This window comes from Prunus dulcis, chromosome 1 (genome assembly GCF_902201215.1).
Source record: "Prunus dulcis chromosome 1, ALMONDv2, whole genome shotgun sequence".
Taxonomy (NCBI): Eukaryota; Viridiplantae; Streptophyta; class Magnoliopsida; order Rosales; family Rosaceae; genus Prunus; species Prunus dulcis.
Window position 1 is genome coordinate 4,996,614 of NC_047650.1, and position 69,137 is coordinate 5,065,750.

Below are 69,137 nucleotides of genomic sequence, written 5' to 3' on the forward strand. Positions count from 1 at the left end.
CATATATGCCATATCAACAAATGGAGTTTTCAAAAAATAATTTAATATTCATAAAACTTAAAAATGAAAAAACCAAGGGTTTAGGGTTCATAAATGGTCCTCAAAGTTAAAATCCTTCTATAAATGGTTTTTTAATTTTTAATTTTTATGAATTTTAAATTTAAAAATTAAAAACTTTCGCCGAAACCAGTGATAAGTACATGAACCTCAAGGATATTTTGTGATATATATATGCCACTTCAGCAAACTAACAGAGTTTTTGACGGAACCTAACTGCAGGGATCATTTGTGATCACCTTGAGGACCACGAATGACATAAAAAAACATTAAGGATGCAATTTGATACTTTTGTAAACCTGAGGGATGTTTTGTAATATTAAACCTTTTATTCATATATACGATAATGGTTTTATCCTCCATTGAGAAGGTTAAGACAAATAATTATTTGCTTTGCTAATTAAATATTCCATGCTTCCGACAAGACATCAGATAAGATACTTTGTATTTTTTATTTTTATTATTTTTTTAAATAAAGCAGATAGGAAACTTAAGAAAGGAGGAAGAAGCAAAATAATTGAAACAGCAACAATATTAAAACCCCAGCTAAGAAAACCAACAACAACTAAACAATTGTTATAAAATAAACGGGGATATGTGCGAATATTGAGCTGCACGTAAAGTAGATGAGACACAGCATTTAACGAGGTTCGGCTATGCCTACATCCTCGGAGAGCAGCAGCAGTAACCTTTCATTCATAACATAATAGGGCTACAACTTTAGTATTTACAATATGTATGCTCACTGAATTTTCTCTCTAGGAGAATTTCTCTTTGCTCTCTTTCTCTTCACACACTCACCCTCTTTCTTTCTTCTCTTCATCTTCTCTCATTTCATCTTACATTACAAGCAAATATAATGCCTATTTATAGGCAAAGCAAATGGCTTGGTTTGGTGGGTGTGTGATTTGGTTTGGTAGGTGTGTGGTTTGGTTTGGTGGGTGTGTGGTTTGATTTGGTGGGTGTGTGGTTTGATTTTGTGTTGAACTTGAATGTTAGTTGGCTATGTGGGCTTCACCCATTCTTCTTTACAACACTCCCCCTTGGAGACCACATGTCCCTAGATTGGTTGCCTCATTAAAACCTTGCTTGGAGAAAACCTAGTGAGGTAGAAAACTGATGGAAGGAAGAAAGAAGAGTACAACAATCTGTATAGCATACTTCTGGATGCTCCCCCTGATTAATATCTCCCCCTGATGTCTTCATGACTATCTTTTGGAGTGAGAATCTTTCGGAGTGAGTGGAGGATGTAGCCATTAATAATTCTCGTAGTTGAGTAAGTAAATATATTTCCAGTGAGCTATCTCTATGTAAATCATAAAAATTTTCAGAGTCCGCGTTTCCAACAAAACTTGGGCTATTTGTAAGTTCACTTGAAAGAATATGCCCGTACATGGTGTTATGCGGAAATAGCATCAAATATACCTCACATCATCCCAAAATGATGGTGATGGAGTTGAGCCTTATCTGGAAAATATGATGTCCGGTCCAATATACTTCCGGAAAATCCTTAAAGTGTCCAACGGATAATCCTCATAAAAATGCTTCAATACTTTCTTAGTATAAGCAAGAATCTCGTTGGCATAATGCTCGATCTTTAAGTCGAGACAAATATTTCTGGAACTCTTGAGAAGCTTTAATGTGTTGCAAACACATTATAATCAATATACTCACTGAGGCAATTTATGCACATTAACATTGAGTACAGATTTTGTGCTTCAGGCACATGTCATTCAGGGACTTGCTTCATGCAATTTCAATCCTTTCAAGGATTTTGTTTAAAGGGATTAAACTTTATGACACATTATATAGCTTTAACCTAGCTATTTATACATCTTTAGGAAATCGCTTCTGGCAATATGCTCCGTGCCTTTAATAACCTTTAAAGATAACATGTTGGTCTCCGTAAATGTGCAATAAGGGGGCACAATTGAATTTGTAAATATGGAGAAAACCCAACATTCCTTGTTTATGCCAAAAACATTGTGTCATACAAAGTAGTTATATTCCCTTTTATTCCGAACACCCAAGTATAACTTTCAGTATTAACAAATTTTGGGGTTCGTATTGTGGGTTTGTTCTTTCACGTTCATTCTTATCTATAATGGAATTACCTCATTCCATTTTGGCCAATGATATTGTCGACATTTAATAATTGAACGTGGTTCCAATCAACACAGCCCATTGATGATTTGAGTAGCTACTCCAAAATCAAAATTTGTCATTCATCAATTCATGATCCCACCATTCTCATGTGCATGCGCATACATCAATTATAAGCATTTCTTTGCTTTTGGGTACCCAAGCCACTGCAGGGGGCTTTTATTATGTGAGAATGTGGATTATAACCTCCAATGGAGCGTTATTTTATAGTAGGGCGTGGATAATCTCCATTTAGGGAGTTGGAACATTTAGAACCCATATATCTGTCATGCTGCAGGCATGCCACAGATTAATACATACATGTCAATTAATTTCTGGGACTTTAACCCATACAATTTGCTACGCATTAGGCGTGCACAATATCAATATTGACATGTCAAAGGATTGTCCTTTCGGGACTTCAATCCACATCATTTGCTACGCAACAGGCATGCATCATATTGATCACTGCTATACCCATATTTTGTTCTTATGAGACTTTAATCTGTGCAGTGTATTATCAATGTATCCAACTTGCAATCTGTAAAATTTGCGTTAATAATTCATGGATACATACAAGCCATTCTTTTGGAACGGACTTATCTCCCCATTTGGTTACCTTTCAAGATAAAATATCAAATAAGTATATAAGCATAAAATAACACAAGTATTGCTTACATCCTTAGGTGGGAGAAACTTTTCTCAAGTATCATTCAAGCTCGTATCGGCCCAGTAAATATAAAGTAGCGCTTGATGATCTAGTTATATCCTGCAAGAGCAAAAATCACAATTCTTCTCTCTGTCAAAAACAAATAACCCTCAAAGTTAGGATCACTGCATGGATTCTTTCTTCGGATGTTCATTCTAAAGAAATAAAATCCCTTATGAACAGAGAGTTATAAAAAAAAGAAAAGATACAAAAATTGTGATATTGATTGCAAGGTAAGGTAAGCAATCAAGGAAGGAAGCTGGTGGGAGCAAACAACAAGCTCTCATTTCTCCTAGTCTAGAAGGACCTCAGGAGATTAGAGCATAAGGTCGCCTTCACAGTTCCCTGATGTAGCGGAAACGTGATCAGGGATAGTCTTGCTTCCTGAATGGATGATCAGAGATAGTCTTGCTTCTCGGGCATATTGAGTGCTCACTGATAAGAAAAACAAGTAGATATCGCATCACTAGGTATGGAGAAAACTGGATGTCTTCTGCAAAGAAAATTTCGTTAGTAACACATTTATACACAAATACAATGAATAGGTAGAACCGGTGAATTTCAAATTAACCATAGGAAAATTGCGAGATTCTCGGGATACTTTTGAAAAAGTAGCTCCGTGAAATCCGTAAAGCAAGATCGGCTTTGACGAAAATAATACTTGAAAACGCCGAAAGTGCCGACAGGCATTATTAGAGGCCACGTGAAGTTTTGGACTCTGCGAAAAAAGATAATATGGGGATTCGAGAAGATATTGGGATCCTGGAAATGTTGCCACATTTTCGTCTATAGATATTGCCTTTGCAAAACTTGATTGGAGCAACTGCGTTTCAACTCAACTTCCTTCATTTTCTGAAACTTTAGTTTTTGTAAGACTTTCTTCGAAACCTTCTTAAAATGGCTTCCTCTTCTTCCTGCCCAAATTATTTCAATTTAAATGATGCTCCCACAACAACCAGTGACGCCAAAGTTTGGCGTCCATCCTTTGTATCCCAAAATCGTCATCTCACAGTTAATGATTCTGTGATGATGAATGATGCTACTGCTGTCATAGTAGCTAGGAATTTCATTACTCCAATGGATGAAATGCTGTTGACAGGGAGGTCTGAGGAAGAGGCTATTGATGACTCAATGGCTTCTAGCATTCAGAGTGCTGCTTCTGTTTCTAACATGGCTGATCGTTTGCGTGCTAGAGCAAACGAGGTTCAGAAACTAACAACTGAAAATTCGTCTCTTCAAAGAATGCTTCATGAGTCTCAACAGGAGGTTGAGAAACTTAAAGGAGAGAATAATGCCTTGTTGAAACTGGTGAGTTCGTACTCCGTTGATACACTGAGAAGGCTAGACATGCTGCAGGTCTCAAATGAAAGAATTTTGGGAGACCATGAGAGGCTCATGGCTAAGCTTAAGAGGCGCCGTCCTCTTCCTTCAGAGGCTTCCAGAACATAATGTAATTTTATAGATTTTACAGGGCCTGCACCTTCATTGCAGGTGGAAAAAATCTATCTGTTATATGCTCCTTTCCTGTTATAATAATTGCGCACATTCTTAAACTTGTACATGTGGTTTTCACGTCTTTTCAAAATGACGGTTTGGAACCTTGTGCCTTATAGGTTCAAATAACCACATCGACTCTCCCAAATTTCATATTTCAATGCATGTGAGCCCGTAACTTTTGGCCCGGGCTAAACACAAACTCAGAATTTATTCGCCCTTTTCAAATGGACATGAAATATGGATTGAGTAAAAGCCACGCTAATATCACAATATAGTAGTGAAGAGCATTAACTACTATATACCCACAACTTCAAGTTCAGGATCTCTCATATATTTGGATCCATGGGCTTCCGGCCCAGATATAACAAAATATGTGGGGAGCCTCAATTCATTATTTGAGGTTTATACTGATATTATCCATTTCACGGTGTATTTTTAACAACCGAAATTCACAAAATATATTTCTTCCTTGAGGTGATTATAACAGAATCGAACTTTATTAAATTCATCATTCTCTTATGCCAAAGAAATATGTGGTGTACCACAATTTGCAATAATACCTCAAGGGTTGTCCATTTAATTGTTGGAACTTTAGGTTCTCAACACTGTTAGATTTTGAACTTCAGGCCAAAATCACATATTCTCATGGTATGGATATTTTTACAATTTTCTGTACATATTTTGGGACTTCAAGTCCTTACATAATTGTCCATATTTTGAGAAACTTCTGGCATCTCATTTAATTGTTCATCCATGAGTTTAAGGAACTGCAGGTTCCCTTTTGTATATAGTGACGGTTTACCCAAAATGGTTAATATTTATGCATACGTCACTATTCATGTGAATAGTACTATTCATCAAGTCATGAATACATATCTATTCATATGTGCAGTACATTTGCCAGTACAGTTATTATTCATGTGTACGGCACTTTTAACCAATACGGTACTGTTACATCATCAAGGAACTCTAGGTCCTTATTTACATGTCAAGGATCAAGGATCAAGGATCTTCAAGTCCGATCTCTTGTTTACAAGTATAGTACCGGAGAGACTGCCAGCTCTCATATCAATATCATCATCAAGGATCTTCAAGTCCTGATGTAATTGTATGATGAGGATCAAGGAACTTCTGGTCCTGATCTGCATACTGTAAAAACTCATCATACAGCACAATTAATCCATAAAATAAATTACTGGTAAATAAATTACTGGTATGGACGATAAACCCGCACCATACTTTAAATAAATGTAAATGTGCGGTAAAATAAATTCATAAATTAAATTGCTTGTTGTATGGACGTTAATCCCGCACCATACCTTAAATAAAATTAAATGTGCGGTAAAGTAAATTCATAAATTAAATTGCTTGTTGTATGGACGTTAATCCCGCACCATACCTTAAATAAAATTAAATGTGCGGTAAAGTAAATTCATAAAGTATGAGGGTTAATTCCACATCATACTTTAAGTAAAAGTAAATGTGCGATAAAGTAAACGTGCTTGTATGGGCACTAATTCTGCTCCATACATTTAAATAAAAGTAAAGGCGTGGACGATAAACCCGCACCACCCTTTTAAATAGATAATGTTGTATGGGTAATAAACCTACACCATACAGTAAATAAAATAAGTGTGTGGATAAAACCACCACAAAAAAATATAGGAGGTGAAACAGTCCATATAATTACCATATATATGGATAAAGTAAAGACAATTATTTGTGGGTTCATATCAACACCAATCAAATTATATAATATTATTATACTGATATATTAGTGGAAAGCTAGACATATCATGTTGGCTTTTCTTCTTTTCACCTGCAAACTTCACTAGCTTTGGATGTTAGTATGAATATTAAATTGTGTGGAGAAATAATAAAATAATAGAAAAAGTAAGAGGCAGGGAGCTTATCCTTCCAGTTGGTTTGCTCGTATATCTCTCTAGCAGACCACAACTCCTCCACTACTTTTCTTCCTTACATCAACATAATGGTTAGTAGTATAGATAATAGTGCAGCACAAAAATTATACCTGAGAGCTTCTCGTGCTGATAACGTGTTATAAAATGAACTGGGATATGTGCGAATATTGAGCTGCACGTAAAGTAGATGAGACACAGCATTTAACGAGGTTCGGCTATGCCTACGTCCTCGGAGAGCAGCAGCAGTAACTTTTCACTATAAAATAATATGGCTACAACTTTAGTGTTTACAATATGTATTTTTCTCTCTAGGAGAATTTCTCTCTGCTCTCTTTCTCTTCACTCACTCACCCTCTTTCTTCCTTCTCTTCCTCTTCTCTCATTTCATCACACATTACAAGTAAATATAATGCCTATTTATAGGCAAAGCAAATGGCTTGGTTTGGTGGGTGTGTGATATGGTTTGGTAGGTGTATGGTTTGATTTGGTGGGTGTGTGGTTTGATTTTGTGTTGAACTTGAATATTAGTTGGCTATATGGGCTTCACCCATTCTTCTTTACAACAGTGATTAGGTTTTGAATTATTAGAAATTTAATTGAATAGGTGAGTACAAACAATACTTACGAATCTTCTATTTGTTGGGCACAATCTGTGACGTCTTCAAACAGATACTGACAACGGATGTGCAGTATCCAAGAGAGAGTTTGTTCTTCATTTGGAGATATCTCTTTTTGTTGCAGGGTCAAGAATTTGTTTTGCCTCACAAGTTCTGGTTTTTTCCCGCTTTCGAGCAAAGCTTGTGCTTTTGTTTACGAGGCGCGGTAATTGTGGCTCTAAAATACATAAAATACAATGCAAGTAAGCTACAGCTTTTGTTTCACGTGGGGCTCAATGGGTTTCAGGACTTTAACCAGCTCCATACATTTGTGGAGACTTGGTTGCTATGCTTTGGCTAGGCTTGGGCTTTAGAGCCCATTCTGTTTCCATTGAGGATAGATTTTTTAGGTGGGTTTCACGTTGCTTAAACCAGCTCCATACAAATGTGGACTTTGTTGCAATTAGAGCCCAATTTGCTTTCTACACTTTGCATCCCTAAGGTAGTTCAACCCCAATTAGAACCCCATTGAGCTTGCCATAACTAGCATTTATAAAATTCGAAATCAAATCCTCCAACAAAATGATATATGAGAAGGGTTGTCCACTCAGCAAACATGAGAAGTTGACAATTGTGTCTAACCTAGTGAAAAAGCCGACTTGCATATTAGTGGTCTCAGGTTATAATTCATATGATATCTTGATAGTACGTGTGTTAGAGAGAGACAAAACCATTACCCCTTCCTAACTTTGACCTCACAAAAAAGCAAACATGGAAGTTTAGAATAATTGGATATCTTAATCCAAATTCTAAAAGAATAATAACATGAGCATTCCAATATACAATGCTAGAACAAAACAAAGCACAAGCAGCCAAGAGAATAGAAGAAACCTAAGTCAAGCTAATTGCCTAATAAAAGAAAACTATACATACTCATTGGATTTCTTCACCTAATAGCTTAAAGATTCAAAGGAGATCTTCAGTATCTTCCAAGTTCTTTTTGGTGAAAGGGGGCAGATCCCAACCCCCAAAAAAAAAAAAAAATGGAAAGAAAAAAAGAAAAGAAGAAGAACTAGTCATTGAGGCTTACACACAAACAGCAAGGGAGCCATCAAATCAAAATCATTTAAACTTGCCATTGATTTCAGCTTGTTGGAATTTTTCCCTAAACAAGAAAGTTTTCTTTTTTCGTTGCATTATATAATCATTCATGTCATGGTATAGGACAATTTGCTATGACCAAAACTGATATCGCATCTTTGAAAATGACTATAAAGAATGGGCCATTCAGAATTGGTGGACCAAAATTCATGGTGCAATCATTTAGCATAAGATTTGAACCTTTGCGGATGGTAAAAATTGAAGTCATGATTTCCATTACTTTTAGAACCTGGTAATCATTCATGCCACCCGTGTGAGCATATTCTCTGCATGATAAAGAGTTCGTTTTTTTTTTCCATTTAAATGAATAATAAATAATGCTCCCTTGCTGCCGCATTCTTTTCCTATTAGATGTTGAGTTATATAATTTGATGAGGAAAATTGGATTCATATTCATTAGATGAAACGTTAATGCAAGTAAAATATTGGAGTAAACTAACAATGTCAACTAATATAAAATTATTCAACCAAGGAAACAACGCTTGCCATTTTTGAAAATGAGGAAGTTAACTGGAGCAGACCCTCTTCCAACCAAGGATGTGGATTCACATTCTTGTATTGTTGGCAATGTTCAAAGGCTTTTACATTCCTTTCAAGCCATCTCTTCTTCTTCAAGCATGTCTTCCGGGAAGCAAATTTTATGGAAGACTCTCTTGCGAAGCTGGGGCATTCTACCCCAGCTCGCCATATTTGGTTACAGAATTTTTCTTCCATGGTGGCTAGGGCAATTTCTTGCGAATCTTTAGATGTTGATTGCCCTATGTGCTTTGTGTTAACACAACGTTGTAATTTCTTTAGATTTTTTAAAAATTACAGCGTTGTAATTATGTGTTGCTTATAATAATAATAATAAATAAATAACAAGAAGACTAGCTACCTTGTGGAAACACCAACAAACGAATTTGAATTAAATTTGCATATGAGTGAGTAACCAATTTGAACTTGAATTTTCATCCGAATACATGGCTACAAAATGTAATTAACTAACCTCATGATGAAACTAAAAACTTACTCAAAATGTAAAAGATACTCATGAAAGAAAACATGGGTTGAGTAGCAAAATATACAAATCCAAAAGAAAGATCTGTAATCGGGTTATGAGAGCAAGTCCAGCAGTGCTTAATCGGGTTATGAGAGCAAGTCCAGCAGTGCTGGACGAGCTCGGGCTGGGGGGGTTTGGGTCAAAAAAGGGCTTCCAGCAGCAAAAGTCCAGCCCGGGCGATTCGTGGGGGCCACCAAACGGGCAGGCCCGAAGGCGGAAATGGCCCGAGGTCCAAACCGAAGTCCAGGACAAAATACCTGACGCCAGCATGGCGTCAGCCCTGAAAATTCGAATTTTTTTTTACCGTTGGCGCGTGCATTGCACGCGCCAACGTTAAAAAAAATTTCGAATCAGCGCGCTACAGTGCCGCCAACGGCTCTTGGACACGTGGCGGCCTGTGGTCGCTCCGATTGGAATTTTTTTTGAAATCAAACGGCAGCAAATATTTCTGCCCAAAAAAATTGAAAAAAAATCGAATTTTTTTTTAAAAAATACACAAAAATTACAGAATTTTTTGTGTATAAATACCAACCAATACTCTTCACTTTCAACACCAAATCCTCATATATTTTCTTCTCCTTCTACTATTGTTCACTTTCTCCTCAAAATTTATTCACTTTCTATTCAATATTTTTTTACTTTGAAGTTGTAATTTTTTTCTAGCATATTATGGGTTCTTCTAATGAAAATGGAGGGGCATGGAGCATGATAGAAGATGTTAGCTTGTGTGAGGCTTGGGTCGAAGTTAGTCATTGTCCAGTAACGGGCAATGAGATTAAATTTTCTCATATGTGGAACCCAAAATGTATCTGAAATTTGACATTTTGAATTTATCTGAAATTTGAATTTTGAAATGTATCTGAAATTTGAAATTTATCTGAAATTTATCTGAAATTTGAAACTGAAAATCTTATCCGATATGAATAGTATTGACACGTAGGAACCCAAAAATCTTATCCGAAAATATTATCCAAATTAATTATTTAAGTAAACAAAATTGTGAAAAAAACAAAAAAATGAATAGTAATTGCCATGGCAAGCCCCTAACTGATGGAAGAACATTTTGCTGGAGGGGACTAGGGCAGCCACTATTCACGTGAATAGTGGCTGCCCTAGGGCTAATCTTGCCATGGCAAGGGGCAACTGGTGGAAATGCTCTGAGGAATTGAATTGAGGAGGAGTTGGATAGAGGAGAATTGGAATCCGTATTCCCATTAAAGTTGTTTACTAAACTATGTGGAATTGGGGTAGGAATTGAACTAATTTGATTACTAAAATGTAGTTATATTATAAATAAATTATTGGGTTAAAGTGGATGGCAAATTTAGAATTTTAAAATTTGTGTGAGGATATAATAGGTGAAAAAGATAGTTTCCTGATGGTTTAGTTCTCCAGTAAATAAAATACCACCTCCCACCCAAGAGTTCAATTCCTCTAAAATTAATAATTGAATTCCTCATTTTGTGTGGCCTCGCTTGCTTTTTCATTCCTTTATGTAAAGTAAACACAAGAGTCATTTGTAATCAGAATTTAACTCATTATTTTAATTCCTACCATGGATCAATAAATTTGGAAGGAACTTGCTTGATTCAAGATTTAGAAGTTTAGAAATGTGTATGAAAATGCATTATCATGTTTGGCAACTATATTGTTGGGAATGGAATACATGGAACATGGGATGGCGAAAAGTCATACCCTCGACTTTTCTTCAGAATTGTTATCCTGGGAAAATTATTTAATGCACTTTTCTTAGACTAACTTATCCAAGTACAGCATAAAACCAAATACAAGAATAATATAAAATATTATTTCTTGGTCCGATTTCTCAGTGCTCCCATAGACGGGAACTTCATTCCGCGAACCAAATAAGCCATTTAGGCGCTGGTTTAGTGGCTTTGTACCGAGCAACCAAGGCAAAAAAAAGAAGAAGAAAAATCAGCAAATATGAGAAATCTGAATAATTGAATATCTAAACCTAAATTCTAAAACAATAACATATACAAATGCTAGAGAACCAAACAAGGTGGCTACCAAGAAACATAGAAGAAATAAGCGATTTCCGCATCAAAAAAAATCCACGTGCCATTTCGGTATCCGTGGTTGTCTGGAATATCTATCCTTCTCCTCGTGTGTCTAGCCTAACTCTAACATCCACATGCCTTCCACTGTTCCCCTTCCTTTCCCGTTTAAGAACACACTAATAAATTTTTTTTTTTCCATGAAAATTATATTCTCAGCCACAAAAATCAAAACTATTTTGGAAGGTAGTGAACTGGCTTTTTCTTCTTCTCCTATCTAAGTTTTGGCGTCTGCTGTATAAAAAGGGTACTAAAAGCTAACAGATGGGCGGTGGAGTTGGGGTCGTTGTACGCTCCGTCCGTGTACCCGGACGTGAGAGAGAAGAAACCCACGCCAGCCACCTGGCCACAAGCTTGAGCTGTCGCTGTTGTTGTTGCTGTTGGTGGTCGCTCAGACTCTCATCACTCCTCGCTCTGTTCGAAAATCTGCTCAGCCCAGTGATTTCCGACACGCTTCTCGAATTTATTACGCTACTGCCACCACCACAGCTCCATGATCTCCTGCTCTCTTCGATCCCTGCTGGCCTTGCTGGCCTTGCTGGCCTTGCTGGCCTTGCGGGCCCCGCTTGCACTGTGATCACCTGCTGCGCACTATTATTCTCATTCTGCTGTGACGGCTGACGTGGCAACCCCTCGCTCATAATCATCTCCGACCGTAGATACAGAAGATCCGACGGCTGTACGTCGCTCCATCTTTGGTGGAGCCCGCCGGGGCCACAAGCCAACCCGGGGGAGATTATAATCCGGTGCTCCAATTTGGTCCTGTCCTGGCTCAACAGCAGCCCGTCTTTTCTCGGGCGGTCAAGGCATCCGACGGTCGACGGTTCGCTCTTCTTTCTAAACGCCGTCCAGCTGTCCAAAGACCTCCGAAACGACCACGTCAGAATCGGGTTACCCGGTCTTTGCTCTCCGGCGAACGAGTGGCGCCCCGAAACCCGGCGATAACCCGGGTCATTCTCGATATCCAAAACGACGTCGCTGCTTTGCTGGCTGTGCAAGATCTTAGAGGCGTCGTCGACTAAGAGTACGTCTTCCGGGTCGACCCGGTACCGGCAAAGCGGGCAGGTGGAGTGGGCGTCGAGCCACGTGTCGACGCACTCGACGTGGAAGGCGTGCTTGCACTTGGGGAGGAGACGGAGGACCTCGGCCCGGTCGAACCGGGTCAGGCAGACGGCGCACTCGAGCCCCTCCTTCTGACCTCGGAGCGACCCGAACCGGAAAACGGGTAAGGACTCGACGACGGAGCGTTCAATACCGGAGTTTTTGCGCTGGGTGGATCCGGAGGGTCCGGAATTGGCGTTTCCGGCGACGACGACGAGAGCACCGGGCTTGCAGTGCTTGGCATAGAGGAGGAGGAGAAATGTGATGGAGAACAATGTGGTGAGGACGCCGACGATTATGGCGATGCTCGGCCGGAAGGAGGAGGCCTTGGTGGGGCCCGCGTTGGGTGGGGAAGGTGATGGGTTTGATGATGATGTGCTGGCAATGTCGCTGAAGTCTGGGTCGGAGACATGGCGGTTGGTGTCTGCGAGAGTGGGTGCAGTGAGAAAAGAGAGGAAGGTGAGGAGAAGAAAGAGGAGGAGGAAGAAGAAGGGGGTTGTGGAGGAGGTGGTGGGTTTGAGAAAGAGAAAAACAAGGCCCATGTTTTTTTCTGACGCAGTAGCAGGAGGTTGAAGAAGAAAGGGATTTGGAGGGGTGTGAGGGTGAGAGAGTTTGTAGTTTTTGAGGCGCAAAATGGGGGGCTTCTTTTTCTTGAGATTCTTGTCCAAAGATAACAACAAAATTAACTGGACAAAGGCATCTATCTTTCTATATCTCCATCATTTATATAACTCTTAATTATACGATCATTTGCTGCCCTCATTAAATAATTTTATAAAATAATTTAATTTTTCATAAATGAAGCTTATAATTGTAACTCGACATATCAAAGTACATGGATAAAATGCTCTTAATTCAATATGAGAGTTACAAACAATGTTTAGTTATTCAAATCTTCAATATGAATGGGTCTCATTTGTTTGTAACAAGTAAAACACACTCGTTAGTATACTTCCATGGTGATTTTGACGTTGTAAGAATTAATGGACGTATTTGATAGACTACGTGGTATGATAATGTTGTGTATATTTGATTCATCCAAATTACAAAGAGAAAAATTGAATGTTTTATTTTTAACATTTATCATTTATGAAATTTGAACTCATGATATTCTTTCTCGAATAAAATGAAGGCTGAATTTCTTAAGTATTGGGCACTTTAGTGAATCTTGATTCTCACCGACGAAGGTCTAGATTGCATTATTGAATTACTATAACATTACTATTGCATTATTATTATTATTATTTTTTGGTCGTTACTATTGCATTATTGATTCTTCATTTGATGGACAAAGACGTTTCAGAAGAAAGAAACAAAGACAATAACGGAACAACATGAGCGCTGAGGGAAGAAAAGAAACACTCGTTCTGATGTGGAAGAGTAGATCCCATCTCCCATCCCATACTAGATAGATAGGCAAGGAAGATCCATAGGTAGCCTGTGTTTGTCAATTGAAGTATATACCAAATGAATCCAATCAATCAGCTTTTTGTGCGTCACAAATTTGAGGAAAATAAAAATAAACCCAAAATAAAAATATAAAATAAAAATCATGGTTCTGTAACTGAACACGTGATGCATGTTTGTTTGGGACCGAACGCAACAACGAACAGCCACAAGGTTGGGCCCCCCCTCTTTCGGTTGATTCTGGACTGGATTGGATTGAATTGGACTGGCGTGTGTATCTGCGTCTTGCGCTTTATCAGCTGCTATGGATTGGATTTTGTGAGAGTTTTTTTTGTTGCAGATCAATCCAATTCCAAACCACCATTAACCTTTTTTTTTTTTTTTTTCCCCTGTTCTGTTCTGTTCTGTTCTGTTCTGGGATAGGAATGGGATTGGGATTGTGCCTTTTGGAACGTTGCTCTATTGAAAGCTGTTTTAGCTGAGCTCATCTACCAACCATGCTAGTAGTGCAGGCCTGTAAAACCTTGTTTCAAGTTCCAACATACCCAAAAGGAAAGAAAATAATAGAACATTTATGATAATTTAATTTTACTGAAGTTATAAGAAAATTCCATCAGGGATGGCGTGGGGAATACTTCATCATTTAAGAAGTAGAATCCATAATGCATTAACGATCAAATTTTAATTGAATGCATGGGTAGAGTCATAAATTATTCACACGATGAGCACCTTGGCCAATTCAAGCTATTTGTTTTCTTTGGGTTAGTTTAAACTTGTTACAAAATTCTAAATTTTGGCATCTCTTCTCTATGCATTAGCTTATTAATTTAATAATGACTCATACTAACCAAATAAGGTACAGAGAAAGATATGGGAAGAGGAAAGATGAGAGAATTCTTGTTCATAATAACAAAGAGAAAACAAAATAAAGAGGGAAATGAGATTCAAGTATTGGGTATATATTTAGAAAAAGGGAGATTTGCATAAATATCACCCGAATTTTTAATTTTTACTTTTAATCATTTGAATTTTGTAAAGTGCTGCAATCCACCACCTATGTCTAATTTCATTAAAGTTTCCGTTAAATTTAAGGGTGTTTCCGTCAATTCATTGTAACTAAAAAGAATTATAAAAAAAGAAAATTTTAAAAAGAAAAAATAAATGTCAATCACCAACAATAATGAGGAGTTCGATTACTTCTGAAATTAAACTGGAAGAAATATGAGATTTTGGTGGGTAACACACAAAAAGATTCAGGCCTTAGTTTTCACATCATTTTCGTAGCTCTTGGAAGATTCGGAAAAAGTAGACCTAAGATTTTTATAGATCTTGGAAAAAAAGACATAAGGCAAATTATTCATATGGTTTTCATGGATCTTGGAAAAAATACCAACACCAATCTCCCTATTCTAATTTCTGGAGAACTAGCCTATTAGGAATTCATTTTTTTACCCATTATATCCTCATACAATTTTTAAATTCTGAAATTGCCATCTACTTTAACCCAACAACGAGGACATTTTAGTAATTAGTTACATAACTACACCAATTCCATATAGTTTAGTAAACAACTTCAATAGGAATCCAGAATTTAATTCTCCTCAATCCAACTCCTCCTCAATTCAATTCATCCTTAATTCAATTCCTCCTAATCTAAATACGAATTAGTAAACATGCCAATAACGGAAATTTTAACAGAGTTAGACGTAGGTGGTGGATTGCAACACTCTACAAAATTCAGGTGGTTAAAAATAAAAATAAAAAGTTCATGTGGTAATGATGCACATGCTTAAAAGTTCATGGGAGACTTTGGAAAAGGCCAAAGGAGAGATAAATTTTTTAAAAGAAGCCAAAATGGACAAATTTGCCCTTATTTATTTTTGGATTTCCTAAGGAATCCTTTATATTTGCATGTCTTTGATTTGAAAGTTGAGAGGTTTTTCTGTTTTTTTTGAAAAAGCTTTAGTTAAAACCTAAATTTACTAAAGTTCATATGGTATTTATGCAAATTCTCTCTATAAGAGGTTGAGAGGAGACCCGTAGTTTTGTGATACAATGCTTTTGATTTGGATGATATCTGTAATTTTAAATCTATTGTACAAGTGTAAGGGTGTACATCAAATTTCCACTACGAATTAGGTTTTGGAAGAAACATAGAGAAAAGATAAACACAAAGAGAAGAAAAAGAACGTGAGAGATGAAAAATGAGCGAGTTTGATGCCCTCACTGACCTCTATTTTTGTTTGGTTAGTGATTTTCGCATTTTTATTTTCTCCTTCTCCTTCTGCACTCTTTCTCTTGTTTTTTTTCCCTTGATTCTCCTTTGATTGTGCACGGGTAAAAAAGGAGCATGAAAATTACTTCGCAACCTATTAGTAAGTTTAGTCCACACTTGGTGGGTGAGACTCGACTGGACTATTTCAATTAAATTAAATAAAAGACCTAATCGTTGTTTGGTGCGCTGAAACTGGACTTATTAAATGAAATATAGCAGCACATTCTCAAGTCACGACCCAATAGAAAGAAAGCCCATGTTGATGTTTGAAAGGATGAACCGACCAAAAGTTCTAGACCCAAACTGTTAAGTATTTAGTTTCCTTTTTTTTTCTTCTGGCTTTTCAATTTTTAATAAATAGGAAAAAGAGATAACAAAAAGAAGAAAAGCTACCCCTCGGGCCTCGACGTCGGGATTCAGGACGAAGATAGAGAGAGAGGCGGAGAGGGTTTGAAACTTTGAAGCTCAGCTGATCGCGAATTAGGAATTTCTTCCAGATTGCTTAAAGTAAGTTGCTTTTCCTCCTGTAGATTGTTCTTTGTAACCCTAACCCTAACCCTAGATTCCATCTTCGGAACTGCTGGAAGAGCAAATTATGAGCCTTTCTGTTCTATCTATTATTAATGGCGATAATGTTATGCTTTGAAAAATTGGTGATGAAAATTGAATGTTTGTTGCAGAAGCGTACGCGTCGATGGAGGTACAGACATGTGGTAAGCCCATTGACTCGTTGCTCGAGAAGGTGCTCTGTATGAACATTCTATCTTCGGACTACTTCAAAGAGCTTTACCGGTTAAAGACCTACCATGAAGTTATTGATGAAATTTACAACCAAGTAGACCACGTTGAGCCATGGATGACCGGGAATTGCCGGGGGCCGTCCACCGCTTTCTGTCTGCTTTACAAGTTTTTCACCATGAAGCTCACCGTTAAGCAAATGCACGGTCTCTTAAAGCATGAAGACTCTCCTTACATAAGAGCGGTATGTATGTATGTCAATTCAACATTCCATACTTATTTTTATGTGTTGTTTTCAAGTTGACAAGTACCATGTTCCTCATTACAATGTTTTGTGCTATCTACTTGCTTAATCAATAATCATTGTAGTTTGAATTTTGCTTTCAGGTTGGGTTCCTCTACTTGAGATATGCTGCAGACCCGAAGACTCTGTGGAATTGGGTTGAACCCTACATTAAAGATGAGGAGGTAAATGAAGCCCTTTTCATTGCTCTTATTGACTTATAATAGATTGCTTATGTATTTAGTTTTCAAAATTTTACTTTCTTATTATATCTGTGGAGCTACTTTGCTTTATAGATGCCAAGCATGCCCTTCTTTGTATTTATCAAAAATGTTATCTGGAAAGGACTTTTTTCCTTCTGGAATGGATGTTTATGGTTTACGGAATCTGATTGTGAGTGATTTTCTGGTGCAATTCTGCTCGAATTTATCAATGTTTTTGAATTTTTTTAAATTCTGGTCAAAGTACTTTGTTTCTGAAAATTATAAAGCTGCAAAATCCCTGTCTGTTTTCTGATTTTGATGGATTTGGACATCTTTATAATTTTATTGCTGCTTGTATACCCAAAGATGAGCTTTTACAGAACATACTAACCATTTGTCTGTGTCTCAATTTCCATGGCATGCAAATGTGGTAGTGGCGAAGTTGCTACTACATGGAGTACGTACCTTTAACTGTCTAAATCAAAAGATTTTTTTTATTCTTAGTGCTCGACGTGACTGAAACAACGAAGATTCGATTCTTAAAGGTGTTGTGCTGTTTTTTTTCCTTCTTAATCGTGGTTGATTATAACTGCTTTGTATTATTTTGTTCTGCCTTTTTTGTTGTTGATCAAAATGAAAAGTCACCCTTTATTACTTATAATTTGGCAATGGTAGTTCCTTCTCCCCAGCTTTGATAATTTTAAAGATTCTTAAAGAAACAAAATCAAAATATTGAATGTAATAACAAAATTTAAAGAAATAAAAAATCCATTGACGGTCATCCCTTTTGCTTATCCTTTTTAATTCGCTGCTCTTTCTCGATTTAATTTTGTCAAAGGAGTAGCATGAGCTTTAGAGAACTTATAAAGTAAAACAAGAAGTGCAGTGACATAAAATCTACAGTTCATAATTCTTTGATTTAGAATCTGACTGGGAGTACATTCTTTCAGGTTTAGTTTGACCCAGAATCAAAATATGGTTTGATATTTAAGGGGAAGGTATGCTTGCCTAGTTTTTGGAAGTGAGTGAAAACGAAGATGATTAGGTTAGATTATAATGTGAATCATACATTGCATTGGACAAATTTCCATTAGTATGTTTAGTCCGACATGTTCTGAATTAGTCCTGAATGGGTTTTGTTCTGGTCGGCACTATACTGCACCTTCTTAACTCAACATGACATCGTCTGTGCACTCCCATCCCACTTCCATGAATGACTCCATTTCTTTCTTTGTATACATATACATCAAATCTGATATTGAATGCCTCGTGGATTTTTTTGCATTTATACGAATGGTGTCTTTCTGTAATACCTTTTGTCATTCTCTTATGATATTTTTATTCTCCGATTTCAATCAGTGCTGTAACTGTATTTTATCCAGTAAATATAAATTCTTTTTACTCTATCTGTCGGTTCTAATATATTTCTCACTGATGCAGATTCTATAACACTAGTCACTTGTTTTCCTTAGTTTTTAACTTTTTATTGTTATATTAGCATTTTTATTTTATTCTACTGGAGTTCTTCATTGTTGTGTTGGCTTTGGTTTCAGGAATTCTCTCCTGGTTCCAATGGACGAACAACAACTATGGGTGTATATGTGCGCGATTTGCTTCTTGGACAGGTTAGTTTCTTTCAAGTATGCTTTATAATTAAAATGTTATGGCGTAATGAATTGTATTCTGTACCCCCTCCCTCCTCCTCCGTCCTCCCTCTTCTCTAGGATGCATTAAGTTGGTTTTTCTGGCCACAAAAGACCAAAGCTTCATAATACATGCGGTGTACACTTTCAAGTGTACTATACTATATAAAATGCTGAAGAACCTAATTCTACTATATACTAGTATTTCACCACCCAAAAACATGACACAATATATTCCTTTAGCAGGCCAACTGGGAGCTCTTTGTCATCCAAGATAAAATCTTTTTTGATCAATTATATCTGATTTGTCTTGATAAGTTGGATATTTTATGCGCGTTTAACTGCAGAAGATTGCAATAACAAAATACTAAACTCTCCTTGATATTGTTTTATTTATTTATTTAAAGCTAAAAGCCATGACAGCAAGGAAATAAATTCTTCAGACCCTATAAGGATTCAATTACACCATATAGCAGAAATGTAAGGCAAGATCTGTTGCCTAAATCCGAGGCTAGCTCCTCATTTAAAACCAAGAATCAAATTACATGTAAATTTTCTTATTAAGTGACATTACAGTTATTTACAAATGTTCTTGACAAAGTTGTATAGTATTAGAGGCTCTCTATTTGCTAGCTTTTCTTCAAGAGTTATCTGTTGAGAGGCCACACCGTGTGCAAAGGGATTAAAGAAAGAGTTTGTAGTAGAAAACAGTGGTTGGTTTTCAGTTGAGTAGCATGAAGAAATGTGTTCTCAATGTGCTTTCAATACACACTCACACACACATATCAAACTTGAAGGCATTGTATAAAATACTCTTGTTCATGCTTCTGGGACAGTACCTTCAAATCTTCTGCCTAATGTTCCGACAATGCAGTCCTTTACAGTCACAGCTGCTGTTTTTCAGATTACAGTGCGATTAAGATCTGAATACATGTTCTTCTTGGCGCTTTGAAGCATGGTCTCAGAATGCTCTACTGTTTAAGGTCCAAATTTAACACGTGAAAAAGCAATAGCATTTCTTCCCAATTTGAGTTTCTCCATATAGAAACTGTCCAAGAGTGTTAATGAACTGTTAATTTGGTGTGTTCAAAGCCGCAGTTGGATGATGATGTATTGCTTTGCTGTTCATTATAATGTATATGCATGTATATAAATATGTAATAGTTTTTCTAACTGATCATAGTTGATAGCTTTGTACACCTTGTGCATGGTTTCTGATGCACCTTAATCAGACAACACATAACAATAACATGCAGCAATTTAAATACTATTTTTGTTGTCCTCATAACACTTTTATTGCTATCCTTGGAGAAATGAATTAACATTGTATATTGTGCTATTGCAGTACTATTTTGATACCCTTTTCCCCCGTATCCCTGTTCCTGTGTTGCGTCAGATTGTAGCTCATCTGGAGAAGATGAAACTCCCCACTAAACTTTCTGGCATTACAGGGGAAGCTACCCGTCATGGATCTGATGACACAGCCCGACGCCCCCCTTCTGTGAAAGCGGCACTTTCAGTTTCCTTTGGTCAACGTGCCCCACATCGTGCTTCAACAAGGGACTCATCACCTGTTCGTCGTACGTTACCGCCACCACCACCTTATGACAAAGCCAGCAGTGATGATCTACGGACCCATCGCAGCCAGAGCCGTGAGTATTCTGACAGAGAATATTCGGACAGGGACAGGGACAGGGACAGAGGAAGGGACCGGGATCGGAATCGAGAAAGAGAAAGAGAAAGGGATAGTGATCGGGATCGAGAAAGATACAAGGAACGGGAGCGGGATCGAGACAGAGACAGAGCAAGGGAGAGAGTTAGGGATAAGGAAAGGGAGCGAGAGAAAGATAGAGAACGCAGTTCTGATTATGATCGGAGGTCCAAATATACAGAGAGAGATAGCCGAAGAGACAAATATGAGAGTAGCCGTGATGGCGGTAGACATTACGGTAGGAGTAGGAGTCGGAGCCGCAGTAGGAGCAGGAGTAGAAGTAGGAGCTTGCAAGCCGGCGCTGTACTTCGTTCGAGTCCACAAAGAGATGTAAACAAGGATAGAACATCTGCATCTAGCAATCTGGCAAAACTTAGGGATCTTTATGGTGATATAAGTGAACAAAAAGGGGATGCTAGTATGGATAGGATTTCCAGGATTGACAATGGCGGTGAAGAGGTGATTAGACTTGGTGGTTCTCGATGGAAATAGCATCAAAAGGTGGTTTTCTTCTATCTGATATCACGTTGTTCAAGTCTTCTGGCCAGATGCTCTTTTGATCATCACAAAAAAGAAGAAAATATTTCCCCTTGTTTTTCTTCCATCTGCAGCATGCTCATGTCGCACTGCTGCATGTATACTAAACATTATTCAGAATTTCAATCTTACAATTTATTCACATGCTCCATTGCTGGGCATATGTTAAAGTTTGTAACATTATGTAATAACTAAAGTCTTTCATTATCATCTAAAGTTTTCCGAGTTCTGTTTGTGTTAAATCTTGAATGCTTGATGGTTTGGCTAAACCATTCGTGCTAGTTGCTACTGCTACTTTGAAAGCAGAATGCCCTCCAGTTGTGCAGTCAGATTACTTTCTTCCTTTTTTGTCCATTGAATTTCCGGTAGCTTGCTATCGGGAGTTGTAAATAACTGGATGGTGTTACTGCTTTCATATATGGTTATCTTCGTATCATTGCTCTTCACTAGTTTCTATCTTTATTTAGTTGAGAGATTGCCTTTGGAACTTTACACGACATTTAGCTCAATGCTTAAGTTTTTGCAGGTACGTACTGGTGTATCGGGCCTTGAAGCAAACTTATTTTAGTTGTATTCTTCTGATAAAAGGCAGAATATTAAAGCAAAGAAAAATGGTGAAAGCAGCATCAAAATATGAAAAGACATCTTCTATGTTCTTACCGAGGTAGGTGCTATGCTAAGATGTCACAAAAAGTAATAAATAAAAAAAATATTGTTGACATTACATGGAAATGGAACCGAGGAGAGATATTCCCTCCTCAGTCCGTACCATCAGCAGTAGTTGACAATGCCACTATCTACGCCCCACTGGTGACGGGATGCTATTACTTTATCATTTTATAAGATACCCTTCAAAATTACACAAGTGGGTTTATCTCTCAAAACCAGAACAAGGGTTGCATTCAAGAATCAATTAATATTTGGCCACAACTCCACCCTGTCGCTGTTGGACTATTGCACTCTGGGGAAGGCTTTATTTATTTATGCACTTGTACAAACAAATTGTACCTTCCAAGCCTTCCATAAAATGCACCCCCCTTCTCTTCCTTCTCTTCTACATCTCATCTCAATCCAATTCTCTATCACACATTACAACAATTCACAATGGCTTCACCTCCAAATGGTTCGGCACACCTCTCTCTTGATGGTACTACTTACTCACTTCTATGCTATCAAAATCATATTCTCTTGCCAAATATATGACATGTATATTATCCCTAAATCTAGACCATGCATTGATGAGAACCCGTTCAATCAGTAGTTTAGATTGAGAGTCTAACAATATAATCTACTATCTTGTCATCACTATCCCAATTTAAAAAGAGAAAAAGAGAACATTTTCGAACCTTTTCTATGTATTCAACTTCCATCCATCAATCAAAACACTGATTTTGGCCTTGTGGTGTGCTTAATTTTTCTGGGTTTTGCTTGGCAGATGGGGATGAAGCAGCTAGAGAGCACCTACTGACTGTGGACATTGGAGAAGCCGATGGGGACGTGAAATTCCGGATACGAAATCTGACCAAGAAATCAGAGACCACTGGATGCGCCATACTCAATGGGTTGAGCTTGGACATACCAAAAGGCGTGATCGTTGGGGTCATCGGCCCCAGTGGCAGCGGCAAATCGACGCTGCTCAGAGCTCTCAACCGCCTCTGGGAGCCTCCATCTGGGACTGTCTTCTTGGACGGTCATGATCTTCGGGACCTGGATGTTCTCAGCCTCCGGCGCAAGGTCGGCATGCTCTTCCAGCTTCCTGCTCTTTTTGAAGGTGCCCATTTGAATTTTTGATCTAATCTTAACTCCAACTACCAGTCTCTGCCTCTCTCTGTTCAACCACAAATTGTTTTTATCAAATTGTTGAATTGTTAACTTGTAACTTGTGTTAAACTCCTTGCTTCATTTATACCCTATTGACTTGGTTGCAGTTGTTGGGTTGTAAATTGATTGTGTTATTGGATTGGTGTGATTAGTTGATTGCACATAAGCTCTGCTCATCCTCATCCACCATTCTTCCTTGTGTAATTTCTACTTTTGTTTTTTATTTTATTTTGGTCAAACACCATTTTTTCTTATGCATGTTGTGTTTTGTTTGGGCACTCATATTTTTAGAGAGTGATTATAATATAAATTAGATTGGTTGTATTATAATTATATCCTGTGCACCTGTCACAGTTGGTGTAAGCATTCCAATTTAAGTTCTTGCATATTTCTGACTTTTCATTTGGGGTGGGGTGGGGGTGGTTCAATGTAATCCTTCATCACAATTAATACCCAATAATTACTTTTTTAAGTAGTGCCTCCCAGGACCTAATTTTATTCTAATGGGACCTAAACTATCCATACCCTCTATAGATATTTCTACAATTGTAGTGGTTATACCCATTCTGTCTTATTACTTGGCTGGTGTTGAATATGGCTCCACATGATCATAATTAGACACTAAAACAACAGATGAAATGATATTTGGTTGATTGTAACAGCACTCTTTTTTTTTATTTTCAAAGGATTAAGATATTACAAAGAAGATACATGCCGGATCTGACAACCATACAAATCAAAGTTAACTTCATAATTAATATCTACAGGAAGGTCCTTCTTGTCACGGATTCTGATACCATATTAGCATCTCGATAGATATGTTGAAAATAAACCTGAGTAGACTCCTGTAGCAAGTACCTAAAAATATGTAGTCTCATTCATAACAAAGGTGGTTGGATAGGTTCAAGGGATTTTCTGGTATGAAGTATTCACACAATTTTCTCTAATGGGTAAGAATTTAAAGTGGGTCATTTCATCTCTTTATGATATGTAAGATTGGTTCACGATCCCAAGTGTTTGTTCAATTGTTCAGGCACAGTTGCAGACAATATACGTTATGGTCCTCAATTGAGGGGGAAGAAGCTGAGTGACCAGGACGTCCACAAGTTGCTGACCCTTGTAGACCTTGATTCATCTTTTTTCAGCAAGACTGGTTCTGAAATGTCTGTAGGTCAAGCCCAAAGAGTTGCACTTGCTAGGACCCTAGCCAATTCACCTGAGGTAAACAGCTCCTATTTGATTTAGTATATATATATATATATATATTATATCACTTTAATATAATCTAAACTACAAAGAGAAGGATTCCAACTCAGGTGCAGAGTAGAGAGCACATCGGCTCTAACCAACTTGACTAAGCCCATGTCTGCAAACTCCCTCTTTTATTTAGTGTTCCTTTTCTCAAGTCCATTTGGCCTTTTATATGCTGCCATCTTGAAAATGTCTTCTATTCTACTTGGGTAGGTTTTGCTGCTGGACGAACCTACCAGTGCCTTGGATCCAATATCAACAGAGCACATAGAAGGTGCTTTAGAGAAGCTGAAGAAGAAACAGGGCATGACAATTATAATGGTCTCACACAGCATCAAACAAATCCAGAGGATTGCTGATATAGTGTGCCTCCTTGTGGATGGGGAGATTGTTGAGGTTTTAAAACCAGATCAACTCTCACAAGCCCAGCATCCTATGGCACTAAGATTTCTTGAACTCAGCTCTTAAGCATATGTCCCAATGTTGTGTGCACAATATTTATATAGCATTTGCTTGAAACTTCTGGAAAGTACAAAACTTTCCTAGTAACTCTGGTACTTGTATTAGTTACTTTGATCATCTTTTTCTGAGGGATCTAAGAACTACTCTAAAAATTTGTATCACACTCAAATTTTTGCTTTAAGCTCCCCTCATACATGTTTTTCTCAACTGAACAAGTATCTAAACTAAACTAAGACTGGGCTCTTTGCATGGCTGGTCCAAAAGAAAGTCTTGAAAGACCAAGAGGGTTGCTGTCTTTGCTTCTTGTTGTTGTGCTTGGGGGCTGGCTGAGTTTTTGTTGTTGCCATGATCATCATCTCCTCTCGCTGAGCTTTGCTTAAAATGTTCCACATTATCTGTACATCTTGATATCCACACATTTGTACATCATCTTGAAGCTTTAGCAGACCGCCTACTCCGCCATACTCACCGCTATCACGCCCTGCAACATAAATACAAAACTTGTTCACATGACAATGCAACAACAGTTCCTAATGTACTCAAAATCAATAGTTAAATACATTTTATTGCCATGGCCAAAAATAAATCTTAGCCCACGAAACCCAATTGCCGTGAAAGGCTAGCCTGAACAACACCAGCTGACATTTGATTTCAGGGTGGTATCCAGTTGTCATTTTAACATGAAAAAGGTAAAACAAATCAAAAGGAAGAACATAAAGAAAATAAAATCAGTTAAATTGCAGAAGAAGCAAGAACCAACCTACAGATTTAGTCAGTTTGAGTCTGGCAGAGAAAGAAAGCAAAGCTCTCCTCAACTTATGCAACCAATCCATCTTGCAGCTCAGCTCAGCTCTGCCAGGACTCACTCTCAACAACAAGAGATCATAGAGAGAGAGAGAGAGAGAGAGAGAGAGAGAGAGAGAGAGAGAGGCACCAACAGAAGAGAAGAAAAGCACCCCTTGAGCAAGGTAGAAGTGGCTAAAGCCAAGTGGCTTTTGGAATTTATATACAGAAAAGGAGAGGAAATGAGGATTTTGAGAGAGAGAAGGAGCACCGAATCCCCATAACACGTTTCTTAATGGGCGTGCCAGGCGTCCATCATCGAACCCCTTCAACAGCCACGAGGCCCCCTCTCTTCTCACATCATTGTCTTGGCTCTCTTCTTCTTCTCTCTCTGTCTCTCGATTTTCATTATATATGGTATCTCTTCACATTCGGTTACAATATCTAGTAGTGACTTGTAGTTCCTTGTTTGTTGACGTTAGTTCTTTGGATTTGACTCCCCCTTCCGTTTCTTAGTTATTGCTCTACTACTGTATTGATGTGAATCTCCTAATTAATCAAAGAAATTTATTTTTTTGATTAATTAAGAGATTTATTTTCTTATTTTATATAGGTAACAAATCATTATATAATTAGAAGATACTATCCTAATTGATTATTGTATCTATTTTCTTGTAAAACACTCACGTAAACTCATATATACCTTCTTATAGAGAAGAATAAAATTTAATCTAAAGTATTCAAACCATATTCATATTTTAGCATGGTATCAAAGCAATCGATCCTATGTTGTCTCTACACCTTCAGATCAAATTTCTCATATTCAAATCCAAAAGCCTAAATCAAATTCCTCATATTTAAATTCCTCAACTCTAAAGTCCTCAAATCCCTACATCTGGATTCTGTATTGCTTGTTCCATCCTTAGACCATAACTTGTTGTCTGTTGCACAACTTACTACTACTCTGGGATGTACTGTAACATTTTGGCTGAATCATCGTGTTTTTCAGGAAATCCTCATATGAAAGATGATTGGTTGTGGTACTCGGCGGGGCAAAGTCTACTACTTGGACTGGGCATTGAATAGTGAGACCAAGATTAGTCAAGCTTTCACAACTAGTGGAACTCGTTCTAAGGGGGAGAGAGACAAAGTTTGGTTATGGTATTAACGTCTTGGGCATGCCTCGTTAGGTTATCTTAAGAAGTTGTTTCCATCATTATATTCTAGTCTTGATGTTTCAGCTTTCTGTGTGATACATGTGAATTAGCTTAGAGCCATCGTGTCCTGTTCCCATTAAGTTCAAAAAATAGTTTGGTTCATTTTTCTCTTGTTCAGTCTGATGTTTGGGAACCTGCTAAAATTGCCACTTTGGCAGGAGCTTGATGGTTTGTCACGTTTATAGATGATTGCACATGCATGACTTGGGTTTTCCTTTTCAAAACTAAAGGGGAAGTCAGTTCCATGTTTCAACAGTTCCATCAAATGGTGGAGACTCAATTTCATGCCAGAATTCAGATTCTTTGTTTTGACAATGACGGAGAATTTCTCAACCATAATCTAAACCAGTTCTTACAAGATCATGGCATCATGGCATCATACATCAACGCTCATGCCCATACACTCCCCAACATAATAGAGTGGCTGAAAGAAAGAACATACATTTATTAGAAGTAGTTCGTGCCTCTCTCTTTGGTGTCAATATGCATCGATCTTTTTGGAGAGAAGCTGTTGTCTCTGCAGTATACCTCATCAATCGGATTCCCTTTAGTATCCTAAATTTTCAAATACTACTTCAAACACTTCACCACCATATCTAAATACCTCCCACCCAAAACCTAAAATCCCATATATTCGGATGTGTTGTATTTGTCCACTTATATGATCACTAACGAAGCAAATTGGATCTCTGAGCCGAAAAGTGTTTTTCATTGGCTATGCACCTCATCAGAAAGGATACCGGTGTTATCATCCTCCTACTCAAAAGGTCTATACCTCCATGGATGTTGTGTTCCAGGAACACGACTTATATTTTTCAGCAGCACATAAAGAGAATCAAGAATCTACCATTCCTCAAATTCTCTATTTTTTTGCCCATGACATTACTCTGCTTCAAAACGACTGGTCGCAAGAGGAAAGCGACCGATCTGCCCCCCTTTAGTTCTTTGAACACGGAGAACCTGCTTCAAAACCACCGGTTGCCAGAATACAGGGACCAGTCGCTAGATGAAAATGATTAGTTGTCTTCATACTCTCAAACTCATAGGAGGAAATTGAACCGTTTATGAGATTTTGCCGGCTCCGGAGACTTCTTCAGCTCCAGTACCACACCAATCACCTGCTGAGGAAGTCAATCAGGTATCACCTTTCCCTAAAACTGATAACATTAATGAAATATCCCATGATGATTCTATTTCAGAAGGCACAGAGCCTACATATCATCTTCCAGAAAGGAAGAACCGTGGCAAACCTCGAGTACAATATGAAGCAGATTTTAAAGCCAAAGAGAAATACCACATCAATAATTATATATCTCTCAGCAGATTATCAAAGGAACGTGTGCACTTTGTGAAGCAGTTGGCTGACATATCTGTCCCCAACAATGTGACTGAAGCACTAGATTATTGGTGAATGGGTACACACAAAGATATGTGATAGACTACTAGGAAACCTTTGCCCCAATAGCCACTATCAGAGTCCTATTGTCTCAAGCAGCAAATCTCGATGGGCCATTACATCAGTTTAATGCCAAAAATGCATTCGTACATGAAGACTTAGAAGAAGAAGTATATATTGACTTACATGATGTAATTTAGCTCGTGACAAGAAGAATCACGTTTGCAAGCTCAGAAAGTCAAGTCATTGCCTCAAGGTGAAAACTTGAGCCGCACCCTAGTCCCCTTTCTTCTTGCTGACAACCAACCGCAAGAAAACTAAGGGGGAGAGGTGGCCACTGCCCCTCAACCCCTCCGCCCATCTTCCTTTTCCTCTCCTCATCTCCCATTCTTTTTCTCTCATCTTTTCCCTTCCTTTTATCCACTCTTCTCCTCCCCAGATAGTCTAGATCTGTTTGGATCTAGGTTTGTTTGTCTATTGGTTTTGTTTTGTTGTTTTTGCAGTGTTCTAGGTGATTGGTGTTGTCTTTGTCACAGCGGCAGCAACAATAGTGACGCTGGATTGTGTCTATTCTTGGAAGAATTGTGATACCTAGTAGTTGATGTTTTGTCTCTGTTTTAATGGGGACGACAATAGCGATGCTGGTGGTAGTTGTTAGGATGTTGTGCTCTTCTCTACTCTACGCCGGTCGAAGAACTATGCTTGGTCATAGAAGGTTTTCTTTGTCAGGTACTGAGTTGAAGTGGAGTTCTTCTCAGGGGTCTTTTTACCGTTGAATATGTGTTTCTCCTTCATGTTTTCTCGTGGTTTCTGCTATGGTATGCCTTACAGTTTGTGTGGGTGTCAAAGGACTATGATTTTGCTCATAGATGGCTTCTTTTGACAGTTGGGATGTTCTGCGGTCCTCTCCTGTGTGTTTACTATTTGGGGTTTCTGCGGTCCTCTCATGTGGGTCTACTGTGTTGGTCTCTAGTTGCGATTCTCGTTGGAGGTCTTTGTGTTAGTTTTTGTTTTTGACTTGTTCTTTTATTGTAATGGTCCAAAGTGACTTGAATTGGACTCTCTTGTTGGTCCATGACATGTGTGGTACTCTTTTCTCCCCAGGGGTTTGTCTCATGAGGTTGGTGTAAGAAAGTTTTAATAAGGCCACTGTATCATGTCGCTCTTTGTACGTTAGTAGTTTTATGAATGAATTCTCCTTCTCAAAAAAAAAAAAAAAGAAAAAAAAAGAAAGAAGCTCAGAAAGTCATTATATAGATTAAAGCAATCTCCTAGAGTATGGTTTAGCAGATTTACTAAATCTATGAAGAATTTTGGATATACACAGAGTAATTCAGATCACATCATATTCGTAAAGCGTGATGGAAGAAGACTTACTGCATTGATTGTTTATGTAGATGATATAGTCGAAACTGAAAACGACACTGGAGAGCAATTGAAGCTGCAAAAGTATTTGTCTCAAGAATTTGAGATGAAGGATTTAGGTTATCTGAAGTACTTTCTCGGTATTGAGGTAGCAAGGTCAAAAAATGGTATATTTCTATCTCAAATGAAGTATGTAATGGATCTACTCACTGAAACAGGAATGCTTGAGTGTAAGCTGGCTGACACACCTGTTGATATTACATATGCTGTGAATGTGGTTAGTCAGTTTATGCATCCACCCAGTGTTTTTCATAGGAATGCAGTTGATCAAATTTTAAGATACTTAAAGTCAACTCCTAGGAAATGATTAATGTTCTCAAAAAATGAAGATCTTGAAGTTGTTGGATATATAGATGCTGATTGAGCTGGTTCCATTACAGATATACGCTATACTTCTAGTTACTTTTCAGTCGTGAGAGGTAACCTAGTCACTTGGCGGAGTAAAAAAAAAAGAAAAAAAAGTGGTTTCTTGGTCTAGTGTAGAAACAGAGTATCGAGGAATGGCTTACGGAGTTTGTGAATTATTGTGGATCAGGAGACTCTTGACAGAATTGGGCTTCAAGCCAGAAAAGCCAATGGAGTTGCATTGTGACAACAAGTTAGCTTTCGATATTGCCCATAATCCAGTTCAACATGATCAAACCAAACATGTTGAGGTTGATAGACATTTCATCAAAAAACAAAAAAAACAAAAAAGAGAATAAGATCATCCGCCTACCGTTCATAAAATTAGAATATCGACTGGCAAATATCTTAACAGAAGCTATTTGTGGAAGATATTTCATGACTCACTTACCAAGTTGGGCATTGGTAACATATATGCAACAACTTGAGGAGGAGTGTTGACATGAGTCTCCTAATTAATCAAGAAGATTTATTTCCTTGATTATTAAGGGATTTACTTCCTTATTTTATGTAGTTGACAAATCATCGTATAATTAGGAGATACTATCCTAATTGATTACTATATCTATTTCCTTGTAAAGCACTCATGTAAACTTATATATACCTCCTTATGAAGAAGAATAAAATTTATCCTAAAGTATTCAAACCATATTCATATTTTAGCATACTGTATATTAAATGCCATGGTGTGTTTGTGTGTGTGCCTTTCCATTTTCCGCTGCCTCCGTCCCTTTCAGTTCATCCACTTCCTCTTTGGTGGGAGGTCCGTTCAGTGTTGTAGTCAAATGGTCTACACATTATGAAAGTAACACAAGTAATTCAAAGTATTTTAGGTGATGAATTTAGATTTTATGCTTACCTTTTATTTATATTTTTATTTATGAACAAAAGTTTAATGGGAGATGAGGCTATTCCATCCCAAGGCAGGGCACACCAAGACCTCAGAGGGGGTCTTAACCCATTTTTTAATTTTTATAGATTATCCACCAAGAGGGATTGTCAACAGCAATACTCGAATCTAGGTCTGGATAGCAAAGACAACGATCCTTACCAACTCAACCAACCTTCATCGACATTTATTTTTTAATTTTTTTAATACTATCGTATGCGTAATGGATTTCTTTTCAGTATTGGGTAGAACAATATTATGATACAATAACTAGTTTCTGATTATATGTTTACTTTGATACTTATGTGTCTTGCATCATTATTATTATTTAGGCTTATTAGTTAAAATGCCTTTTAAAATTTGGGTCAAATATCACTTTGCATCCTGAAACTGAAAGTGACCCATATACCCTATTTGACTGTGGTTTGGCGTTTTACTTTGCCCCATGCCGTCAACTCCTTTGCTAACCCCATCAAAATTGCTGATGTGGCAGAGGTATTTTCATCTTTTTGTCCAATTCGGTATAAAAACATTATAAAAGATAAAAAATTCTCTTAAATAATTAAAATTTAAACATTAAAAATTAAATTTTTTTTAAAGAAAAAGAACAAGCAACCTCGTCCCCCACCCATACTAGCCATCTCCACCTATCCCTCATTTCGATGTCACCACCACCTCTCCACCTTCCCCTACCGCAACCTTAGCCCACCTACCAGATCAACGCACTCCAACAATCCTCATCTCCCATCTCCCATCTCCTATCTCTCTCAGCCCACGAAACCCACCTCATCCCCACAGCTGCTCCCCTTGAGCAAATCCCACCGCCGCACAACCACCTACCTTCACCTAATCACCTCTAGCACATTCATCCAGCAACCCTAAAGCACCCACCCCAAACGACACAACTCCAAAAAGCCAACTTGCACCCAGCCACCTCCAACACATCCATCCTTACCCAGCCACCCTAATTGATCCCCCACCCTGAATTGCAACCGCCAATTGATACCCTACCCCATATTACACAAACCCAACTATCCCTCACCCCTCTTCCTCAAATATGACTATCAAACTAAGAAGAAGAATTATAATATAAAAAAATACAAATAAAAAAGATCGAGAGAAGAAGACCAAAAAAAAAGAAAAAAGAAAAAAAAAAGAAGTGGAAAAGAAAAGAAAAAGAAGAAAAAAGAGAGTACAAAATTGACTGCTGGAGAAGGAAGAGTATAACATTTTTTAAATTCTTCTAAGCATATAATAAATATCATCATTGTACAAAGATTACCCAAGAATACAACTTACTCCAGTGGTAAGGACCATTTATTGGGTATTAGAGGTTAGGGGTTTGAATCCCCCTTGAACCGTAATACTCTTTTAACAAAATATATCCCATCGTTGCCAAACTTGCGGCTTAACCCACCAAAACTTCTCTACGTTTGATTAGGGTGTACTTATTAAAATTATATTTATTTCACAATTCAATATATCATTTATGGTCATTTTATATTAGGGTAAATTAGTAATTCAATAAATAGTTTGGTAGTATGGTGTACTCAGTTAATTTTAGGGTTCTTTTAGCAGTACTCAAAAAGAAAACATGCTTTCTACATGAAAAATCATACGCTCTTTTCATCTTCTTCTCCTCAAGGTTCTTCTCTGCTATCTCCTCATACATTTTTCTTTCTCTCATGGGGTTTTTTTTTTCTGGGTCATATATCTCTATCATGGGTTGATTGGCAACTGATTACTACTCCAGCGAATTCCAATTTCAAAAGCAGACCTACACAACTGTTAGAAATGTGCCCTAAGAGCCAATACATTTGATGTAATCTCCTTAGAATACATTTCGTATATGATAAATAAAGAGCAATCTAATTTTGTTATCTTTTGTATCATGTAAAGAAATAAATGTCTAGGGTGAGCTAAATAAGAGATAAAGTAATTAAAGAAGATTAGATTTGGGAGACCTTTAATCTCTAGTTGTTTTATCCCAAAATGTTCCTAATCATAGGGTTATCAAATGGGCATTGATAAACCGTCAAGATTGGCACATATTATGTATGCTCATTAATGAGGATGGTTAGTCTCAAACCATTTGTGTAGTTTACACTAACACAAGTATGTGGGTGCTCATTAGTGAACGAGTACACTGAACGCGATCAACCGTAGTTCTCGTATGGAGTATTTATCTATATGTCAAACAAGAACAAATAGTTGTAATAATGCAAATTAATCCTTAGACCTGAGGCACCATGGTTGTCTTGTGATGCGTTATTGATCTTTGATAGCTCGCAAAGGTAAGTCGTAAAAGATTTTCCTTATATGTTATTGGGGTCTCTTAATTCATCATGATGACATGTGAATTTACAATAAGTAATCTCTACCTTTGATAAGAAAAAGAGAATGTTTCAAGATATGATTCAGTGAATCTTCGGCCGAAGTACTTGAACATGATTTAGAAAGTGGATTTTAATCATGTTCTATTGAATCACATGAGGTTAATCATATTAAGGGTTTGACACAATCAATCCGTACCCTAATAATATGATTAGAAACATTGTATTAGAGAAGGACTGTATTGCATTGCAATTCCAACTAAATAGGCTCTTCAACTATGCTGGTTAGCTTAGGTGGCCTTGATATATTGCTAGATGTCACTCTTAGCTCGTGGAAGTCCTAGGATTGATTGTGATCGATCTATATAAAGGAAGAATTAAAAGGGGGTTTAATTCCAGTTGATTAGAAAGAGTTCTAATATTTTTCTCATTGCCTTGCTAATTAGAACCTAGTCGCACATATTAAATGGTTAATTTTGAGAAATACATATGAAATTGTGGAAATGCATTTGATTGATTTGATGCGGATGATTTACTAAGTGTAAAAGGCTTCAGTAATAGTTAACGGGAAGCCCAAATTGTTGGGTACGAAGCCCAAGGGCTTAAGACACCTAAATACTATGATTGAAGTGTCATAAGGCCCAAAATTGGAAGCACAAGGGGGTTTGGCCGAAAATGCATAAGTAAGAGTGCATGGAAATTGTTTCAATAAGCCCATTGACACACAAACACAATCCAACTTCAACCAAATAGGTTTGGGAGATAAAAGAGAGATTTAAAGAGTGAAACACTATCATCTTTCAAGGGGTTTAGATTGAAACCAAGTCTTGGGGATCTTGCACTAGCATCCTTGAATTCCCAATATTCTTCCTTCTCATCTCAAGGTTCCATTGGTGTGGAGACTTAGAGGCCATATCCTTTTTATGTCTCACAAGGAGGAGAAAGATAAAAAAAGAGATCAACAAAGGGAAATCATCAAGAGAAGACAAAACACAACTTGGTTCATATTATAGCTTCAGGGGTAATTAGAACTAATCCTTTTCTCTTGTACTTTCATTTTATGAAATTATATCAATGTTCATGGCTTAAGATACTTGTAAGAAGTTTTGTTTTTGAATTCAAAAAACCACCACATACTTCCGCTACGATTAATTTGATTAAATGCATGTTTAATATTCAAATGAACTTCTTAAAAATATTTTAGAACCAACAGCAACAACACAACAACTATGAGAAAGCGTGCTGGAAGGGCGAAAAAGAGGATTTCAATTTCAATTTCAAAAAAGGGCTGGAAGGAGACCAACACATCAACTATAACCAGTGAATTCCAATTTCAAAAGGAGGATCTCATGCCAAAGAGTTAAGCACTAAACAACATTAATGATAGGTTTCAAGACCACATAGAGGGGATTACTTTCATTCTTGAAAACTTGGTAGTGTATTAAAAAAGAAAAAGAATATTGAGTAGAGATATTATAATTGTGGAGGAAAGAAGGGTGCAAGAATATTGAGTGTCCATGTTAGTCTATATGATTTTTCAAGCTCATGGAGTTTGATCCGCTGTTATCCAACGGAGTACCAAACACATTATAAATTAGTCATACTATTTATTCAGAACAATACCAAACACCTTATAATATTATGGATAAATAGTTAGTACTCTTCGAAACAAATTAATACTATCCAACATAAATTAGTTTGTACAATCCGACGTACCAAACGAGCCCTAACATGCTAAAAACTACTAAAGCGAACAAAAGTTGCACTAAAACTATTAGCTCACAAACCCAACATAATTGAAACCCTAAAGCAACATAGGAGCTTAGCTAAACTTTACCACCACCATTTAAAAAAAAAACCTCTATCACCACCACCTGAAGAAGTGTCGTTGTCACCTCATAAAATCTTGAAGCAAGAACAAAATCTGTAACAGAGCGAAAACAACAACCCTAACAAAGAACGATTGAGTGATTTGCAGCAACCTCCGTCAAATATGATATAGTACCAAATTTAGAGAGCATGAGCAGTGTTAAAGAGCATGTTTTGAGGGAAGAATTTGATTGAGAACATAGCTCAAAAGAGGTGATTGGGAACTTCAATTTGACCATGATTTAGAATTAGAAGAAATCACCACAAGAGGCTTCTTATTCAAAATGTCAAAGTGGATTTATTCACACAAAAGAAAAATGGAAAGAAGAGATAGGGGTGGTGGGGAGGGCTAGTGACACTCCTCCTCCTCCTCCTCTATGGAGTTTTTCTTCTCACAAAGAGAGAGAGAGAGAGAGAAGAAGAAAAATGGAAAGAAGAGATAGAGGTGGTGGGGTGGGCTAGTGACACTCCTCCTCCTCCTCCTCCTCTATGGAGTTTTTCTTCTCACAAAGAGAGAGAGAGAGAGAGAGAGAGAGAGAGAGAGAGAGGCTAGAGTTTTTAAACTCTACGTGCTTTGTGTGTCTTTCATTATTAATCTTGAGGTTTTCTAATTTAGCGTTTAATAACAACACTACGCATGATTTCAATTTTTATGAATGACAAATAGTAAACTAAAATAAGAGCCATGTAGGTTCTTTTCTCCTTTTTTTTTCTTCTCTTTTATCCTCGAAGCCTAAAAGAAACCAACATTTGATTACACCTTCGATCCAGGGGTTTCCCCCTGAAACCACCCTAATTGAAAATAAGTCAATGCCCTTCTCATTGAGTTAGATCTTATTAACAAAGCGTAATTATTATTTTCATCTTAAATACCATGTTTACTTATCAAAATCAGAAATAGATATTGAAATTATTCCAATTTCCCTTTTATCACTAGGTTTCCAATTCAATTCATGAATTCCCATTCCTAGTAAGTATAGATATATATATATATATATATATATATATATATATATATACGTCGGTCTCAAAAAGTGATACATATACGTTGGTCTTCAGGGTAAAAGATACTTTGCGAAATCCTTTGACTAAGTGGGCCTGAAACTTGACGAAAGCCAATTGAGATAACGCAGGGGCAGTCATCGGCCCATTCCCAAGCCTCTTCCTCGTTTGTATCCCAAAATTCGTTACCTAGGGTTTGTTTAACCGTTCAGTCCTTCACCCTTCACCAGCCACCTACAGCTGTGCGCTATTTATGCAGGCGTCTCAGAATCTGGAAATACAGAATCAAAGCACAAACATGGAGGCCGAGACTGCAACAGAAGAAGGCTTGTCACTGATAAAGCAACTCGCTTCATGCAACAAGAGCGGCCGAGACAGAGCACTCAGGGTCCTCCTCAAGACATGGCTGCCAACCCAACTCAATCTCCATGACGACCACATGAAGAAGCTCTGGAAAGGCCTCTTCTACTGCGTATGGCACGCAGACAAGGTCCCGGTTCAGACTCAGCTCATCGATCGACTTTCCTCTTTGGTCCTCAGCCTCCATCTCCCTCTTTCCATCCATTACTTCTCGGCCTTTTTGCTCACTATGCGCCGCGAGTGGTCCGGCATCGATGCCTTGAGGTTAGACAAGTTCTACCTTTTGATTCGCAGATTTATGGCTAGTTTCTTTGCTTTGATGAGAAATAATTTGTGGGATTTGGAGCTTGTGAAACGTTTGATGGGTGTGTTGGAAGAGGTGACTTTTTTCGCTGACGATAAGTTTCTAGGTAATGGTGTTAATTACCACATTGCCTCTGTTTTTCTTGAAGAGCTTAGGCCGTATCTTCCGCTTAAGGCTGAAGTTCTTGAGATTGTTTTAGTGAGTTTTATTAGTGTTTCGGCTAAAGTTCCTGATAAAGTCCTGTTGGGGAAGATTAGGAGTAATATGTTTGATGCTTTGCTGGGGGCGGGGAAGAGGCTTTTGGAGGTTAAGAAATTGGGGGAGGATGTGGGTTCGGGTGATGAAGTTATGGTCTTTGGATCAATTGCGTTGACGATGGGGTTTTCGAGCAAGTTTTATGAGTTGGGCTCTTCACCTGAGTGCTGTCAGGGGAATAGGAAGGTGTTATTTGGCCTGCACGAGGAGTTTCTAAAGTTGGAAAAAGAGTTGGAATCTTCTGGGATTGAGATTTCTATTCCTGATGTTGTTTACAATGATGATGAGGTAGTGCCGACTTTGGTTCCTCTTGCAGGTGAGGAGATGGAAGTTGGAAACTCAGAACCTGGTGAAGTTGTCATGGTCAATGGCTCTGCTGAAAAGCTCTTGAAGAAGTGTAAGAATCGTGAAAAGGACACTGGTGCTGCTGATACAAAGGCAGAGAAGAAAAAGAAGAAGAAAAAGAAGAATAAGAAGGAGAATGGGATTTTGGATTCTGACTCTGAAAAGAGCTCTACAGATAGGGAGAATGAGAACGTAGTTGCAAATGGTGAGAGTTCAGATAATCAACAGGCTACTGATGAAAATGCTGTTAAACTTGATGATAATGTGATATCAAACCTCCAGATGCAGTTTGAGAAGATTGCTGCTGAAGCAGGCTTGGATGGTGATGTTCCAAGTGCCTGTGATTTGCCTACAGCTTCAGATAAGGGCCCTGTCTCTAAGAAGAGAAAGAGAGTGAAGAAAGCTGTTGAAGAAGATGTTGAGGGTGGCACCAATGCAAAGAGTGGGGAGAAGAGTGCAAAGAAGGTAAAGTTTTCCATGAAAAGTAATTTGGTGTGGAAGCCCCAAAGCCCTTTACCTCCGCAAGATTTAAGAGTGCCTCCTTCTGCTACGCCTAGAGGAAGTGCACTTAAGAAAGGAGTACCTCCAGGTCCCATTAGGGAAATGCCTCTCCCTACTAAAAAGGTGAAAATGGTAAGAGTTGTTACTGCCAAGAAGGCACGGAAGGCTATCAAACGCATAAAGAAGCTAAAATCTCGCTCTACTTAGAAGAGATCAATTTTGTATTATCATTTTTTAGCTGAAAAAATTAGTTCTGTGTTTGTTTTTCATACACAGCTTTAATGATTGCCCCATTTGTGCTTTTTCTTGTCTCCTATGTTTTATTGGGTTTATTTATAAAGTTAATTCTGACATTGATATTGGTTTATTCTTCAAATTGAATGAAATGATGCATTGGCATATTCCTTTGTTTGGTACTTACTATGTTACTAACTTTCTCAAGAACACACTGCCCCCTGATGTTCTAGTCTACTAATCATCTGTGGATGTTTTACTCTTCAAATGGCTGTGATATTTATCTCTGTTGTTATTTGATTTTAGTTGCCTCCCTTTTTTTCTGTGGTAGATTTATATTAGGTAGATGAAAAGACAAAGACCTCCTTGTTTATTTGCTGCATTTTTAATTTTACTAATTTTTCAGTTCTTATGTTAGAGGTGATAGACTTAAAGGGACATGTAGCATTTTAGTGTCATGAACTACGTTGCCGTACATGTAGATTGTAGTCGAAGATATTCCTCTTGAAGTAACTTGTCCTTTGTGGTTTCCAGTTCAAGAGGAGTGAAATAAGAGTGACATGTATCTGTCTTCAACATTGTGAGGAATAAATAATATTGAACTCTTTTCCTTTTCACCATGCTCACAGATCTATGGTCTATCAAACTGCATATATTTGTGCTTGGTTTTTAGCTACCAGCCTGATTAAACAAATCTTTGAAGCAGCTAAATCTACACACTTATGTGCATCCAGTCTGAGTGTTGAGGGTCCACGCTTTTATACTATATATTTTTTCTGGTCACCCTGCATCTATTACAAGGGGGCATGTATTCTGTTGAATTAGGATGATTAGACGGGGTAACGTATATTGAAATTTGAATGACAGAAATCTATTCCCGTGTACTTCTTGCTGAAAGTAGATCTTTGGAAATATATGACTTGCACTTGAGAGAGATTATAATGTTTCTGATTTTACACTTAGGGGAAGATAACAAAATTGATTCCAGTTGTAGCAAAATAGTATTGCTTTTATCATGCTTCTAGGGAAATGCCTTTTTCCTACAGTGTTTGCAGCATATTTTCACTCACTTCTGGAGAAACTCCTTGACAACATGTGCACACAATTTTCAGCTCGTCTTGATCATGTTCCTCTCAGAAATACAAGTACAAAAAATGGTCTTGTCAAAAATGTTTTGTGTGGGATGCTAAGCGTCTATGCAAATTTTTGGTTTTACAAAAGGACTTATATAGGATTTAAGTCATTATGCTTATGAAGGCCAAAGGTGAAAGCACCGCTTGCCTGCATTATGTTTGAATACTGACAATATTTTTTATGTATGAGGACTAATATGATCCAACTCTATGGTTGGTCTTATTTTTTGGGTACTTTGAGTGGGTTTGGAACATGAATGCCAGGTATCACTTGTCTTGTATGTGTTTTCAATTTATATGGTCCTGGAGTTCAATTACTTAGCGTTGTGTGTCGGGCCAATGTTTGTGTTCATCATGGCAGCATAACTCATAGTCGTCACATGCATAAACCATGCAACATGTAGGCATGTACTGGCTATTTCCTTGGGGAAATTGGTAATCACCAAATAATCATAATAGGATTGGCAAATATGTGGGTGTTAGTTTATTGATTAGGATTTGATTAGGTTTTGTTCTTCTCAGTAGGATATTGTTATGATGTTGCTATTTGGTGCTAGCAGAGTTTTTAGAATAATGTTGTGAGCAATCTTTCAACCTCCAAATTTGGTGATAAATGTCTACCAACTTAGGTTACCAATTCACAGAGAGCTCAAATAGTTATTAGGTAGTGCTTCTTTTTCCTGTCAACTTGTTTTGTTTAGCTCCTCTCATATCCCGTTTGCTATTGTTGTTTAAGCTCGTACTTTGAGAATGCAATTTGCAAATGGACGACACATTGTAATAGCCAACTAGCCTAACTCACATATGTTATGTTACCGAAATCACGTAATCTATTTATTGGTCGTGTCATGATGTTAAAATTGCTGCAAACAAATAAAACTTAAATACAAATAGCATCCCTAGTCGTTTTATGTGGAGAGGAGGAAATCAATGAAGTGATCATGCCAATGAGCACTCAGCTGGAAACCCTTGTGGGAAGCGCTTGGTATCTCTGCAATAGTTGTAAATCATGTAGTTCTTCTGAACCCATTTAATTCTTTCTTGGCCAGTTGCATCCAGTGACTGACTCAACCAGCTGGAGGAGCCTGAGGAACTGGAAGAACAATGGGAAGAGCCTGAAGACCAAGTGCAAGCTTGGGCGTTGAAGTTTCTGTATGAGGCTGTAAATGGGGCTTTGCTCCAATCTGCCTTCACAAGCCCTCCACGTGTGGCCCAATCATCTGCATTCCACAGGCTTGAGTATATTGACATGGCTTGGTTCTTTGGGAAAGGAATTCCCTTCGATTCTAAATTCTTGAACTGTCTAATGGGTGTCCCATCCACAGAGAATCTAATTAATCAAGAAGAACAAAGCATAGAAGTTTATTAGGATACATACAAACAAATATTGAGTAATTCTAAATGGGCTAATGCCAGACTAAAAATGGACCATAAATATTCATACAAAAAATCAACATGATCAAAGGTTCAAATTTACTATCAAAATAATCATCTTATGTTTTGAAGAGAATATTTCCTATGTTATATGTACCATATTTACTAATTATATCACCAATTACATGTCTCGCAAAGGTGAAATTTATTTACTAACTATATAACTGAATCTCATCAAGGTCTTATTTAGTGAGACATGTTATCAGTAAATATGATACAAATAATTTTATCAAGTCAAAATGAGAGAGAGAGAGAGAGAGAGAGAGAGAGAGAGAGAGAGAGAGAGAGAGAGAGAGAGAGAGAGCTTAGTTTAATTACATGATGCTTTGAGGGTTCCACAAGATGGAGTAGGTGTGGAAGTCTTTGGTGGGATCAAACCAAAGATAGAATTGTTGCTCCCTATTACCCTTCCCTTGTGTGAAAACGTTTGTGTGTAGAATATAAGGATCTCCGCTTAGGTTGCCTAGAAACTCAAAATCTATCTCATCATGAGTAGAACCCAACGAGGACAGCTGCAAAATTCACACATATAAAAAACATTAGACATGCATGATATGGATATGATGTATTACGTATACAAAACTTAGAAATAAGAAAGCAGCTAAATTATACATGATGAAGTACTCACATAGTAAGCCGTAACAGTACCAGCGGAGTTACCAGGCACAAGCTTCATCTGCATATCAATTTTCCCAAACAAGTACTGATTCTTGGACCGGAAACCCGACCCCGAAGTCTTGTCCAGGGACAGCGTAAGAAGCTGCCCATTGTCGAGTATTTGCGCTCGACCGTCACCCCATGTTAAGTCAAAATCTTGGTTGAGGTTACCAGCCGAAGCCACAACCAAAATGTTGAACAAAGTTTGCAGAAGTACTAGAACCAAGAATATCTTAGTCATGGTTTGGTTGATCGAATTGAGGAAATGGGAAGGCGAGAGAGAGAGAGAGAGGTGTTTGATGAAATGCATGGGAATGGAGAAGGGTATATATAGTGGTTTTATGGGTGTGGGAGAGTATGGGAGAAATAGTAGGGCTAGGCTAGGCTAGTAGGCAATGATCAATCAGTTGTGGTGGTGGTGGTGTTGAAGTGGTTGGGAAATATACATGCGTTTGCTTAAGAGATTTGGGTTGACTTGGCTTGGGTTTATATGAGAGTGGGGACCAAAGACAGCTAATAAAGATGATGTTCATTTCTCCAAGCTTAAGTTTTTTTTTCTTTCCTTTTTTTGGGTTGCTCTCCAGTCCAATTGCATTGCCTTGGGAAGTTGGGAATCAAAATCTTTTTCTACGCGGTTGTGAGGTATTAGAAGGTAAAGGGAAAGGCAGAGAGAGGGTTCAAATCCCATGTACATGATATCACAGCTGTCCAAATGTTTGTTGGTTTGCTATTAATTGGGTTCTAAAACTCTTAAATATCATTTGTGTGTTCCCCAAATCAGAAAAATAATGTTAAGCTCGGTTTCCTCTTGACTTCAACTTAAATTAATTGGTAGTAGAAAAGTAAAAGATTTCACACTTGAGAGCAATTTGTTCACCACAAGCATTACTATTCTTCTTAAAGCGTGTCATTTGTTATAGGTATTAACTGCGATTGACCTTTTGTGACCAATTATTGTCTAGAGTCAAAAGAAATAGGGCAACGTTATCAGTCTGTCATCCTGACTAACATAAATTTAACGTGCAGAATGACAAACTGAGAGTGTGAATAACAACTGATGAGAAAAATTATACGGTGTTCAACTTCAAACCAAAATACATGCTAGTTGAGAACAAATATTATGAAATTTATAGTCTTTTACGCCACGTTGATTTCAGCATAGAAAAATGACTCGTAATCAAAGATGATGAGCAAAATTATTGTCAATTGTTATTCTTTCACATAAACTATACCTTTTCAATTAATTGAGGTATTGAAAGATGATAATAAGGGGCAAATTTTAAAAATGAAGCATTAGTTAGTACTAGAAGCTTAGGTAAGAGGGACAATTAATATCTTCAATTATTGTCGGCGGACGTATGTGGAAGTCTAAAGTTCTAAAACATGACGCACCATAATTTGTTTTGTATATGGCTCCCAACCTCAGCCTCAGCCTCAGCCTCAGCCAGCCAACCAAGGGAGAGAAGGTAAGTTGGTAGTGTCCATGTCAATTTCGCCAAACCAGACTCTTGGGATTGTCATAAGTCAAATGTTGCTTTCATGCAAAGCTGTTGCCTACTTATGGGCAATGGACATATAAAAGATTCATTTACATTCCTTTGTTTTTTCCAGCACATACATATCACCTTTTAATACCAAATATATTATTTATTTTTCTCTCAGGATTGAAAAAAACAGTATTATACTGTACAATAAGAAAAAGCGATGACGTTTGTATCTAGGGCAGGCCCTGTGCTTCTGAACGTTTGAGCTTTGTTTTCCAGGAGATCAAAACTATTGGTTTTTGGGTAACTCTTTTGGTTGTTTTCAATTTCAAACAATTTTGGTGTATTTCATTATCTTTTAGTGTCGTTTTTGTTACTACTGTATATATATGTGTGCATACAATTCTTCTTGGATAAGATGTCTGTTCTTTTAATTAAATAACGGACTGTTGATGCAGTATTAATAAAGTTTTGATATCATTATCGATAACATGTCAATAACAAAACACACCGACATAATTGATAGAAAAATCCGTCAACTTTTGTATATATACATATAAATATAGATATTATTATTGAATGGTGCTTTCTATGTTATGTTATCTTGCACATTTACATATTTGTTACTGAGGGGCAGTAACAATAGCCAACCAATCGGAAAAATGCTTCCATTATTTTCTAGTCATCCTACTTACTTGTAAATTACAGTTTGATATATATGCTAAACATTTTCTTCGTGTCTTTGATGAGTCATTTCTGTATAGATGTTAAATTATGATTTGCAAAATGATCAATGGTCGATCCAACAAGTTGAAAAAACTGAACCTGAACAACCTATTTTGCTATTGTGTCTCCCTTTTTTATCTCCACTTTGTCCACAATTATTGCTTGAATGACCTTCCTAATAATAAGAACAGAAAAAGGACAGAAGTGGCGCATAATCTAATGACCATATCCATAGCCATCGTCCATTTGTCCAATTCCATTTTGCCATCCCCACTTCGTTACTTCTTCGAAATTAGGGTTGTGTGGTTATATGATTCGTAGTTCATCTTTATCTCTAGCTAGCTAATGATTAGTTCAAAACGATAAGAATGGAGCCAATAATTAAGAACCAATTATCCTACTCAGGTTAATCCATATCTTAATCGGTCGACACCAACATGGGTCCTCTTCAAATGTTGCTTTCTTGCCCATCCCAGCAGAGTGGTTACGGGTTGCTAAATTCATAAATAGCTGTCCTGTTCTTTCAACAATCCATTTGGGAACGAATGATTGAATTGAATTCCACTACCAAACAAACAAGTTCATTGAACTGTAATCACTTCATACATTTTTCAATGATTCATTCAAACTGTTTCAATTCACTAACTTATCGATAAATAAATAAATTCCACACACCAGACGCATCTTTTCCAACATACAAAAATAACTATTCACTTGGACAGCTTCTTCCTACCAACATCTTTTAAAAGGAAAACAGAAAATTTGATCTCCACACTACCAACACACATACAGGGCTGAGACTGGTGTGAGAGACAGAAATTTGATCAAATATCACATATAATCATGTAAAGAACATCCATAATCTACCCTTCAATATTGCTCATCAAAAACATTGACTGACCTGCCCATGTTCAAGAATTTGTGCATCTCTCATCCATATACTGCACCAGTTAGCAACCCAATAGGCAGACTTGTTTATAATCGTAAAACGTCATGTACAAAACTACATCTCCAGCCGTCTGACGGCTAGCTGAATACTGCAATCAGGCTTTCACTAGTTTCAAACATCCATCCCTAAGGTGGATGATCCCTCTTATAGAGAGGGGAAAGTAACTCTAATTACAGATATGAATTATTGAAAACTACCTACTGATGCTGTGTGGAAGTGAAGGTAAACAGTTTCCAATACATTTCAAATAAACGATAAATCTTTTGAAAAAAAAAATATTTTTGAAACAGATGCAGCACTCTCCAGCTCAACAAATCCTTTACTCTAAAGCAATCCCTGAAACTCTGCATTCTTGTTCGTGAAGCAAGCTTCAATTTTGACCCCTAAAAAGAAAAAGCAAGCTTGAAGGGTGACTTCAGTGGCTCCAAAGTACTGATTTTTCAAGCACCTTCACATATAATTTACTATATTATAATTACAGTTTCACCTTGCTTTCTTTTTGTTTTGGTGGGGGTGGGGTGGGGTGGGGTTAAAATAAGAGGGTTAAGAATCCCCAAAAAACTATATTAATCATCCATACAAATATGGCGGGCCTTAGAGACCCATACAAATGTCATCGATGAGAACTGGTCCAACCCAACTGGGAGACCTTTCTTTCCTTTTCATTATCAGCCGCTTTTCTTATTGCTCATACATCATTCTAACCCGAGGAAAACAAGTTGCTAGAACTACTTTGCCTCATTGGCAAACCAAATCCTTACCTAATGTTGAAAACGGAAAGAAAAATATAGGGGAAAACGGAAATTGGAACATTGATGTAATAAACTACTCAAATAAGCCTAGGGAACTAACCTTAGACCTGTCCATGAATTAAATTACGAAGCACAAACAGAACAAGCAACAAAGCCTATCAATAGAAATAGGGCAGTAACACAATAAGGCCGTGAGAATAAGTAAATATATCATACTTTATTTACATACATCAGGTTTGATGCAATTATCTTTCTTGTCCTCTCAAACAGAAATTCTGTAATCTTATACCTGCCCCCTTTTTTGTTTGAAACCCAACAAATGTTATATAGGTAGAACCACTACTCCAATTGCTCAAAAATTCCTCTCTGAATGTTTCGTTTTGTGTTCCTCATTTTTGCTGAATCATGCTTCTATAATTCTCAATAAATACTTGGAAATGAGGATTCCCATACGCTTGAACAACAATTTAACATAAGCCCAAACTATTGACATAGCAAGTTTAACCCTACTAATAAATGAAACTTCTGGAATGGATAACCCATAGGCTTTGCTCTGTAGTGATCTCATAACTAAACTCACAAACTAGGACCAAGGATCAATACAAAATATATCAACACTACGCCACATGTTCGGTTCACATACGCTACAGACGTGCCCACACACGCAACAGACACGAATCCATTCTCTCGGAAACAGTTCAGCCTCAAAGATTATGCATTGCATATACTGTTTAAAACGATATGAGAATTGAGAGACACAAAACCTTTACATGATCCCACCTTCATTTCTTTCACAACTTGGTAATGTCTCTTTCTGTAACTATCGCATATTTGCTTCCACCATAAATCTACTTTGTCTCCAATGAGTTCTAGTTTCAAGAAGAATGCTCATTCTTACTGTTCATATGTTAGGATATGAATATACCACTCCATTTTGTTATGCTTATCTCTTTTGTAGCAATAGGACTGTTGTGCTTGTTACTAAACTTCTATTCTACCCATTAGTAAACTTGAAAAAAGTTTTCTTAATGAACAATGTTCTTCAAGCTTCAACATGTCCAAACTTCAACAAAAGTAGTTAGATCATTACATATTTAGAAAAATATCAATCCAAAGATTAACACTCTCATACACAACGAGCTAGCAAAAGAAACGGTGCGCTGAACAAGTTTACTGCCAACAAAGGTCTTACAGAAACACAATGGTTCATCACTACCCATGTTCAGAAATCGTTTATCTAACAATCATAATGTCATCATAAGTTTGCATTCAACCGAAAAGGAATACAAGATAAAATATCTACGGTATTCCAGCTGGACAAAAGTCTAATTTCCAAGTTCCCTCAATAATGCTGAAGTAACTCAACAAACATAAAACCCAAATCTAGAGACAAGAAAAGTAGCACACAACACAACAGTTTAGCTTCCCCCGAAAATCATATGTATTGGCATTTGGCTGTACCTTTATTCATATAATTCAAGCAAACAAATTGCACAATGAAGTTAAAAATAAATGGAAACCGGAAAGGAGCATATGGCTCAAACTAAATTAGAAAAAACACAGCTCTTTTTATTTAGTCATAATGAAAGTTGAGTGTTTCCACTACATAGATGATGTAACACAACATGAGTACAAGTTCACTATTTGGCCAGATAATGAGGACAATTAAGCAACAAGCTCTCCCTCTATTAAGAACAACCAGTATATATCATAAGCATTGTTAAACATGAACAAAATTTTTATAAAATAAAACCCATTACAAGAAAACACTAAAAAACGAAGAAGAGATCTGTACATGTGAAGTAAAAGCAGAGCTAAGGAGGTGCTAAACAGGTGGAATGTTGGAGAAAGAGAAGCCCTTGTAACCTTTATAAGCATAGTAAGCAATCCGCGTGTAATAGAACCCCGGAAGGAACAAGATCGCCCCAAGTATCGCAAAGAATAAGCCTGAAATCATCGGAAAAAAACCCCCAAATTAAGAAAAATTGAAAATAAAATTAAACGAGAGGGTTTTTAGGGATAGGGTTAGTAAGGTAGAGGGTACCGTGAGCTTTGTCGCCGCCGACATGGTTGTAGGCCATGAGGCCGCCGATGACAATGCCGAGAGTGCCGGTGATGAGGAGAGCGAAGGCGAGAGCGATCTCTTTGATGGGAGGCTTGTTGTTGACTGTGTAAGAGTCCTCCATCATCATGTCTTCGTCTGTTATCGAAAACGCGTGATCCACATACGCCATTGCTGGTTCTCTGATTGGTTCGTTTTGTGCTCTGAAAACTGGATTTGGATTTTGGATTTTCGTAATTTGGGGATTTGAATATTAGCTGAGGTTCGAATTTGGGTTTGGGTTTGTTGAGAGCTTTTGATTCAAAGTTTGAAGCTGAGGAGGAGTTTAGGGGAATGGTCAAAACTTAAAAAGGGACAAGGCGTCTGAGTCTGAGGAGGATTAAGGAAGAAGATATAATGCACACGGCGTTTTGTCTGCTGCTGCCACGTGTAACACGTGCCAAGTTAACATCAGGTGTTACATATTTTTTTACGTTATTATTTAAATTCAATCACATGACGTGTCATACGTCACATTAAATAATCTCGTGTCAACATAAATACTATCTTTACTTTTCTTCCTTGAAATCACAGATCCTTCGATGAAACACATGATGTGTACGTACATAAATTTTTGTTTGTAATAAATGATTTCTAAGCACATAATATATTATTTATATCGGTTATAAATCATATCGTCCAATCATATTTTTGGACATAGAAATTAGTAACACAACCATGGTGGTGTGTGAGAGTTGAAAATCAGTGTAGCAGCACAATAGAAAACTTGTACCTCTGCTAAAAAGCTACAACACTTGTCTTTATAGGGTTAAGAGAAAAACTTGGACACCAAGAAGCCTAATTGATATAGAACAATCATAAGAAATCCAAAACTTAACACAATTGAGGCTCCAATCACCCCAAAAACTCATAAGTCAAGTTACCTCTGCCCATCGGCAAGAGGTAGGCTTCTGAGCTGACCAAAGAATTAAGATTGAACAAAAACTTGACTGGTGATGATTGTTCTTGCATTAATCGCAGCTGCCCATTAGAAACAAAATCCCACCTTTAGGAGGGTTCCAAGGCAATTCGTCTTCTCCAACGGGACTACTTTCGCACTCCTCCTCTGATCCAATGCAGTGGAGCGTTGTATTTGCTGTCACAAGTTAGTACATTTTGAAATTGAGTTTAAACTTAATGTCAATGGCACAGATTACATATGTAATTAGAACGCACAATTCTCCTCTACTCATCACATATATGTTTAGTATTTCTTTAACCCAGTCAGTTTGGGAAAAAAAGAAAAGAAAGAGAATACCTCCATGAGCCGTACCATTTCTCCTCCTCTTCCAGTCTACCAGCAGTACTAAAGCCATCTTCTTTACTCTGCAATTTTCTTAGATTAACGGCCATAACGCCATGCATTATCTAATTTCAAATTGCAATTCTTACATTCAGTTTGCCACCACTGTCTATGATTACATTGCAAACTCTTGACTGACAGTATATCTTCTCTTGAATGTATTTAGTTCTTGCTCTGCAGTGTTCATCAATCTCTCACAACTAGCAAAACACCTTCACCTTCATAATTCATTGCCATCTTGAGGAACTATTAGTAGATCCTTTTCACATCAGTTTCATGAGTAGCCAAGTTTACTTCATGTGGTGGAAACTGATTAGAACCGTGGCCTTTGCTTGCATCAGTAACATTTGGCTGATAGCAAAGGAGCATAACGATTTTCAGGTACACACCTTGCGTTGTTGGTTCCCCCAGTCACCGACATCTTACATGTATTTTGTGGTTGGTCTTCTCCTTTTGCTACTACTCTTTTATTGCCAAGACCTGAAGTGGGATGAGGACCCTTGCCAGAGACTTGTTGTCTGGTATTCGGACCATCAACTCTTGTGGCAAATTAAACTGCAACATTAAGGGCATAGAGAGAAGAGGTTGTAATGCCAATTGTTGTATTGCCATTTACATTGTGCTGCATTAGTTGACGAAAATCCTCAAAAGCTGAACCAACTTACCATTTCTCATGACACAGTTCCATTTTTCTGTCAAATTAAGTTTTTGCTATACCTCGATCCAACTATATCCTGTATTTTTCAGTACACCTCTTTCTATCATTTCCCTCCTTATCTTTGTAGCATCTTCCCAACTACCCCCCTCAGAGTAAACCTTTGACAGTAGTACATAAGGTACATCATTTTCTGGAACCAACTGAACCAACCTCTTAGCAGTCCATTCTCCCAACTCTATGTTCCCATGTATCCGACAACCACTAAGCAAGGACCTCAGTATAGCAGGCCAAGGAGTATAAGGCATTCCTTCAATCATTTGTCTAGCATCTTCGAGGTATCCACTTCGTGAAAGCATATCAACGATGCAACCATAAATATCCTCAGATATTGTTTCCATCTTAGAATCTGAGTTCATTGATTCAAACAACAAACGACCTAGATCAACCTGACCCACATGACCACAAGCTGATATAACTGACACATATGTGGCCTGGCTGGGCTTTATACGAGCCAACTTCATTTTCTCAAAGATACCCATAGCTTCCTTGTCCAGACCATGATGAGCACAAGCCATGATCATGGCATTATATATAACTACATCACCAGATCTAAATGACTGGCTAAAGGTCATCCTTGCACTTCCAATGTCCCCACATTTTGCATAAGCATCTATAACTGCACTCACAACAAATACTTGTGACTGAAATCCCATTTTGATGACAACAGAATGAACAGATTTAGTTAAATGATAGCCTGCATTATCAGCACAACTATTTAGAATGCTGCCCAAAATAAACTCATCAGGTTTCCCACCAGCTTCTCTCAGAGACTTGAGAAATTTGATAGCTTCGAAGAGATGTCCCTGATACACTAGAGCAGATATCATAGTCGCCCAAGATTCCACATCTAATGTCTCAAACCCATTGAAAAACTCAAAGGAATCATCCAGTAGTCCAAATTTAACATAGCACTTAATTAAGAAGCTACAAACATATCCATGGAAAGAGAAGCCAGACTTGACAATAGCACCATGAATTTGTCTAATCATTTCTTGGTGTTCATCTTTATAGCAAGTTTCCAATATGCTGGAGAAGGTAACTTCACTCGCTTCAACACCCAAGTCCCATAAATGACAAAAAATCTTCCTGGCTTCTGTATAAAAATGATTTGAATTATACCCAGAAATCAACTCGTTCCAAGAAGTTAAGTTCTTGTCAAGTAGGCTGTCAAAAAACAAGCGTGCCATGTCCATAGCCCCACATCTAGAAAACATATTGATTATTGAGCTTCTAACATTAGCTTCATTCCAGAATCCAAATTGTAATGCAAGAGAGTAAAACTGAAGCCCAAGGTTCAGATCAAGTAGCTCCCCACATTGTTTAAACAAGATTGAGAAAGTGACATGGTTAGGTTTCATGTTTGCTAGCATGAACTCATGGACTAACTTTGCAATTTCTCTTGTATTCTTGTCTTCAGAGAAGACACCAAATGCGATGTTCCACGATATAACATCTTTTGCTTGTATCCTATTGAAAACTTTCAAAGCCGCATCCTTCTTACCATTTCTAGAGTACATATCAGAAAGGGCATTCATTACTGAAGTACTAAATTCCACCTCACTCTGGATGATCAATCCATGAAGTTGCTTCCCAAAATCCAAATTTCCCGTAACAGAGCACCCCGTAAGAGCATTAACAAAGGTGAACTGGTCCATGCTTATCCCCCTCCACACCATCAAAGATACAACCTTCAAGGCTTCGAGGCCATAGCCGCATTGCGCATACCCTCCAATCATAGTATTCCAACCAGCAGTATCAAGATTGGTCATAGACTCAAACACCCTTTTAGCCGATTCAATATCCTCCAACTTAGCATACATGTTCAAAATAGAACCACCCACATAGCAATTCTGTTCAATCCCAACTTTCCAAGCAAAACAATGAACACTCATGCCAAATTCATATGCTTTGGTACTAGCACACTCTGCACACCCCTTGAGAATACTGCCAATGGTGAATTCATTCGGACTTAACCCACTTCTTATTAATCCCAAATAAATCTCCAAGCCCCATTCAAATTGACCATCTTGGACGGCAGCCGAGATCATCAAAGTCCAAGTGACAAGGTTTCTGTCAGGCATTTTATCAAACACCCTAAATCCATCACCCACAATCCCACATTTTGAGTACATTTTGATCAAATTATTCAACAAAAAAATGTCATCAGTAAATCCCAACTTGATGATATGGGAATGGATTTGGGTACCAAGGAAACATGACTTTGAAGTCTCAGAGAGGGAAAGAGCAGCGACAATGGAAGTTGGGTCTTTATCCGCCAAGAGATTAGAGAATGAAGAGCAGGATTTGGAAGTGTAGAGTTGGAGTTGGTCTTTGGAGATTGCATGGAAGGCTCTGGGTTTGGTTGTTGAAAGAATAAAGCCTCTAAGCCTTGAAGTAAGAGTAAGTCCTACACCACCGAAGCTTCTCATTCTTCATGATAGACCTTGGCTGGTGAAAAAGAAAAGCTTCAAAGTGAATCCCATAACGATTGGCATTGCAGGCTGCAGATTTTGAGTAGCAGCCTCTGGGTTTAGGGTATGATCAATTGTTTGATCGCTCAGAATATACTTTTTTACTTCATGAGAGTCTGATTTCTGTTGTTTTGATGGTAAAATAGTGTTTAATATTGTGGTTTTTTCCCGTCACCATTTCGTTCATAAGAGCACTTTCACCTATTTGCCATGACAAAGGACAAGGGGAGGTAAGGACTGTTACCATTCACTTGGACAGTGGCATCCCTTACAAAAGACTTGTGGTGTTTCTATCTATTCCCATGACAATTACTATTCACATGAGATATGATTAGAGGAATTTGTATAGAGTTTTGGTGTGAAAAGTGAAAAATATGACTAAGTATTTATTTTTAAAAAATTCTAAAATTTTGAGTTTTTTTTCTTCAATTTTTTATATATTTTTTTAGTTACTGACGTCAGCAAATCCAGGCTAGAGTAAGGACTGATTTTGCCTGCAGACTGGCCCGGTTTGCTGGGACCCATAAACTACCAGGGCTGTAGAAGCCCACTGGAATGTGAAATGGGAGCTTGGGGCCCCTGTTGCCCGATCTAAAGGCCGACGTTGGAAGTGCTCTAATAGAGAAAAACACTTTAGCTGGGCGGGTCCCTTTTGTTGATGTGGCAAGGGCCAAGGTAGGAGTGGGACTAGTTGTGTAATTTGGTGTATTAAATTGGACAACGTCTTGGGTGCGTCTGGTCACCCTCACAAAAATGCAATGCTTCTTTGTGGGAGGACTCGGATGGGTGATGACGGTCTAACTCAAGACTTGCCGCTAGACTTTACTATTTAGCTAGAAGAAAAGAGTAGAAGCTAGTGTAGTAGTAATTGTGTCATATAGAATAATGCCTGAGATGAAAGAGTTGTTTACAAAGAGCCCTAATTACAAGCTACAAAATACAAGATAAGTCTACCACATGAGAGACTGATCACCATGATCAGCTTACACATATATGATAGACCAAGAGTTGGTAGAGGAACTATCGTTTATAATTTTCAACGGAAAGTTTGAATCTCACCAATGTCAAATCATTGTTTGACCCCCAAAAAAGAAAAAAAAAGTAAAAGGACTAAAGTAGCTTCAACCTTTGGGACTCTGTGTGACTCTGCATGTACTATGTTCCTTCCTTAATAGCAAAGACCTCTTCAGTCGTTGGTTCGTCAACAACACTGACTCATCAAGGCAGGCAGGTGACTCTGGTCGGTGCTTTTTTTTTTATACTCTTTTTCTTTTTCTTTTTGTATGTTTCCTTTTTCATGTTGGCTTTTTATTTCTTCAGCTTCAGCTTCCACTTTTCAATTCATTTGTATGTAACATTGTAACTCAGATGATCTTTGTCTTTGGTATCTCAACTGGTTGCTTGACTTGTGTGTTTTGATCACAGAAAGAGGGACACCATGTCAATTTTTCTTGAAGTTTTGAAATGCCTCTTTTGTATTGAAGATGAGCGTGAGAATTATGATTATAATCAAATTCCCAGACAAACTTTTCCGATAGAAACCGCTCGCCACCCTTGACTTCTACTAATCAATCTCCAGCCTTCTATAACTATAAAGCCCCATCACCTCCATCTCAACCAGTCAAATCTCCCTTTAGTTCATCTTCATCATCCCCTAAGCCTCCGACATCTTCATTGAAACCGCTGCAATCTTCTTATATCAGTACATCTTCTCCATCTCCTGAATTCCCAACATCTTCTTCTTCAACATTCCCTAAGCCCCCAACATCTTCATCTAAACTGCCTCAATCAACTTTTGTTAATCCATCTTCTTCCAATGCATCTCCATTTGTTCTTGAATTCCCAACATCTGTATCTAAATTACAACAATCTTCTTCTGTTGATCAGCGTTCAGCATTGCCTAAACCCCCAACATCTTCATCTAAGCTGCCCCAATCCACTCTTATTAGTCCATCTTCACCATCCCTTCAACTCCAAACACCTTCATCTAGACCACATCCTCCGAAACTGTCTACATCCTCCTCTAAACCACCTCAGGCTTCATCAAAATCACATTCATCATCACCAAATCCTCCAACATCTTCAAAACCATCTCCACCCTCGGGACGGCCAGCGTCTTCCACTACGCTCCCTCCAATCTTTAAGCAAGTTCTATCCCCAGCCTCCTCAGATGTAATAACTGAAAAGGGGAAGAAAAATTATGTATCGGTGGTTGAAAAGGGTTCATTACCTATATTCACGATTCCTGAGGATTTCAAAGATTTGATCAAGAATGACATTGTGCCTAAAGTTCTTAAACAGCCTCTGTCTTCCACGACATATAAGGATTACTTTGCTGCTCTGTTATACGCTGAAGAGTTCTACCATGAGGTATGCAAGAATCTTGCCCATTTGTAATGCCTTTTCTTCTTAACAAGATAGTGAAGAAAATTATGACAGATATCATCCCATTTATATAAATATGCGTGTAAAGCACTTCTCTAAGTTTCAATTTTCGGAAGATTTGACGATAATATATTATTTCAATGTTGATTATATAGCACAGTTTTGAATGATTAGCAAAACATAGCTTATTTCATATTAGTAATCATTTTTCTCTGTACAAAGATTTGAATGGTTAATTATACTTGATACTTCTTTGTTTGCATTGGTGACTGGCTTTTGTCTTAAAATGATTTGAGTTTCATGTACATGCCTTTGCAACTAAATTTTGATGCAAAAAGACAAATCTAAATACTGATCCAAAAGGACAAAAAGAATGTCTTAAGAAAACTTTGTATGAATGATGGAATGTAGAATGCTGTGGTACAACATTCTTCTTTTCTAAATTTTGTATGATTTTTCATGCTTACTTTGAAAGAAATAAGAAAACTTTTGCTGTTATTTGAACCAGAAATGGGCTGATTTCAATATGAAGAATGTGACACTGAAGTTGCAAAAAGCATCAGTTTACAAAAATCTAGACAAGGAAGAGAAAACCTTCGTAGAATTTATGATTGATTCTGTTCCTGAAAATCGGCCATTCCTTTTGTCGAGGGACTTAGTCTATGTGAGGCCATCAGGTACAAATGCTGAGCGGTTTCAGGTAAACTCTGAACATCCATTAACATATGGCAATTTCTTAAAACTATCCGCATTATAATTATCTTATTACATCTTATGCAGGGCATTATAAATCGCATTATTAGGAGCAATCTTGTATTAGTGGAATTTGAAGATGAATTTTATGATTATCATTATTCGACCCAAAAATATGATGTCAGCTTCTCATTCAATCGAGTATGTTTGAAAAGAGCTCACCAAGCAGTTCAAACAGCATCGGATACTTTGTTTCAGAACTTCCTCTTTCCTGATGGTGTTTCCCGTACGAGCATTCCCATCGCACCAGCGCTGCTGTCTGGCCATCACAAACTTGACGCCAAACAATTATCTGCTGTTCGTCAAATTTTAAGCATTAAGGGCTCACCACCTTACTTGGTGGCTGGCCAGCTTTGTGTTGAAAGGATTAAGGGCTCACCACGTTACTTGGTGGCTGGCCAGCTTTGCGTTGAAAGGAACGTTTTTAGGCCGTCGAGAACTGGAGCAGTTGTTTGTGAAGCAGTGCACCAGTTATGTCAAACCTCACTCAAAAATAGGATTCTGATATGTGCTCCTAGTAACCGCTGTTGTGATGGGATTATGAGAAGCTTGTTGAAAGTGATTCCAGAGTCAGATATGTTTCGAGCCAACGCTGCATTCCGTGAGAAAGATGAGGTGCCTGATGACATCCTCCCATCATGCCTTTATGAAGACCCTTATTTCTCTTGTCCTCCAACTGAGAAGCTTAAAAAATTCAGGGTGATTTTCTCGACTCTCATGAGTAGCTTTCGGCTACATGATAAAGGCCTAACTTCTGGACATTTTAGTCATATTTTTCTGGTGGATGCTTCATCTGCCACTGAGCCGGAAACAGCAGTGGCCTTAACTAATTTTGCAGAAAAAAGTACTACTGTTATAGTCACTGGTCAACCAGGAGATAATAAACGTTGGGTTCGCGCAGACATGGCAAGGCAAAAGGGACTGAAGATTTCGTACTTCGAGAGACTTTTCAAGTCAAGGCCATATAGAAGCCTCAATCCAATGCTGATCACACAATTGGACCAGTAGCAAGAGCCACACTCAGCAACACCTACAGACTTTTGCATTAAGCTTAAAACGCTTTGCATAATTGCACGAAATATTTGACTGTTTGCTGTTTAAATTTCTTGGTTCATAAGCCACAACCTAAAGATATTAGGGTGACTGTTTTGTTGTAAGTAGCCTTCTGCAAAGTGTGGTGATTGTTTTTATTTGTGACTGTTTTCTTGTCAAATTATTAATCGCCCTCCTAGGCTACCTTACCTCAACCTCCTGCATGTTCAGATCCTCTTCTATCTGAATCAATTTTGTTTCTTAACACATTAGAACCATGACCAGATTGATTACATCAGTAACATTTGGCTGATAGCAGAGGAGCATAAGGATTTTCAGGTGCAAACTTTGCGTTGTTGGTTCCTCCTGTTAACTTAGTTCGACCAGTCCCCGACTTCTTACATGTACTTGTTGGTTGGTGGTTTGCTTTTGCTACTGCTCTTTTAGTGCTTAGACCTGAAGTGGGATGAGGACCATCAAGTTCTGCTTCATCACTCATTGCCAAGAACTGCAATATAAAGGACAAAAAGAGGTTGCAAAACAACTAATGATATATATCCTTACTCCTTCCTACAGACCATGCTAATTGTTCTGTGCCATTTACATTTTGCTGCATTAGTCGACTAAAATCTTCAAAATGTGAACAAACTTACCATTTTTCATGGCCCGGTTCCACATTTCTGTCCAATTGGTTTCTCGCCCTCGATCCAACTATATCCAGTATTTTTTGGCACACCTCCTTCTATCATTTCCCTCCTTATCTTTGTAGCATCTTCCCAACTACCTCCTTCAGAGTAAACCTTTGACAATCGTACATAGGATACATCATTTTCTGGAACTAAATTCTTTCCAGTCCATTCTCCCAACTCTATGTTCCCATGTATCCGACAACCACTAAGCAAGGACCTCAATATAGTAGGCCAAGGAGTATAAGGCATTCCTTCAAGGCCTCAAGGCTCCAAGGCCACAGCCGCATTGAGCATACCCTCCAATCATAGTATTCCAACCAGCAGTATCAAGATTTAACATAGATTCAATCACCTCTTTAGCCGATTCAATATCCTCCAGCTACATGTTCAAAATAGAACCACCCATATAGAAATGCTGTTCAATACCAAGTTTCAAAGCAAAACAATGAACACTCATGCCAAATTCATATGCTTTGGTACTAGAACACTCTGCACACCCCTTGAGAATACTGCCAATGGTGAATTCATTCGGACTTAACGCACTTCTTATTAATCCCAAATAAATCTCCAAGCCCCATTCAAATTGACCATCCTGGACGGCAGCCGAGATCATCAAAGTCCAAGTGACAAGGTTTCTGTCAGGCATTTTATCAAACACCCTAAATCCATCGCCCACAATCCCACATTTTGAGTACATTTTGATCAAATTATTCAACAAAAAAATGTCATCAGTAAATCCCAACTTGATGATATAGGAATGGATTTGGGTACCAAGGAAACATGACTTCGAAGTCTCAGAGAGGGAAAGAGCAGCGACAATGGAAGTTGGGTCTTTACCTACCAAGAGATTAGAGCATGAAGAGCAGGATTTGGAAGTGTAGAGTTGGAGTTGGTCTTTGGAGATTGCATGGAAGGCTCTGGGTTTGGTTGTTGAAAGAATAAAGCCTCTAAGCCTTGAAGTAAGAGTAAGTCCTACACCACCTAAGCTTCTCATTCTTCATGATAGACCTTGAGTGGTGAAAAAGAAAAGCTTCAAAGTGGATCCCACAACGACTGGCCATTGGCCCATTGCATTGCAGGCTGCAGATTTTGAGTAGCAGCTTCTGGGTTTAGGGTATGATCGATTGTTTGATCGCTGAGAAAATACTTTTTTTTCTTCATGAGAATCTGATTTCTGTTGTTTTGATGGTAAAACAGTGTTTAATATTGCGGTTTTTTTCCCGTCACCATTTAGCTCATAAATTAATTTATTGTGTCAAATATGTGCAAAATCAAATTTTGTTAGAAAACACAAATTTGACTATAAACAAACAGAAATTAGGTTAGAAACTATTGGGACAATTGTACTAAAATGAGAATTTGAGACACTTACCAAACTTTTTTTATAAAATAAATCCTTAATAAAATGTAAACCCATTTCCAGGGTGATGATTTGGCGAGTCATATTGTTTCTTCAAGTTTTAATGTTTAAGTCTTTACTCGATGGGGGGTGGGGGGCCGGGATTCACTCTCCACTAATAGAGAAAAACACTTTAGCTGGGCGGGTCCCTTTTGTTGATGTGGCGAGAGCCAAGGTAGGAGTGGGAGTGTAATTTGGTGTCCTAAATTAGACAAGGTCTTGGGTGAGATGGTTGAACCACGTCACCCGTCTGGTCACCCTCACAAAAATACAACGTTTTTTTGTGGGAGGGCTCGGACAGGTGATGACGGTCTCACTCATCAAGACTTTCCTCTAGACTTCCCTATTTAGCTAGAATAAAAGAGTAGAAGCCAGTGTAGTAGTAATTGTGTCATATAGAATAATGCATGAGATGAAAGAGTTGTTTACAAAGAGCCCTAATTACAAGCTACAAAATACAAGATAAGTCTACCACATGAGAAACTGATCACCATGATCAGCTTACACATATAAGATGTACCAAGAGTTGGTAGAGGAAGTATCGTTTATAATTTTCAATGGAAAGTTTGAATCTCACCAATGTCAAATCATTGTTTGACCCCAAAAAAAAAAAAAAAAAAGGAAAAGGAAAAAGGAAAAGGACTAAAGTAGCTTCAACCTTTGGGACTCTGTGTGACTGTGCATGTACTATGTTCCTTCCTTAATAGCAAAGACCTCTTCAGTCGTTGGTTCGTCAACAATACTCACTCATTAAGGCAGGCAGGTGACTCTGGTGAGTGCTTTTTTTAATATTCTTTTTCTTTTTCTTTTTGTATGTTTCCTTTCTCATGTTGGCTTTTCATTTCTTCAGCTTCAGCTCCTCTTTTCAATTCATTTGTATGTATCATTGTAACTCAGATGATCTTTGTCTTTCGTATCTCAACTGGTTGCTTGACTTGTGTGTTTTGATCACAGAAAGAGGGACACCATGTCAATTTTTCTTGAAGTTTTGAAATGCCTCTTTTGTATTGAAGATGAGCGTGAGAATTATGATTATAATCAAATTCCCAGACAAACTTATGATTCTAAAATTTCCGATAGAAACCGCTCCCCACCCTTGACTTCTACTAATCAATCTCCAGCCTTCTATAACTATAAAGCCCCATCACCTCCATCTCAACCAGTCAAATCTCCCTTTAGTTCATCTTCATCATCCCCTAAGCCTCCGACATCTTCATCGAAACCGCTGCAATCTTCTTATATCAGTACATCTTCTCCATCTCCTAAATTCCCAACATCTTCTTCTTCTTCAACATTCCCTAAGCCCCCAACATCTTCATCTAAGCTGCCTCAATCAACTTTTGTTAATCCATCTTCTTCCAATGCATCTCCATTTATTCTTGAATTCCCAACATCTGTATCTAAATTACAACAATCTTCTTCTGTTGATCAGCGTTCAGCATTGCCTAAACCCCCGACATCTTCATCTAAGCTGCCCCAATCCACTCTTGTTAGTCCATCTTCACCATTCCTTCAACTCCGAACACCTTCATATAGACCATCTCCTCCTATACTGTCTACATCCTCCTCTAAACCACCTCAGGCTTCATCAAAATCACATTCATCATCGCCAAATCCTCCAACATCTTCAAAACCATCACCATCCTCGGGACCGCCAGCGTCTCCCACTACGCTCCCTCCAATCTTTAAGCAAGTTCTATCCCCAGCCTCCTCAGATGTAATAAATGAAAAGGGGAAGAAAAGTTATGTATCGGTTGAAAAGGGTTCGTTACCTATATTCACGATTCCTGAGGATTTCAAAGATTTGATCAAGAATGACATTGTGCCTAAAGTTCTTAAACAGCCTCTGTCTCCCACGACATATAAGGATTACTTTGCTGCTCTGTTATACGCTGAAGAGTTCTACCATGAGGTATGCAAGAATCTTGCCCATTTGTAATGCCTTTTCTTCTTAACAAGATAGTGAAGAAAATTATGACAGATATCACACCATTTATATAAATATGTGTGTAAAGCCCTTCTCTAAGTTTCAATTTTTGGAAGATTTGACGATAATATGTGATTTCAATGTTGATTATGTAGCACAGTTTTGAATGATTAGCAAAACATAGCTTATTTCATATTAGTAATCATTTTTCTCTGTACAAAGATTTGAATGGTTAATTATACGTGATACTTCTTTGTTTGCATTGGTGACTGGCTATTGTTTTAAAATGATTTGAGTTTCATGTACATGCCTTTGCCAAAAGACAAATCTAAATACTGATCCAAAGAGACAAAAAGAATATCTTAAGAGCTGTGGTATGAATGATTGAATGTAGAATGCTGTGTTACTTTGAAAGAAATTTAAAAAAAAAACCTTTGCTGTTATTTGAACCAGAAATGGGCTGATTTCAATATGAAGAATGTGACACTGAAGTTGCAAAAAGCATCAGTTTACAAAAATCTAGACAAGGAAGAGAAAACCTTCGTAGAATTTATGATTGATTCTGTTCCTGAAAATCGGCCATTCCTTTTGTCGAGGGACTTAGTCTATGTGAGGCCATCAGGTACAAATGCTGAGCGGTTTCAGGTAAACTCTGAACATCCATTAACATATGGCAATTTCTTAAAACTATCCGCATTATAATTATCTTATTACATCTTATGCAGGGCATTATAAATCGCATTATTAGGAGCAATCTTGTATTAGTGGAATTTGAAGATGAATTTTATGATTATCATTATTCGACCCAAAAATATGATGTCAGCTTCTCATTCAATCGAGTATGTTTGAAAAGAGCTCACCAAGCAGTTCAAACAGCATCGGATACTTTGTTTCAGAACTTCCTCTTTCCTGATGGTGTTTCCCGTACGAGCATTCCCATCGCACCAGCGCTGCTGTCTGGCCATCACAAACTTGACGCCAAACAATTATCTGCTGTTCGTCAAATTTTAAGCATTAAGGGCTCACCACCTTACTTGGTGGCTGGCCAGCTTTGTGTTGAAAGGATTAAGGGCTCACCACGTTACTTGGTGGCTGGCCAGCTTTGCGTTGAAAGGAACGTTTTTAGGCCGTCGAGAACTGGAGCAGTTGTTTGTGAAGCAGTGCACCAGTTATGTCAAACCTCACTCAAAAATAGGATTCTGATATGTGCTCCTAGTAACCGCTGTTGTGATGGGATTATGAGAAGCTTGTTGAAAGTGATTCCAGAGTCAGATATGTTTCGAGCCAACGCTGCATTCCGTGAGAAAGATGAGGTGCCTGATGACATCCTCCCATCATGCCTTTATGAAGACCCTTATTTCTCTTGTCCTCCAACTGAGAAGCTTAAAAAATTCAGGGTGATTTTCTCGACTCTCATGAGTAGCTTTCGGCTACATGATAAAGGCCTAACTTCTGGACATTTTAGTCATATTTTTCTGGTGGATGCTTCATCTGCCATTGAGCCGGAAACAGCAGTGGCCTTAACTAATTTTGCAGAAAAAAGTACCACTGTTATAGTCACTGGTCAACCAGGAGATAATTCACGTTGGGTTCGCGCAGACATGGCAAGGCGAAGGGGACTGAAGATTTCATACTTCGAGAGACTTTTCAAGTCAAAGGCCATATAGAAGTCTCAATCCAATGCTGATCACACAATTGGACCAGTAGCAAGAGCCACACTCAGCAACACCTACAGGCTTTTGCATTAAGCTTAAAACCCTTTGCATAATTGCACGAAACATTTGACTGTTTGCTGTTTAAATTTCTTGGTTCATAAGCCACAACCTAAAGATATTAGGGTGACTGTTTTGTTGTAAGTAGCCTTCTGCAAAGTGTGGTGATTGTTTTTATTTGTGACTGTTTTCTTGTCAAATTATTAATCGCCCTCCTAGGCTACCTTACCTCAACCTCCTGCATGTTCAGATCCTCTTCTATCTGAATCAATTTTGTTTCTTAACACATTAGAACCATGACCAGATTGATTGCATTAGTAACATTTGGCTGATAGCAAAGGAGCATAAGGATTTTCAGGTGCAATCTTTGCGTTGTTGGTTCCTCCTGTTAACTTAGTTCGGCCAGTCCCCAACTTCTTACATGTACTTGTTGGTTGGTCGTTTGCTTTTGCTACTGCTCTTTTAGTGCTTAGACCTGAAGTGGGATGAGGACCATCAAGTTCTGCTTCATCACTCGTTGCCAAGAACTGCAATATTAAGGACAAAAAGAGGTTGCAAAACAACTAATGATATATATCCTTACTCCTTCCTACAGACCATGCTAATTGTTCTGTGCCATTCACATTTTGTTGCATTAGTCGACTAAAATCTTCAAAATGTGAACAAACTTACCATTTTTCATGTCCCGGTTCCACATTTCTGTCCAATTGGTTTCTCGCCATACCTCGATCCAACTATATCCAGTATTTTTTGGCACACCTCCTTCTATCATTTCCCTCCTTATCTTTGTAGCATCTTCCCAACTACCTCCTTCAGAGTAAACCTTTGACAATAGTACATAAGGTACATCATTTTCTGGAACTAACTTCTCTGCAGTCCATTCTCCCAACTCTATGTTCCCATGTATCCGACAACCACCAAGCAAGGACCTCAATATAGTAGGCCAAGGAGTATAAGGCATTCCTTCAAGGCTTCAAGGCTTCAAGGCTTCAAGGCCTCGAGGCTCCAAGGCCTCAAGGCTCCAAGGCCATAGCCGCATTGAGCATACCCTCCAATCATAGTATCCCAACCAGCAGCATCAAGATTTAACATAGATTCAATCACCCCTTTAGCCGATTCAATATCCTCCAGCTACACGTTCAAAATAGAACCACCCATATTAGAAATTCTGTTCAATACCAACTTTCCAAGCAAAACAATGAACACTCGTGCCAAATTCATATGCTTTAGTATGGTACTAGCACACTCTGCACACCCCTTGAGAACACCGACAATAGTGAATTCATTCGGCCTCAACCCACTTCTTATTAATCCCAAATTAATTTCCAATCCCCATTCAAATTGACCATCTTGGACAGCAGCCGAGATCATCAAAGTCCAAGTGACAAGGTTTCTGTCAGGCATTTCATCAAACACTCTAAACCCATCACCCACAAGCCCACATTTTGAGTACATTTCGATCGAATATTCAATTAAAAAAATGTCCCCGGTAAATATCAACTTGATGATGCGGGAATGGATTTGGGTACCTAGAAAATTGATTTTGAAGTCTCAGAGAGGGTGAGGCGGTTGAACTATGTCACTTGTTGAGTCTCTCTTATAACTGAGTAGATGTAGAATCGGATGAGACCAAAATGTAGGAGATCCCGCTTACTTTTTTCCTAGTAGTAATGGTTGGGCCTGCTATATTGAGATGGGAAGTTAAAATCTCACCAACATCCCACAATTCTTCTTTGAAAAAACAAATACCAAAAGGAAAAAGGAGGAGTATAAAGCAGCTTCAACCTTTGTGGCTCTGTGTGACTGTGCATGTACTGTGTTGGCAATATAATAATATTGCTATTGGCTTGCTTAGCAGCAAAGCGCTCTTCAGTCGTTGGCTCGTTGACTCTGGTGAGTGTTTTTTTTTCTTCTTCTTTTTTGGCTTTTTCTGTGTTTCTTTTTCCTTGTTGGTTTCTCAGTTCTGTTGGATCATATACATCTTTGTATGTAACATTTTGGTAAACTTCCTCTTTTCGATTCATTTGCCTGTAACATTGCAGCTCAACTGTATATTTTGCATCTTCGAATTATTATTTGTTTATGTCTAAATTATAATCATCTGCTTCAATCTGCATATTTTTCACCATAAATCTTAACTAAGCTTACGTTATTGGTAGATTTGAATGATATTTTAGAGACCTTATAATAGGTCTAATAACTCTCAAATGGTTGTGTTGACTTGTGTGTTTTGATCAGAGACTGGAGGGCCAGCATGTCAATTTTTCTTGAAGTCTTGAAATGCCTTCTTTGTTGTGAAGATGAGCATGAGAATTATCATGGTTCTTACAATCAAATTCCCAGACAAACCAGTTTCCATCATAATGATTATGAATATCGAACTCCCCGTAGAAACTACTCGCCACCGCTGACTTCTACTAATCAATCTCCAGCCTTGTATAACTATAAACCCCCATCACCTCCACCTCAAGCACCTAAATCTCCTTTTAGTTCTTCTTCATCATCCCCTAAGCCTCCAACATCTTCATCGAAACCGCAGCAATCATCTTCTCCATCTCCTAATTTCCCAACATCTTTATCTAAAACACAACCATCTTCTTCTTTTTATCCATATTCAACATTCCCTGAGCCCCCATCATCTTCATCTAAGCCGCCTCAATCAACTTTTGTTAATCCATCTTCATATAAACCACTACAATCCTCTGTCAATGCATCTTCATTTACTCGTGAATTCCTAACAATTGTATTTAAATCACAAGAATCTTCTTCTGTTGATCAGCCTTCAGCATTACCTAAACCCCCAACATCTTCATCTAAGCTGCCCCAATCCACTCTTATTAGTACATCTTCACCATCCCTTCAATTCCAAACACCTTCATCTAGACCATCTCCTCCTAAACTGTCTACAGCCTCCTCTAAACCACCTCAGGCTTCATCAAAATCACATTCATCATCACCAAATCCTCCAACATCTTCAAAACCATCTCCATCCTCAGGATCGCTGGTGTCTTCCACTAAGCTCCCTCCAATCTTCAAGCAAGTTCTATCCCCCGCCTGCCCGAGTGTAATAAATCAAAAGGTGAAGAAAAATTATGTGTGGGTCGAAAAGGATCCATTACCTATATTTCTGATTCCGGAGGATATCAAAGATTTGATCAAGAATGACATTGTGCCCAATGTTCTAAACCAGCCCCTGTCTCCCGCAACATATAAGGATTACTTTGCCGCTCTGTTATATGCTGAAGAGTTCTACCATGAGGTATGCAAGAATCTTGCCCATTTGTAGTGCATTTTCTTCAGTAGTTAGTTAAGAAAATTATGACAGATACGAAACCATTTATATAAATATGTTTGTAAAGCACTTCTCTAAGTTTCAGTTTTTGGAAGATATGACGATAATATCTGATTTGATTGGTTTAAACATTGATTATACAGCACAGTTTTGAATGGTTAGCAAAACATAGCTTATTTCATATTAGTAATCACTTTTCTCTACACAAATATTCTGTTAATTATACTTGGTTCTTCTTTGTATGCATTGAAACCAATGCACACTAAAACTGGTTATTGTTTTGAAATCGTGGAGTTTCATGTACATGCCTTTGCAACTAAATATTGTGGTATGAATGATGGAATGTAGAATGTTGTGGTAGAACATTCTTCTTTTCTTAATTTTGTATGATTTTTCTTGCTGACTTTGAAAGAAATATAATTAAAAAAAACCTGTGGTTGTTATTTGAAACCAGAAATGGGCAGATTTCAATATGAAGAATGTGACACTGAAGTTGCATGAAGCAGCAGTTTATAAATATCTAGAGAAGGAAGAGAAAACCTTCATAGAATTTGAGATTGATTCTGTTCCTGAAAAGAGGCCATTCCTTTTGTCAAGGGATATAGTCTATGTACGACCATCGGGTACGAATGTTGACCAATTTCAGGTAAACTCTGAACATCCATTGACATATGCTGAGCAATTTCTTAAAACTATCTGCATTATAATTATCTTATTGCATGTTATGCAGGGCATTATATACCGCATTATTAGGAGCAGTCTTGTATTAGTGGAATTTGAAGATGAATTTTATGCTCATCATGATTCAACCCAAAAATATGATGTGAGCTTCTCATTCAATAGAGTCTGTTTGAAAAGAGCTCACAAAGCAGTTCAAACTGCATCAGATGCTTTATTTAAGAACTTCCTCTTTCCCGATTGTGTTTCTCGTACGAGCATCCCCACTGCACCAGCGCTGCTTTCTACCCATCCGGATAAGTTATCTGCAGTTCGTCGTATTTTAAGCATTCGGGGCTCACCGCCTTACCTAGTAGCTGGCTCGACAACTCGAGGGGTTGTTACTGAAGCAGTACGCCAGTTATGTCAAACCTCACCAGAGAATAAGTTTCTTATATGTGCTCCTAGTAACCGCTGTTGTGATGAGATTATGAGAAGCTTGTTGAAAGTGATTCCAGAGACAGATATGTTTCGAGCCAATGCTGCATTTCGCGAGAAACATGAGGTGCCTGATGACATCCTCCCATCATGCCGTTACAAAGAGACTTATTTCTCTTGTCCTCCAACAGAGGAACTCCGAGAGACTTATTTCTCTTGTCCTCCAACAGAGGAACTCCGAGAATTTAGGGTGATTTTCTCGACTTACATAAGTAGCTTTCGGCTGCATGATAAAGGCCTAACCGCTGGACATTTTAGTCATATTTTTCTGGTGGATGCTTCATCTGCCATTGAGCCGGAAACAGCAGTGGCCTTAACTAATTTTGCAGAAAAAAGTACTACTGTTATAGTCACTGGTCAACCAGGAGATCGTTCGCGTTGGGTTCGCGCAGACATGGCAAGGGAAAGGGGGCTGAAGATTTCATACTTCGAGAGACTTTTCAAGTCAAGGCCATATAGAAGCCTCAATCCAATGCTTATCACACATTTGGACCAATAGCACGAGCCAGAATCAGCAACACCTACAGGCTTTTGCATTAAGCTTAAAACCCTTTGCATAATTGCACGAAACATTTGCCTGTTTGCTGTTTAAATTTCTTGGTTCATAAGCCACAACCTAAGATATTAGGGTGACTGTTTTGTTGTAAGTAGCCTTCTGTAAAGTGTGGTGATTGCTTTTAATTGTGACTGTTTTCTTGTCAGATTATTAACCACCCTCCTCGGTTACCTTACCTCATCATCCTGCATTTCCAGATCCTCTATCTATCTCAATCAAATTTTGTTTCTTAACTTGCTGCTGGAAAAATCACTGTAAGTGAATTATAAGCCAAAGTTTTTTCTTAAAACAAAAACAGAAAACAAATCCTTCAGGGTGATCATTTTCCATGCCATCCACAGTTTTTTCTTAAGTCTTCTTCCTGTTGAACTTCGCTAAACAAAAAAAGACCAAAGAAGATTCAACCTTTGTGACTCTGTCTGACAGTGCATGTACTATGTTGGTCAACAACACATCACCTGTTCACGCTTGAAAAACAGTACTTTCAAAAACAAAACAAAACAAAACAAAAACAAAAAAACCATCTACTCCCATGGTGTAGGAGACAACGGCCTCAATGTTGCTGGCAGGATTCTCTCAGCTTCATCTAATATGCTTTTCTTTCCACAGGCAACCTGCATGCATGTTAAATTCACAATTTCCTTATTCAAACACTAAACTAATTGAAGTATCACAAAAGTGATTCAGCTCTATGATCAATGATCCCAAAGATTGAATCCGTGCAGCCCATCCATCAGCTAAGCCGTTTGGCCTTAGAAAGAAGTAGGTGGTTACCTAAGTCCCCGTTTGATAACCATTTCAATTTTAGTTTTTAGTTTTCATGTTTTATTCTAGAGTATAGAGGGAAAAGAGGGAGAATGGAAGTGAGAATGAAAGTGAAGATGGGATTGAGAAGAAATATGAGAGGGGAGAGAATATAAACTAGAGGCATGTCATCAGTTGAAGTCAATTTATTGCAATGCTTTAGAAAACATTCCTATTTGATTATGATAAGAATTCCTTTTTTGGTTAAATTATGATAAAAAATCAAATATAGTTAGCAATCCTCAGAATTTGTTAAACAGGTTATTAACAGGTAATCTATTTAATAATATGTTTCACACAACACGTTTATTAAATGAGTCAGGTTTGATTTAAGCATTCTTGACACGTTTATTATTTCTACATAATACGAACCCAAATGTGACACGACCCATTACTAAAGTGAAAACAAAAACTGAAAAACATGGGGTTTTTCAATTGTAAACAACAAAGTCAGAGAATGTGGCTAATATGTCTGTCTCGGACTTGTTTTAAAATGTTAAATATGTTATAAAGTAAGAGATGAAGTCCAAATGAAGACAATGGGTTATTAGTCAAAAGGTAAAATTATGATGTTTGGATAGAAGCATCATTATGTCTCACTTGTATGCTATTTGCTTTGCCTATATATAGGCATAATTTCTATTTGCTTTGCCTATAAATAGGCATAATTTCTACTTGTCAATACACATGAATGGAGAAGAGAAGAGAAAGAATAGAAAGTGAGAGGAAAGAAGAGAGAGTGAGAAAGAGGAAAGAAGAGAGAGTGAGAAATCTAAGTGTCAGAATTTTGTCTGAGAAGAAATCATGTCAGTGTAAACACCATAAAAGCAAATATAATTTCACTCCCGATATACAGTGGTACTTCTCATACTCTATGATTGTTTTATTTTATAACACGTTATCAGCACGATAGTCTCTCCTTTTTATTTCTAAATTTTTCCCAGCTCAACACTACGTGGTTATTTCTCTGTCTCCTCTCACTTTACTACTACGATGATATGCAAACTTTTTTTTTTTTTTGTTTTCTCACAATTTTTATGTTGTTTCATCCATGCTTGTTTAATTTACTTCTTTGTAACGTAATTTGGAATTGTGCGGTTTTATACCCCGTCCTGTTATTTTATGGTGGTGTAATTTTTATTACCCATCGCATTGTAACACAAATTATCGTAATAAAATGATGGTGTGATCTTAAAACCCATCTATTATATTTTGAATAGTGGCGTAGTTATATTGCCCACAATATATAATATGTTGTGCACTTCCTATATTTTTAGTGGTGGTTTTATCCCTACATTCATTTTATTTATGGTATGGAGTAGGTTTATTACCCATACAGCAATATTTATTTAAAAGTGTGGCGTGGGTTTATTGTCCACATAACTGTATTTACTTTTCGTTTAAAGTATGGAGTAGAATTAGTGCCCATACCAGCATGTTTACTTTATTGCACATTTACTTTTACTTAAAGTATGATGTGGAATTAACCCCCATACTTTATGAATTTACTTTACCGTACATTTAATTTTATTTAAGGTATGGTGCATGCGGGATTAACGTCTATACAGCAAGCAATTTACTTTATGAATTTACTTTACCGCACATTTAATTTTATTTAAGGTATGATGCGAGATTAACTTCCATACAACAAGCAATTTACTTTACCGCACATTTACTTTCATTTAAGGTATGGTGCGGGTTTATCGTCCATACTAGCAAATTCATAGCACTTTATTTTTATCATTAATTAA

General features: G+C 37.8%; 11 protein-coding genes across 16 annotated transcripts in view; 7 read left to right on the top strand and 4 right to left on the bottom strand.

Moving 5' to 3' along the window:
* Positions 1-11,071: 11,071 nt before the first annotated feature.
* Positions 11,072-12,973, bottom strand: LOC117620950 (RING-H2 finger protein ATL43). The gene has a single exon (XM_034351214.1). It carries the CDS (start codon positions 12,845-12,847, stop codon positions 11,462-11,464), a length of 1,386 nt encoding a protein of 461 aa, XP_034207105.1. The 5' UTR covers positions 12,848-12,973; the 3' UTR covers positions 11,072-11,461.
* A 3,352-nt stretch (positions 12,974-16,325) lies between these two features.
* Positions 16,326-21,344, top strand: LOC117621405 (pre-mRNA splicing factor SR-like 1). 2 transcript variants are annotated; one of them, XM_034351864.1, is made up of 6 exons: positions 16,326-16,494; positions 16,668-16,969; positions 17,113-17,193; positions 18,765-18,836; positions 19,759-19,837; positions 20,200-20,316. In XM_034351864.1, the coding sequence occupies exons 2-5, from the start codon at positions 16,682-16,684 to the stop codon at positions 19,804-19,806; spliced, it is 489 nt and encodes a 162-aa protein (XP_034207755.1). In that variant the 5' UTR covers positions 16,326-16,494; positions 16,668-16,681; the 3' UTR covers positions 19,807-19,837; positions 20,200-20,316. The 2 variants fall into 2 exon arrangements, with proteins under 2 accessions (XP_034207755.1, XP_034207746.1); XM_034351855.1 differs by lacking the exon at positions 19,759-19,837 and having other exon boundaries at positions 16,336-16,494; positions 20,200-21,344.
* Positions 21,345-21,800: 456 nt separating this feature from the next.
* On the top strand, positions 21,801-24,931 carry LOC117621415 (ABC transporter I family member 17). Of its 2 annotated transcripts, none has more exons than XM_034351878.1 (4): positions 21,801-22,249; positions 22,538-22,873; positions 23,957-24,144; positions 24,388-24,931. In XM_034351878.1, exons 1-4 carry the CDS (start codon positions 22,207-22,209, stop codon positions 24,640-24,642), a joined length of 822 nt encoding a protein of 273 aa, XP_034207769.1. In that variant the 5' UTR covers positions 21,801-22,206; the 3' UTR covers positions 24,643-24,931. The 2 variants fall into 2 exon arrangements, with proteins under 2 accessions (XP_034207769.1, XP_034207778.1); XM_034351887.1 differs by having other exon boundaries at positions 21,911-22,225.
* Positions 24,932-29,335: 4,404 nt separating this feature from the next.
* Positions 29,336-29,764, top strand: LOC117627067 (uncharacterized mitochondrial protein AtMg00810-like). Its single transcript, XM_034359009.1, has one exon. It carries the CDS (start codon positions 29,336-29,338, stop codon positions 29,762-29,764), a length of 429 nt encoding a protein of 142 aa, XP_034214900.1.
* Positions 29,765-36,041: 6,277 nt separating this feature from the next.
* On the top strand, positions 36,042-38,077 carry LOC117616076 (ribosomal RNA processing protein 1 homolog). The gene has a single exon (XM_034345278.1). The coding sequence runs from the start codon at positions 36,209-36,211 to the stop codon at positions 37,925-37,927; it is 1,719 nt and encodes a 572-aa protein (XP_034201169.1). The 5' UTR covers positions 36,042-36,208; the 3' UTR covers positions 37,928-38,077.
* Positions 38,078-39,894: 1,817 nt separating this feature from the next.
* LOC117634091 (probable xyloglucan endotransglucosylase/hydrolase protein 23) lies at positions 39,895-41,559 on the bottom strand. The gene is made up of 3 exons (XM_034368012.1): positions 41,150-41,559; positions 40,840-41,033; positions 39,895-40,417 (listed from the first exon to the last, which is right to left on the bottom strand). Exons 1-3 carry the CDS (start codon positions 41,486-41,488, stop codon positions 40,027-40,029), a joined length of 924 nt encoding a protein of 307 aa, XP_034223903.1. The 5' UTR covers positions 41,489-41,559; the 3' UTR covers positions 39,895-40,026.
* Positions 41,560-46,637: 5,078 nt separating this feature from the next.
* LOC117616198 (transmembrane protein 230-like) lies at positions 46,638-47,527 on the bottom strand. The gene is made up of 2 exons (XM_034345440.1): positions 47,134-47,527; positions 46,638-47,036 (listed from the first exon to the last, which is right to left on the bottom strand). The coding sequence occupies exons 1-2, from the start codon at positions 47,321-47,323 to the stop codon at positions 46,915-46,917; spliced, it is 312 nt and encodes a 103-aa protein (XP_034201331.1). The 5' UTR covers positions 47,324-47,527; the 3' UTR covers positions 46,638-46,914.
* Positions 47,528-47,896: 369 nt separating this feature from the next.
* Positions 47,897-51,726, bottom strand: LOC117616197 (putative pentatricopeptide repeat-containing protein At3g25970). The gene is made up of 2 exons (XM_034345439.1): positions 48,449-51,726; positions 47,897-48,286 (listed from the first exon to the last, which is right to left on the bottom strand). Exon 1 carries the CDS (start codon positions 51,638-51,640, stop codon positions 49,205-49,207), a length of 2,436 nt encoding a protein of 811 aa, XP_034201330.1. The 5' UTR covers positions 51,641-51,726; the 3' UTR covers positions 47,897-48,286; positions 48,449-49,204.
* Positions 51,727-52,832: 1,106 nt separating this feature from the next.
* On the top strand, positions 52,833-56,067 carry LOC117627152 (probable RNA helicase SDE3). The gene is made up of 6 exons (XM_034359119.1): positions 52,833-52,913; positions 53,003-53,029; positions 53,204-54,052; positions 54,576-54,767; positions 54,848-55,185; positions 55,237-56,067. The coding sequence occupies exons 1-6, from the start codon at positions 52,833-52,835 to the stop codon at positions 55,826-55,828; spliced, it is 2,079 nt and encodes a 692-aa protein (XP_034215010.1). The 3' UTR covers positions 55,829-56,067.
* Positions 56,068-58,670: 2,603 nt separating this feature from the next.
* Positions 58,671-69,137, top strand: part of LOC117629387 (probable RNA helicase SDE3) — a 16,161-nt gene continuing 5,694 nt past the window's right edge. Inside the window, exons 1-4 of one of the 3 annotated variants that reach the window (XM_034361958.1) lie at positions 58,671-58,712; positions 58,895-59,852; positions 60,321-60,512; positions 60,593-61,813. In XM_034361958.1, coding sequence (XP_034217849.1) covers positions 58,908-59,852; positions 60,321-60,512; positions 60,593-61,534 — 2,079 coding nt within the window. In that variant the 5' untranslated portion in view covers positions 58,671-58,712; positions 58,895-58,907 and the 3' untranslated portion in view covers positions 61,535-61,813. Of the gene's footprint in view, positions 58,713-58,740; positions 59,853-60,320; positions 60,513-60,592; positions 61,814-69,137 lie in introns of those variants that run through there. The other 2 variants (XM_034361975.1, XM_034361968.1) reach the window with 2 other exon arrangements.
* LOC117629374 (probable RNA helicase SDE3) lies at positions 63,269-66,782 on the top strand. 2 transcript variants are annotated; one of them, XM_034361938.1, is made up of 4 exons: positions 63,269-63,472; positions 63,818-64,838; positions 65,326-65,517; positions 65,602-66,782. In XM_034361938.1, the coding sequence occupies exons 2-4, from the start codon at positions 63,834-63,836 to the stop codon at positions 66,523-66,525; spliced, it is 2,121 nt and encodes a 706-aa protein (XP_034217829.1). In that variant the 5' UTR covers positions 63,269-63,472; positions 63,818-63,833; the 3' UTR covers positions 66,526-66,782. The 2 variants fall into 2 exon arrangements, with proteins under 2 accessions (XP_034217829.1, XP_034217838.1); XM_034361947.1 differs by lacking the exon at positions 63,269-63,472 and adding an exon at positions 63,545-63,579.

Excerpts from the sequence above, each read along its gene's own strand:
- LOC117620950 (XM_034351214.1), bottom strand. The coding sequence starts at position 12,847 with ATGGGCCTTGTTTTTCTCTTTCTCAAACCCACCACCTCCTCCACAACC.
- LOC117621405 (XM_034351855.1), top strand. The coding sequence starts at position 16,682 with ATGGAGGTACAGACATGTGGTAAGCCCATTGACTCGTTGCTCGAGAAG. Across the intron at positions 16,970-17,112 it reads ACTCTCCTTACATAAGAGCG|GTTGGGTTCCTCTACTTGAG; the intron begins GTATGTATGTAT and ends TTTTGCTTTCAG. Across the intron at positions 18,837-20,199 it reads GCGATTTGCTTCTTGGACAG|TACTATTTTGATACCCTTTT; the intron begins GTTAGTTTCTTT and ends GTGCTATTGCAG.
- LOC117621415 (XM_034351878.1), top strand. The coding sequence starts at position 22,207 with ATGGCTTCACCTCCAAATGGTTCGGCACACCTCTCTCTTGATG. Across the intron at positions 22,874-23,956 it reads GCTTCCTGCTCTTTTTGAAG|GCACAGTTGCAGACAATATA; the intron begins GTGCCCATTTGA and ends TCAATTGTTCAG. Across the intron at positions 24,145-24,387 it reads CCCTAGCCAATTCACCTGAG|GTTTTGCTGCTGGACGAACC; the intron begins GTAAACAGCTCC and ends CTACTTGGGTAG.
- LOC117627067 (XM_034359009.1), top strand. The coding sequence starts at position 29,336 with ATGAAGAATTTTGGATATACACAGAGTAATTCAGATCACATCATATTC.
- LOC117616076 (XM_034345278.1), top strand. The coding sequence starts at position 36,209 with ATGCAGGCGTCTCAGAATCTGGAAATACAGAATCAAAGCACAAACATG.
- LOC117634091 (XM_034368012.1), bottom strand. The coding sequence starts at position 41,488 with ATGCATTTCATCAAACACCTCTCTCTCTCTCTCTCGCCTTCCCATTTC. Across the intron at positions 41,034-41,149 it reads GTACTGTTACGGCTTACTAT|CTGTCCTCGTTGGGTTCTAC; the intron begins GTGAGTACTTCA and ends TGAATTTTGCAG. Across the intron at positions 40,418-40,839 it reads TGGAACCCTCAAAGCATCAT|ATTCTCTGTGGATGGGACAC; the intron begins GTAATTAAACTA and ends TTGATTAATTAG.
- LOC117616198 (XM_034345440.1), bottom strand. The coding sequence starts at position 47,323 with ATGGCGTATGTGGATCACGCGTTTTCGATAACAGACGAAGACATGATG. Across the intron at positions 47,037-47,133 it reads CGGCGGCGACAAAGCTCACG|GCTTATTCTTTGCGATACTT; the intron begins GTACCCTCTACC and ends CGATGATTTCAG.
- LOC117616197 (XM_034345439.1), bottom strand. The coding sequence starts at position 51,640 with ATGAGAAGCTTCGGTGGTGTAGGACTTACTCTTACTTCAAGGCTTAGA.
- LOC117627152 (XM_034359119.1), top strand. The coding sequence starts at position 52,833 with ATGTACTATGTTCCTTCCTTAATAGCAAAGACCTCTTCAGTCGTTGGT. Across the intron at positions 52,914-53,002 it reads TGACTCATCAAGGCAGGCAG|CTTCAGCTTCCACTTTTCAA; the intron begins GTGACTCTGGTC and ends TTATTTCTTCAG. Across the intron at positions 53,030-53,203 it reads TTCCACTTTTCAATTCATTT|ACAAACTTTTCCGATAGAAA; the intron begins GTATGTAACATT and ends TCAAATTCCCAG.
- LOC117629374 (XM_034361938.1), top strand. The coding sequence starts at position 63,834 with ATGTCAATTTTTCTTGAAGTCTTGAAATGCCTTCTTTGTTGTGAAGAT. Across the intron at positions 64,839-65,325 it reads CTGAAGAGTTCTACCATGAG|AAATGGGCAGATTTCAATAT; the intron begins GTATGCAAGAAT and ends ATTTGAAACCAG. Across the intron at positions 65,518-65,601 it reads CGAATGTTGACCAATTTCAG|GGCATTATATACCGCATTAT; the intron begins GTAAACTCTGAA and ends CATGTTATGCAG.